The sequence below is a fragment of the Aplidium turbinatum genome, chromosome 9 (assembly GCF_918807975.1).
Source record: "Aplidium turbinatum chromosome 9, kaAplTurb1.1, whole genome shotgun sequence".
Taxonomy (NCBI): Eukaryota; Metazoa; Chordata; class Ascidiacea; order Aplousobranchia; family Polyclinidae; genus Aplidium; species Aplidium turbinatum.
Window position 1 is genome coordinate 17,761,324 of NC_137480.1, and position 65,593 is coordinate 17,826,916.

General features: G+C 36.6%; 2 protein-coding genes and 2 long non-coding RNA genes across 4 annotated transcripts; all 4 read left to right on the plus strand.

Annotated features, from left to right (window-relative positions):
- The first annotated feature begins 1,296 nt into the window (after positions 1-1,296).
- On the plus strand, positions 1,297-17,232 carry LOC145777650 (sodium-dependent proline transporter-like). Its single transcript, XM_082589080.1, has 15 exons — positions 1,297-1,415; positions 6,987-7,149; positions 8,336-8,467; positions 8,923-9,080; positions 9,319-9,443; positions 9,803-9,941; positions 10,275-10,409; positions 11,036-11,139; positions 11,658-11,782; positions 12,190-12,302; positions 13,613-13,744; positions 14,212-14,311; positions 15,262-15,377; positions 15,489-15,665; positions 15,903-17,232. The coding sequence occupies exons 1-15, from the start codon at positions 1,401-1,403 to the stop codon at positions 16,065-16,067; spliced, it is 1,899 nt and encodes a 632-aa protein (XP_082445206.1). The 5' UTR covers positions 1,297-1,400; the 3' UTR covers positions 16,068-17,232.
- A 4,747-nt stretch (positions 17,233-21,979) lies between these two features.
- On the plus strand, positions 21,980-26,080 carry LOC145777669 (uncharacterized). Its single transcript, XM_082589102.1, has 4 exons — positions 21,980-22,089; positions 22,738-22,970; positions 24,356-24,458; positions 25,118-26,080. Exons 1-4 carry the CDS (start codon positions 22,005-22,007, stop codon positions 25,156-25,158), a joined length of 462 nt encoding a protein of 153 aa, XP_082445228.1. The 5' UTR covers positions 21,980-22,004; the 3' UTR covers positions 25,159-26,080.
- Positions 26,081-26,945: 865 nt separating this feature from the next.
- LOC145777648 (uncharacterized) lies at positions 26,946-39,604 on the plus strand. Its single transcript, XR_014290344.1, has 4 exons — positions 26,946-27,052; positions 33,495-33,541; positions 37,895-38,000; positions 38,694-39,604. It is a non-coding gene; the product is annotated as an uncharacterized LOC145777648 (long non-coding RNA).
- An 11,533-nt stretch (positions 39,605-51,137) lies between these two features.
- On the plus strand, positions 51,138-60,225 carry LOC145777691 (uncharacterized). Its single transcript, XR_014290351.1, has 4 exons — positions 51,138-51,238; positions 54,940-54,986; positions 58,502-58,601; positions 59,247-60,225. It is a non-coding gene; the product is annotated as an uncharacterized LOC145777691 (long non-coding RNA).
- The last annotated feature ends 5,368 nt before the right edge of the window (positions 60,226-65,593 follow it).

Here is a 65,593-nt window from a genome sequence, read left to right on the forward strand (position 1 = left end):
TAAGAAAAATACCGTAGTCAGTGCTGGGTGTGTTGGTCCACCGTGGTGAGTTATCTGATATGTGGATGGTCAGGTATCTCCTCAAAGGCGTTGTAATTGTCTATTTTGCGTGCAGAATCGAAGATTGGTTTTAAAGTCCCTTCTAAAACTTCGCACCTTTACTTTTAAGCCGAAATTCATACATCACACCTTGAATAGCAGACAGCACGGTGGAGCAAGTTACCTGAATAAACGAAATAGATTCTGTTTTGATTGATGACGTTTTATTGTTGCACAAACTAATTGTTATGTTTTGTTTATTCAACAATTCTCCTGTGAGTTAAAAACTGGGGTAAATATGGTTATTTTTTATTTAAACAGCTTATGTGGGGCTTGACACAATATTAAATTTCCGTGACGTAGAAAAACTAGGTTAGTCATACCAGAACAAACGCTCTCCTCGCGCACAAAATGCGACGAAAAAGCTCGTAAACGTGGTCCTACCGTATATAAGAAAGTTAGTTCTCGTTAGATGCCGTAAAAATGGAAGCAAATGTTACCAGTCACAGCTTGCAGAAAGTTGCAAAGCATGCTTTTGTTAGCGGAAGAATACCTGGTCCATCGCAATGCAAAGTTTACAAACGTATTGGAAGCTGAAACTTTTGTTCCCAATGCAAAAATAGAAAAGCAAATTATAGAAATGTTCAATTTTAGCACTAAAGATGCAAATAATGTAGTTTTCAAAATGCTTACCAATCAGTAGACCACGTTAGTTTGGTATTTTTGATTTTATGTCTACTTGGTGTTCATAACGTTTTTCATCTCATAGGATTATTGCAATAGATGGCAGCAAGATTATTGCATTTGTTAGGCTTACCACTTAGAAACCAAAGCAAATAATGCATAGCCTACTTCAGATTATGACCAAATTTCAGCAAATTTTTAAGTAGAACTTTCCTTTCCTACCGAAAGAAATATTTTTATACAGTAAATGAAAGGTTGCAATTACCACGTTTAGGTAGCCTTTGATAATTAAATTAATTAAATGAGGATAAGTTTACTGAAAGAAAGTAACCTAAAGTTAATAATGATAAAAAGATAGTTATTACTATCTGAATTCTTAACAGCCTGTTTCACCTCAAACGGATCATCAGAAGGGTCTTATTCAAATAGAATCTATTTGAATAAGCCTTATAATAGTCTTATTCTTCATAGTCTTATTCAAATAGAATCTATTTGAATAAGACTTTTTTGCTTAGCATTGAGCACTTTTTGTAGTATTAATAATTTTCATTGTTTTAATGATAAAAAGACATGTCGTGGAATAAATGAAAATATTTTCTTAAATTTAGTCATCCAGATATCTTGATTTTGATAAAGTTTAGTGCTTAATTTTGCTATAGTGTTTCACAAAGAACAGGATGCAAGAAAAAAAGGTCAGTTTAGTTTATGTGTTTAAGCGCATTGAGAAATATTGCTTTGGTTATTTTCATTGCACCGTATGTACTGTATACCGGGCTGCTAGAATTAAGAAGCAACATAAAAACACAACAAACTATATAAACCTAAATAAAACGTTAACCCATCAGCAATGGTCAACTTAAGTGTAGCGCGAAAAAAAAAATTTCGCAAGAGATAAAAAACCCTTTTAGAGTACTCTTTTGTGCAATAAATGAATATAATAAAACACATTTAACTTGATTTATCTATATATCGGTAAAATGTAAAGTAAGAATAAATTTTGAACTACGTAACGTAATTCGCGGATAATGATAAACTTTTAAAGTAAAAATTACCTTTCTGGCCTTTATTGTGAAAAAGTGGCGGCCAGACGTAAATCATAACCGACAATTTTTATGCTTGACAAAAAATATGACGTGTATTGCGTTATTTCCTTGTGACAGCACAGCAAGCACAATGCCAGCTTCGACGCAGGTGTTGGCTAACTCATGGCTAACTGTGTAAGAAATGTTTTCATGAAATAAAATCTTATTTTTGTTAAATCAACCGCGTAAGCAAGATTACGCCTCGCTCGATCAACTAGCTTTTGTTCTCGAGAACAACATGGTTACAGCATCGTAGAGATAGCACACGATTTTTGCTGCTCCTTTTTTGCTGTTTTTATTTTTTTGTTTGTAGAGAAGATTCACGGTATGATTGCGGGTTTGACCTCGAAATGCATGGTGTCAAAGTTCTTGCAGCAAAGATGATGATAATAGTTTTTTTTTTTTTTTTTGTATCAGGATTCAATTCAACATACATCGAATGCGAGTAGGGCTTACTTTAAGGCCAAGTAGATGAGGTGGTGTTACATTTGTGACTGAGGGTTTGATTACTGTAACCGCCAGTAGCCACAATGCTGTTCCATAAATTTTTAACCAGATGCGATTGCCTAACTCAGGGGTGTGCAACCTTTGTTACAGGAGGGCCAGATATAAATAATTGGGTGAAACCGCGGGCCGCACGTTTATTTAACATATGATTTCTAGTAGTTGCAGGCACAAAAGAGTAGTTTTTCTTGTTATTCATGTTATTCTTATATTAGGGGTTATCTCCTTCCAGAAATAATAAGTTAGGACGCATAAATTTCTGAAGAAAACTGCTATTCAAATTTATTGTCACACTGTCTTTAAACGAGCTCAGTGAGAAGTTTGCAGCTGGCTTCTTTTCCTGACGACTTTTTCCAAATTTACTTTAATGGAAGTGATCGCAATTCGAAGTCCATTTTCCAAGTGTTGGTCTGTCAGAACCGATCAATAGGGAGATTTCATGACGCCCGTTTTAGAAAAAAATGTTCGCACAAATACGTTGAGCCAAAAAGTGCCATTTTTGAAGCCATGGATTTTTGAAATGTGGAAAGTCATCTTAGTTGAAATGTTTTCGGTAAAAATCGCCAAGATTCATTTTTAAATACTTTGCTTTCAAATCCTTTTTCTCTTGAAGATCAATCAGTTCAAGTTGGATATCAGCTGGTGGTTTGTCAATGTCCGTGTTGAATGGCGAAGAGAATATATCAAACAAATGTTCATGAGATTTGAAGTCCTTGAAACGAGCCAAAAATTCATACAACAATTTTTCAAATTTAGTTTTCTTCTCCGGAGGCATTCCATAGTCTCTCAAAGTTGGAAAGTGGAAAAGATGTCCTGTCTGTATGTGAGCTTTCCAAAGTCGTACTTTGTTCATAATGCCTTTTATATGACCAAAGTACCATACATTTTTAGAAATAATTGATTAAACTACCATTCAACGTTTTATAGGCAGAGAAAACTTTTTCTCGAACCGTAGAAAATTTCATGATCAGATCACCGCTTCAATGCGTGATGGAAAGCTACAGATAAATCTGCATCTGGCATTACAGAGTGCAAAAAACAGTGTTGCAGAACGCGTTTTCGAATATTAAATTCTCATCAGTGCAACTACGTTTATGTACGCAATAACAACGGTTAACTTTAAACTCAATACAATACATTACAAACATTATAAGGACATATTCTCAGTGTTCAATTGAATATTAATAAATCCGGAGACATCAGAATAGAAAATTAAATACAATGGATTGGCGGTGGCCGGTGGGAGACTTCTAAAATGGTTAACAGAAGGTGCGAAATCTACAATATTCCACTTCACAATGAATTGTTCAAACGTACCAGACTAAACTAAATTACCGTATAAACATGTTTTGCGGGCCGCACACAATTCAAAATTGGCACATCTTCGCGGGCCACATAATTTTTCTTCGCGGGCCACATAATTTTTCTTTGCGGGCCACATTTGGCCCGCGGGCCGCACGTTGCACACCCCTGGCCTAACTTGTTTACGCTCAATAACGTTGTAAATAATTTCAGTATGCTTGGAACTGGGCTAAATCGTTGGCTAAATACATAGAAACCATGGAAGGACAAAGGGTTATGAAAGAGTTTAAAGTTTTGCGTTTTACGACTAAACGTTGACTGAATTAGTTCTTGGTAGAAGACATTTTAATAAGCTGCGTTGTTAGCATTCTTATGGGCACCAAGTTATAATAATACAACAAACAATATGAATGCGTCAATCGTGAAGTTCCTCGGTCTTATTCTGTTAACTTGGCATACCGCACTTGCAGTTGTCTGTGAGGACCTTAGCTTTGCATTAAATCGCTTTGTTTCAAGTTCAAACAGCAGCGACAGGAATTGCTCTTTTGACGTGTAATTCTTATTTCCTCTTTTGCACAAAAAGTTTAATTTGGAAAATTCAACAACACAATACGAGTTACAAAAAAACATTTTTTGTGGTAAAATGATAGCCTATCTTATTTCACAATTTGGAGTTGAAAGCTTTTTCTACTTTTATCATCAACTCCTTTTTATCGCTAGATCTCAAAGTATTGCTTTCTTAAAAGACCTTATACCATCACACAATGGCATCAATTTTGTATTACAAAGCACAGCGTTGTACAAAATATCTTGGTTAACCGCGTATGGGGTTTACTATCGACAAAATCAATTTCTTTACGGTGAATAAAATTTTCTAGCAGTAAAGATTTAAAGCTGGTTTTGAAATTTGACATTTGTAAATTGATATGAACAAGCCAACCAAGGGTATAAATACAGCATTGGTGACAGATATAAGGCAGCCTTGTTGTCCAACTGATCCAAGGCAGTCAACAAAACGAAAATATACCTACATATTTTTGGCTCTTCATGTGATACTTGCCACAGAAGCTTCACTCACGTATAAAGCTGCACAATCTGCAAAATTGTTCATTGTTCAATCCCGTTGTAAATTTTAGATTAAAATCTAAAATTGTGAAAATCCGTTTTTTGAACTGGCTCTGTGATTGGCGTGTTGCAGCGTAACTGGTGATGGCGATTGGCGACGGGTGGCAACGTTCAAATTCAAAGCAAACCTGCACAAAACAGTATTTGACAAAACAATAAAAACAACTGCTATTGACAAAACAATAAGCAACCAAATTATCCAGAGAGTAAATGTTGGTCAATTTAGTTTATTCAATCGCACCTTCTATCAAAGACACAAATCAAATAATAAAGACGGCATCAAATTCTTGAAACAATGCATTGAGTATTAGCAGGTTAGATCTTGATACCATCAGGATGGTAGTTAAAGTCCATAATGAGGTCATCTAGTCAGCCACCATCCCAAAAAAAAACAAATCTAATTGCACACTTATGCAAACAGGTGTGCAGACAGTCATACTACCTCATTGATAGAAGAAGGATTAGCCAGTGACTCTGTGAATAAAAAGTGGATTAGAAAACAAGGGTGGCCGAAGTCTTGAAATGTTACCGAACAAACGGAAAAAAATAACGAAATAAATATCACGATAATGTAACAACAACGTAAAGTAACGGACATTAACGTAAACAAACACAGGATGATTTGTTTCTACAAATCAGATTCATTTTGCCCAAGACAAAAAGTAGGTTGTTGATGAGAAAATGAGAAATACAATTCTACGTTTTAGAAGTGCGATAAAGTCGTAAAAAGAACAATTTGTTAGTATGTACGACGTATCGATAAAACAATTGTTTTTTACATTTTGTTTAAAGCTTTGAGACGGAAAACCCTTTGTCTTGTGTGAAATGTCACCCTACAGTGTTGTACAGTACACATAAAAAGTAGATAGTTATTTGCCGAAGTTTGCCTAAAATCTGAGAAGAAAAAAATATTTTTTTGAAGTTGTTTTATCATCATACTGGTATTGGTGTATATCATCAAGCTTAACACAGAAAAACAGGCTGGCTTTGAATTATTTTCATATTTGTACATCGTCGCCGTCGTCGTATGAGCATCTGGGGCGGAGAGTCTATCTTTTTAATACCCCAGATTCACGATATTCCCGGACTACTACTGGAAGGCTGCTAAAGAGCAGCCAGTCTTTTGGTTTCATCATCCAAAACACACAGACCTTGCACTCCGTTTGGCGGGCTGAAGATGTTGCAGTCGTGCCGTTGATGGTGGGGTCTGCGTGTCTCAGTACCACATTCACAAGAGGAGAAAGAGACTATTCTCCATTGGTGCGTGGTTGAGCGGAAAAACCCGACGCCGCACGGTGACGGTTGAGGCGTTGTGTGCGGTTGGCATTCGCCAGTTTCGCAGGATTACCTACTTTCAATTTCTGGAACTTGTTCGATAAGTAACTTGTTGGAGTTTTCCTGTCATTGCAACAAACGTGTTGCTTAAAATATGCTTGGAATTACCTTTATACATTGCTTAGTATCGATATATTGATCGGCCCCAATTAATTATAGGATATTGAGGACGCGATTGAAATATTGAAAGCTATATTGACCGCAATGTGGATTGCAAATGCTACTTGATTTGATAAACGCAACTATATACTTTACTCAATTTTGTGCTGATATAGAGATACATGGCGTCCCTATTCGATTTGTAAACCGTCGTTATACCAAGATAACTATTTCAAGGGATCATTTTTTTTTATCTTTTGACCATATATGCGAGCGTTCATGAAAAGTAAAGTCAAATTGGATTTATGCAAAGCTTTATTTTATGCAACGTTTATGCAAAGGCAAATTACATGCATTGTTGCCAAATTGGTTGGCTACTTGCATTAAAATACTCAAAATTACTGTATATGCTAGAAAAAGAAACTAAAATATACCAGAAATCAAGTAATAATTTCCAAGTAAAAAAGCTAATGTCATTGATTAACTTATATAAAACATAATGTTAAACATTTGTACAGATTAAAAATATTGTCCATATCAAACTGTTGGATGAGGTAACTCTACTTTGGGCTAGAAAGGCACACAGGGACGTAAATTTGAGCCTTAAGCTCAACTGCTTTTTGAACTACTATACAATCAACATGACCTTAAGAAATACATTTCTCTGAAATTGAAGTCAACCAAAAAAACTGTCAAAGTTAAACCCAAAAAATTTAGATACCTTTTCTTGACCAGCATATCACAATTTACTTGTTGCAACCACTGGTTTATTCAAAATGCGCAAATAAACTAAAGTTGTCAATGTAATTGTTTTAGGATTTCAACTCTGTGGAAAGTGATCAGACGACACAGAGTGAAGAAGATGGCGGACGTGAACAGTGGGGAGGACAACTTGAGTTTCTACTTTCGTGCATTGGTTATTGTGTGGGGCTCGGAAATGTATGGAGGTTTCCATACTTAGCTTATGAGAACGGCGGAGGTATGTTTTTTGTGCAACTCAGATTGGCTTTAACTGTTTATAGTTCATATATTTTTGTAGACTGGCTCTTGTCTCACAACCCCAGAGCTGAAGTTTTCCTTTATGGTATTGTTAACAATGACAACGTCAAAACGATGACAAAAATGCTACTGTTGTAGATTGAATTGTTGCTGAAAGCAAAAAAAAAAACGATTAAAATTACTTGCCTTTTGCAAACTTACATCAGGCAGAAAAAGGCGCATAACCCTCTTATTGTAAACAGATTTAGGTTTAACAATTGGAAAACACAACACGTTCTAAAGAGATAACACAATAAAGCAATAAAGAATCACATAAAGAGAAGCGTCTGTCAACGAGCGGAGAAATCTAAGAATTAATATTACAATGAAGAAACAGCAGTAGCGTTGACGGGGAGTACAGGGGATATTACGGGCCCGTGAACTTGAAGAAACCACCTAATGGGCTATTCGTTGGACATGGTGCGATTTTCTTTGGGGCTCAAATTATCTATTCAACAGCCCTGAAAATCGTGTCTGTAAATTGGAATAAAAGTTTGGAGTAGGTCCAATTGTGCAAGGCAAAAGACAAAAAAGTCCATTTATCACACCGCCACGACACTACGAGTGAAGCAGTCTTTTTAACCAGTTCAGTGGCCGAGTGTTTAATCGATTTCCATTCTATAGTTCTGGCAGATCTGGATTCAATTTTAGGTCGGAGCAGAGCAAGAACTTAAAAAAGAGCACCGATTGTGTTCTTTCTAGTAAAACACAGTAAGAAAAAGTAAGGGAATACAGAAATGTGGTGGTGGCATTTAATTATAATACAGAGTTGAACATGAGCCCTATCGCTAAAAGACTTTAGCAGTTGTAGGGCGACAATAAATAAACCAAACCCCCAGCATCATCAGCAGTTTTTCATAGAGTTTAAATCGGGTTGATGTAAACGTTGGTAATGTTTTGCTCTGCTTGAACGTACTGATAAAACAGAAATGGAAATATCGTCTTGAAAGTTGCTCAGCAATCAACAAAAGAACACAATGTAACTAAATCTCTATTTGATCAAAGAATTGCAATAGTTACTTTGTTTTCTTTATCAAAATTTCTCCACTACTAAACCCAGGTTAGTATTTGTATGATTTTTTTTTAATTTTTTATCAAAAATAGTAAATATTTAAATGTTTTTTCAGGTGCATTCCTTATTCCCTATTTGATCATGCTTCTTTTGTGTGGCATTCCGCTTTTTAAAATGGAACTATCATTCGGACAATTCTCCGGCCTTGGTCCTATCTCTGCTTGGCGTTCGGTTCCTCTATTCAAAGGTTCGTGATTCTGTTCATAATATATCATGAGCATGTTCTTGCAACCCATGGGCAGTGACGTAACTAATAGATGGATCTTATGTTTTCATATGTGCAGTGAAACTTGAACTATGTAATAAACCAAGCCAAGTACGTTTTAATGCCCAGTTAAAGCAAACCGGTCCAAACTAGTTGGATGACCTCACTGAACTTGATGATACTTTTGCGTCAGGTGAGCAAGGCAGCTGAAACAGGTCCTGATCTCATGAGTTTCGTAGAAGTGCTGAGTTTTGAGTCGAAGCACAGTTTGAGTAATAGAGTACCGCATTTACATATTTTGTTTGCACATTTAACTTGATACAGACATGGTTCCCCTTTGGCTCTTGCCAGCCATACTCCTGTTAACTATAACGTATATTTATAGCCATCGCTTCATTTTATTTATTATAGTAATGTTCGTTTTGTTTATATTTTAGGTATCGGTTTTGGCATGGTCGTGGTTTCCTTCCTGGTTTGTATTTACTACAACGTCATCATTGCGTGGTCATTGTTTTATCTATTTGCGTCATTTCAATCCGTGCTCCCATGGACTCTGTGTGACCAATGGTGGAATAAGGAGTCATACTGCCCTCCAGTGAGTTAATTAGACGATCATGTTTTGGAACTTCAATCGTTGTAAACTAAATGCCACTAAAATGCTTTTTAAATTTGCCTTACAAACATTCTGAAAGAAGTATTGCAAAACTTTTGAATTGATGTGTATTGCAACATTGTAGCTCACTGGGTAACTACGAGAAATAGATTGATAAGTAATCGGATGCAAGTTTTTACAAGGAATCACCGCAATGCAAATAATACTGTTTTTGGTCAAGGTAAACACCAGTCTCCTGAACAGTTCTCTTTCCACAACAACACAAACACCTTTGACAGTAACGCCAGTTCCGACTAACTCTAGCAATGCAAGCAGGCCCGTAAGCACCTCAGAAGAATATTGGAAGTAAGAAGCTGTTTACATTTTTGTGCATATACAATGGCTTATACATACTGTAATATTTGGCTACATGCGTCAGTGTTTTAAGAGATGTAGAAGAATTCTTGTTTATTGCTTATCAATTTTTAGGTAGTCTAGGCTATTTTTTTATAAATTTCAATTTTTTTGAAAAGATGTAGGTAAATTGACTTTTCTTAAGTTTGCATAAAAGTTTACATTATAAAGATATTGTCACGCCAATCTCAAACATTCTTCTTGCATTACAATTGCGTGTGGCTTCATAACACTTAATGTTCATAATCTTGCTGGTTTTTGTTAGGCTACTGGTGAAGACAAATGTAGCCTATCTTTTTGTTTTTACCAAGGTACCGTGTCCTACGAGTAGATCAGAGCTCAGGAATTGGAGACCCTGGTGTGGTTCTGTGGGACCTGTGCCTTTGTCTTCTTTTAGCGTGGATAATTGTTTTTGGTTGCCTAATAAAAGGAGTCAAATCTACTGGAAAGGTAAAAACAGGCAGCAGACTAGTTGTACATTAGGCCTAATCCTTTCATATGCGTGAGCAACCGGTTAATTAAACACCCTGTTTGTGCACACGTTTTCACGAAAATAATAGGCTGCATGAAATGTAAAACGATTTTTGTTATTTCGAAGGGTTGTTAATTGTTCGAAGTTTTTCAAAGAGTGAAATTAGTTAAACTAGCTTAAACAAGTGTTTATTTGTGAACTGACAGCAAGAACAACGCCCTTTACAAAAATTTAAAAAAAATCCACACAAATGGCCTTATATACTATAGCCATGCACTCAATAAGGTCCTCATGCATTGAAACCGTTTTAGGTCGTCTACTTCACTGCAACATTTCCCTATCTCATTCTGGTCATTCTACTCATCCGTGGCTGCACTTTGACTGGTGCTGGAGAAGGTATACGCTTCTACATCACACCAGAATGGGAGAAGTTACAAGACTCAAAAGTAAGAAAGCACAGTTGTGACAACTGCATCCAGTAACATTGACAGGGGTTGCTTTTAGACCAGAGCCCGGGATGACATTAGGGGCTCGAAACCTCATTAGTGCATTTTTCGCCGTGTCTTAGTTTAGAGGCCCAGGAATGTCCTTGGTACCGGTCCCAAATTAGCTTCTCAACGGCCCTGATTGCATCACTCAGCGGCGATAACGTTTTCGATTTAGGTTGTTTTTATTTCTGCCCAACACAGCGAAAACTAAGGCAAGTTAAACATTGTAGAATTTCCAAAAAAGGTAGAAACGACAAAGCGCAAACGTTATGAATAATTAAAACTTGCAACGGTCGCAACACCTTGAGAACAATTTTCATATTTATAAAAAAAAGATAAAAAAATGTTTAGCGAAGTTATTTTCTTGAGATGGTCAGTAATACACATTAAGCTTGTAAGAGCTGTAAATCATTTAAAAAATATGAATGATTCCAACTGTCTGCAACTTTTGCTGGACATTACTTTTGTGTTTGAAAGTTAGTTTATTGGAGACATTTTTGTTCTCTTTCTTTCTTCTTGAATAGACAAAATAGTTAAAAAAGCATAAATGATGCGACCTTACATCAGTTTTACGTTGTCTGCAGGTGTGGAGTGCCGCTGCCACCCAGATCTTTTACTCACTTGGAGTATCGTTTGGCGGACTGCTAACATTTGCTTCGTATAACAAATTCAATAACAACATACTCAGGTGAGTGTTAAGCTTCCAGTATTTTTATTACACTTGTCTAAACAATGCACCGACCACTCAATGGTATCTGTGAACACAACTTTTCTCACGTCGAATTAAAGTGTACAATGACACATACGTCCTACACAGCAGCAGCAAAACAACAACAAGAAACAAACATGATGTCTTTTTCAGACTGTTGTGGTTGAGGTTTCACATACATTAAAGTCCGATCTATTATGTAACAGGAAAAAGTGATGTCATAGGTCATTTGATGGCAGTTATTTCAAACGACTTTTATCCACAGACCATACAGAGCTTTCGGATACAAAGCATTAGCATTGAGATAAAACGAACTTGATAAAAAAAGCTTTGACATAGAACTAAAATCTTCACAAAAAACTAAATTAGAACCAAAACTGGATAATTTGGTCAATTGTCATCTTCGATCAATTGTCGCGTCATGTTATTTTGGCGTGTTTGAATTTAGTGGTAAACTTTTTCTAGAAGTTTGAAAACTTTTTATATTTTATTTGCAGGGATACATTGATAGTATCAATTGGAAATTGTGCTACGAGTATTTTTGCAGGTTTTGTCATTTTTTCAGTCATTGGCCACATGGCGTTTAAGTCTGGACTAAAGGTTGACCAAGTCATAGATCAAGGTATGATAACTCACAGTGCAATGCAAGAGCAGCCTACATTATTTAAAACTTCTTCAGTCGTTGCGGCTGTTCAAGTGTTTATATAAACACTACCACATGTAAACAACTGTACTTTCACATTAAATATGTAAATCGGCGCTTTCAACTGCGATCAACACTGTGAGACCTTTCACTTCAATCAAAGCTTGAAAATTTGTCGACATCGCATATACAGTATGACGTACATGTAGTTTTACCTTCACAAGTCATTTTGCAGTATATTTGCAATAGAACACTAACAGAAGGATGACTTCGAGTTGCTTCGGTAACTTAATTGGTCAAACCTTTGACTGCAGATATTACCAAGCGAACGAAAGGCCGCATAACAAAATCCAGAACTTTTCTCATGCAGCGGCACTGTATTGCAGGTCCTGGGTTAGCTTTTATCGCCTACCCCCAAGCCGTGGCTCTCCTCCCCGTCCCTCAACTATGGTCAATTTTGTTTTTCTTTATGCTTCTTACTCTGGGACTTGACAGCCAGGTAAACTTTTGTAACAAATTGAGATACCGTTGACAGTACAAATGCAGCAAATCAACTACACTCCATACCTACAACATGCGTAGCCATGTCTTCCATTGGATCTGTCTAATTGCAACTGATTCACTAGGAATACCAGACAAAGAAATTGGTTTGAATTGATTGCTGCAAAAAAATAATTGTACAAGATCTGTTGACACGTCTTGTTGATACACAAGAGGGACACTTTCACGCAACTTCTGCTGCTACTATAGCTAAAAAGAGTCAACGAAAACTTGGCAATGTATAAGAAACTAATATGAAATTTACCTTTTCTTCATAGGCCATCACAGTAGTTTCGGTATTTCGTGTCAAATAATACTTGCCGAATGCCGGCGCTGCAATCATTTTGATTGTAGTTTGACTCCTGCTTGACATAATCAGGTATTCTAAATGCGGTTAAAATGTGAAGAGAAGTCGACAGACTCCGGAAATACCAACTAAATTTTGCTACGCTTTACTGAAAACAAAAAGCTATTGCAAAAACCTAAGCAAGTTTTTATGAGTGGACAGACATTCTATCGTTCACTGCTTGCAGAACAGGACCACGCACTCCAAGGCTCGACAATTGAGAAATTGCATTGAATTCGCAAATCTTTAAATTAACTTCTTATAATCGTTTTTTTAGCAATGGCATTCATTACATCAACTTGATTCCTCACCTCTCATAAATCTTGAAAATTACGCCTCACATCTTGTTAGCGCAACGATTTGGTAAAAATAAAGAAGTGAAGACAGTTTGCCAACATATCGATGGGTCATCGATCATTGGTGACGTCACGAATGTGGCTTGACGGTCTGGAAAGGTTTAAATTACTGCACCTTGCAGAAAACATGGAATACTGTGTGCCACGTTTTCGAGAATACAAAAAAGAGATTTCATCCCGAAAGACTATGAGGTCCCGGCTTGTTACTTTTAATTGCTTCAAAACTTTACAAAAATCTAAAGTTCAGAAAAAAAAAAGATTATGCTGTGAAAATAGAGGAAGGTTGTGAAAAGCGTTCTTGACCGTTTTGTTCAGTTTGAAACACTGAAAATAACGTTTGAAAGACTGAAAATAACGTTTTCAACTTGTCTGGGAAGTAATGACGAGCGCAAAAAAACTGGAAGGAGCTACTAAGTGAAATAGCACAGTTTCGTGTTGTTGTTGTTCGATCTAAATAAATCTAACTAACAAGAAAAATGTTCATAACTTCCGGTTGCTCCTAAGCATACATGAAAGTTTCGTGAATCATCAGACAAATATAATTTGTATTGTCATTTTTGTGTTTAGTTTGCCATGTTGGAAACTGTCGTAACTGGTTTCATCGATGAATTTCCGCGTCAGTTGCGAGATAAAAAGATGAAGTTCACTTTGGGTGTTGCTATAATCGCATTTTTGCTTGGGATTTTGCACGTCACTGAGGTAAGCATTTCACATTTCAGCACCACTGCATAATCCTTTTTTTTGCAAGTTTTTAAAACTTTTTTCGCTCTGCAATACTGCTGGTCAAAACGTTTTTTCACCTTCACATTTCCTTTGTTGATGATTAATATCCTTAGTTTTGACTTTCCTATTGTCGCCAGTAGTTTAAATTTAATTTGGCTGGGTTTCTTTGCAAGATAAGTCACAGTATTGAAGCGAATCAAATAAAGCCTAAATGAAAAAATAAATAAATCCTCAATAGAAAAGACTGGTTGAGAATCGATTACATCGCAGACAAAGCCCTATAAAATTACAACAATTAATTGTTTGCTGATATCGATCATATTTAAAGTTGTCTAATGACGTACGATCGTTTAGAAAAAACTGCCTTTGTCAACATCAAATCTTCTACTTAGTCTACTAATAAGTGTTCTATTATTGTTAGTTAGTTATATATTTACTTTTAGGGTGGAATTTACTGGTTCAACTTATATGACTCGTATTCTGCCTATTATGGATTGTTGGCTCTTTCGCTTATGATGTGCCTTGGAGTTAATTGGGGATACGGTATGTTCATTCAATAGTGTTTATGAATAGACTGCAACTAAAAATTTCCTCCCTATCACAGCACTTGGTGCATCAGCTTAGTAACAACCTTTCTGGAGTTTATCCCCAATTTGTCTTCGAAATTTTGGTTTGCACAAAGTAATAAATAACCTTCTGTGTCCACTGGTTTTGCTTTTATCATGCTTTAATAGCTGTATTGCACTAAGTAAAGATGAACTATTTCTAATATAAATCATGTAAATAAGCCTACTTGGCAACACCATTACATGCCTTGTGTTATGATTATTTACCTTTAATCTATTGTGTTTATCTAAAAATGTAGTACTGGAAAAATATTTCTTGGAAGCTCCAAAATTAGACCACTTCTGAATGATCAGTTTTGAGTTTTTATAGCAATACAGATTGAGTAAAAAAACAAAAATGAGAGATGTATTTTATCACAATGTATCACCTATGTCCAAGGCCGTGGAGAGGATATGTTAGAACTGGTACCAATGAGATATTCGGCTCCAAACTTTTAAGAAAATCGCATTATATCCAAAAAATACGAGTTGCTTTGTTTCAAGCTCCTCGGCTTTTGTGAAAGGTTAGGCCCCCTAAATCATGCAGGCCCAGGTCGCACCCTCTAAACTTCCCTGTCAATGCTACAGCATATGTTCTTGTCTGTTGTGGTGTTATGCGCTATCGAAACAAATTCATTGATTCATTTGAATGTAAATAAAGTAGCCTAGGTAACTGTAGGTTGTTGACGCTACAAATTGTTCAATGAAGAAAACAACAACAATGTCAATCAATAAAAAACTCACACAGGTCTACCAACACAAACGATTGTAAGCTCAACTTGTGTGTTGAGGTGATTTGCAGTAGTCCACTTAAAAACATTTTGCTTGTAATAAATATACTTTCAGTTTAACAACGTTATTTTTAACCACAGTCTTTTTATTTTCAAGGTTTCTTTTTCACATACCGCTGGCGATTCATGTCCGACATTAAGTTGATGCTTGGTTCCTCTCCGAGCTGGTATTTCAAGGGCGCATGGATGTTTGTGACCCCGGGAATGCTGATTGTAAGTTTTCGCTTGAATTTTTTATCCCCATGCCAATCCGTTTGGATAAGACTTAGGCTACATACAAAATGCGACCATGAGTAACCAAACTAAGTCGTGCTCGTTGTGCAGTTTTTGATCGTGTACTCAGCGATTGGATCCTCTCGATTAACATACGGAGATTACGTTTATCCCAAGTGGGCGGATGACTTGGGCATTTGTATGAGCGTTTCCTGTGCCGCCGTGGTTCCACTATATGCCATTGTTCGGACCATTATTGCTCTTGTGAGAGGCGAACCACTTTCGAAGGTAACTAAAATATTAATAAAGTTGAAATTATTGGTTAAATTTTTGACATTAAAGACTGAGCAGTGGACTAGTGGTACATTTGCTTTAGTTTTTGTTTTTTTGTGATTATTTTATTCTTTTATTATATTACCTCTATGTTTACGGTTTCCGACTATTGACTTTAACAATTTAGAATTAAATCGCGTTCGCTTTTAACAACTTTTGCTACAAAAAAATAACAAGTTATATTTTTTTCAGCTTATAAAACCAGACAGCAAATGGAAGCCGTCTGACAGTTCAATTGAATACGACTCCACTGATGGTGCAAAAACCCAAAGTGTGTTTTCAGTCCATGACAAATACGTTTCAGACATTATTCCAGATCCTTTCCCAGTCAGCTACACTCATAATAGCGACCTGTAATACGGCGGTTGACTTCTGAATCGTTTGGACGGTTTGGTAGAAAGTGGGGTAGAAATTGCTTGATGAGGCAATCTTGTATGTGTATTGCATCAATACAACACGTATTGCTTCAATTTGTATTGCATCAATACAAAGGTCAGAGCGTAGTATGACATGTTGGGGAATTTTATCGTGTTGCAAGCAATTTGTTACTTTGTGGTTTCGGCGTGTCATTTGATTGCATAATACTGAATCGTTTCCTTTGTTTTGCAATATGTCAGGACGTTATTCGACTTGAAAATTATTCCGATACCATCTGTCTTGCGACAATTTAAATTTCAAATATCTGAGTGGTCAAAACAAAAAGTGCAAAAGCAGTTGATCGAAAAAGCGTCTAATGAGTTAATCTGAAAAGCAACTATGATTTCACTCACTAAATATTACTATTTGCACCATGTTTTTTCTTTTTGCAGGGAAACTTATGCCATTTGCGGCTTTTTTGCAAAAATTAGTTTACCCTGCTTGTACAGGGGTTAATTTTGCAAAATCAGAAAAAGTTTTGTTATCGAGTATTCCGATTTGTTTATTCTGAACAACATTGACAATTTCATTGAAACTTTGCAAATACACTTTAGATTATTTGGTCGTTGGTAAAATTGCTAGCTTAATGGTAGCTTGTAATATAGCATGAGTTGCCAAAACGTTTTTCCAGTCTCCTTTTGTTTTACAAAATCGCTTTTATTGACCCAAGCAACCTTTAAATTGCAGTCAGATGAACAATGTTCTCTGCGCAGAACCACAGTTAGCCTTTTCGATGAAATTTTGAAATACATCACAACAAGTAAACAAAACAAAAGTGATCCCACGCCTGCTATGATGACAGTCACACTGCTTAGTAATTGAGACCATAATGCTACGCTGACTACATAGCCATCTATAGGCTATACCAGTGGTTCCCAACCTTTTTGTTGTCACGGACCCCTTTAGACAATTTATTAATTCTGCGGACCCCTATCTAAATTTTGCCTGAAACTCAATTAACATACTATTGACTATTGTAATAATTATGCAACTCAACTACTGTACTGTGTCATATTGCATTGCCGCTATGACTCCTGCGGCAAATATCAGGTTAAACAGTTGCTCAAATAAGAAAATAAATGAATTGTTCAAGAAATGTCAGCAGTATTTGAATATTAAGGTGACCCAAAACGCCATGCCGAAACTTTTTCAACGTAAGCAGATTTAATGAGGGCTGTTGTTGCCTTTCCTGAACTAAACGACTGAACTGTGGTCGAGTTTTTGACAATGCAACACGCATGTCATCTTCAACGTCCAGGCGATTTCGATGTTTAGTTTTTATTGTAACAAGAGCTGAGAATCCAGCCTCGCAAAGGTAAGCGGTTATGAATGATAACAAAACAATAATCGCTTGCTTTGCCAAGAATGGGTAGGTTTGCAGTTGTGAGCACCAAAATTCTTCCACAGTTTTTGAATGAAATTCAATGCGTAAATAACTCTTTTGATCTCAAATCAATTAGGTCATCTTTACTGAGATCGTCATTGCTAATGTTGTTCAAGTCAAAAAGAAAAGGATTTCGAATCCACGTTTCAACTTTGTTCGGCAGGTGTTCTAAATTAACATTAGAAAGGCCGAGGTGTCGAAATCGACACTTTTAGAAATTTAGTTCACTATTTTGGGCCTTAATTGTCGTCGCAACGTTTTCAAACTTTCAATAGCTTCCCAATTATACTTACTCTTTATAGTTTAGTATTATTTTTCTAAAAAATCTTTTTATGTTATCTACAATGTGCGGATATACCTCCAACGGCCGAGGTGTCGAAATCGACACTTCATACAAATTTAATAAGATTTATAAAGTATAAAAGATTTTCTGTTTGAAAAAAACTAATTCAATAGTTTTCCCAATTACTTATAGCGTTTCTCATGGTAATTATCCAACGCTCGGCTTGATGTGTGTTATCGCTCGGCTTGATTTTAGGTCATCCTACTGAGTTTTACAAATACCTTACACAAATCTATCAGCGATTTGCAACAGATAAGTTTATTCATATTCGAGAGTCACTGGAAGGAATTGTTGCAAATTACATCAACAATTACACTCCGGATTGGAGCCTGCCAATCGATGAACAGCTATTTCCAATGAAAAACAGATGTCTTTTTATCGTGTTCATGCCAAACAAACCAGACAAGTTTGGCATGAAATTCTGTGTATTAGCCGAGGTTCATTCAAAATACGTATGCAATACCGTATCGTACTTATCGTACCTCGGAACTATTGAAAGAAAGCAACGAAATGGAAGGCTTCTCCCCGAGGATGTAGTGATCAGGATCACCATCAATTTACACAGACAAAGCGGGTACAACGTCACAACAGTTAACTTCTTTACTAGGGTGAATCTTGCTTGTTTACTACAGGAAAGAAATATAACCATTGTTGGAACTGTTCGAGCTAACAGTAGGCTAAAGGACTGACAAAGGAGATGACCAATGGTGGAGGAGAAAGATTTTCCAGTAAATTCTTCTACAATTCAACGAACAGCTGCATGCTTGCAAACTATCAGTGCAAACAAAAATGCAAGTGTCCTTCCACTATGCATGACAGCCCCAGTATTGATACAACAGAGAAAAAGAAACCTTTTGCGATCTATTTTTAGGCTATAGCGAGAACAAAGTACCAGTTGATGTGTTTGACCAAATGGCAAGAGAATGCACCACACATGCAGCAAGCAAAAGATGGCCTCTTGCTGTTTGGACAAATGTGCTAGATATTGCAGCTTTGAACTCTTGGATTAATTTTAGAAAACGTTCCGGCAGCAACATCATCCGACGTGATTTTATCCTCCAGATTGAGAGCTTGAGAACAACTCATGTGCTGAAACGAAAGCCGACACTGCAGAGAGAAGAAGAGCAGGGACGACCATCTAGAAAACGCAGAAAATGTGCTGGATATTATTGCAAAAACAATACAGTTACCATTTGCGGCCACTGTCGAAAAATGGGAAGTGTGACAATGGTGACTGGAGAGTCACAGAGTGCAAAGGCTGCACTGCGTGAAGTGTTTGTTTGATTTTTTTCTCCTGAATAAGAAAACTTTGTCCTATTTTTATGATAATTATGTCTTCGCTCTGTTGAATTTTTAGATCATCGTACAGAGTCAAGATACAGATACAGTCAAGCTTCGAACTGATCAAAACCTGGTAGCATACGTCATAATTTTCGTCTAAAACCAAAAAATAAACAGCGCAAATAGGTGACAAAAGTAATACTGTAAGTGCTTCAGATAATTTATCACTGTAAAATAAAACGAACTCTTACTGTCAATTTTGCGCAAAAATAAAGTTTTTGTGAAAAGTGTCGATTTCGACACCAGCGGCCGTTGGAGGTATACTTTTTTTTCGGCCGTTCTAATGGTAAAATAACGTTGAAATGAGATTTGCAGGGTTTCAAGTGTGCGCAAAATTTTTCTCTCATAGAGATCAAAAGAGTAGGTACATTCTCTTTGAGTTTCATCCATCAAGATAAGATCTTCTAACATTGCAAAGTTAGCGTAATTACCTGCTTCCAATCTGTGTTTTCAAACCAGCAACTTGGCTAAAAACGCTTTCAGTTTTTCAGCTGCATCAATTATTGTCACACCTGGTCCTTGAATGCCACGATTAACATTGTTAATATGACCAAAAATATCGGCTAAGTAGGCCATGCCATATAGAAAACTTTTATTCTCAAACAATTTTGAGAGGGGACTTCCTTTTGCTTTCAAAAGAGTTGACATATACTTCATTTTTTAGCTGCTGCAGTCGTTTTAAAACTTCTTTAATGATATAAAAGTACTTCGTAATTTGACCCTACTTCTTGACAGAGCGCTTTAAAAGTAAGGTGGTTTACAATTCTGGTTTTGATGAAATTAACGACTTTCACGCAATTCGTCAGAATTTCTTTGAGACTTGCTGGTAAAGTTTTTGCTGCTAAGGCGTACCTGTGCAAGAAGCAATGGGTAAAAACCACGCGAGGAGCTTCGTTTTTTACTAAAGCAGCAAATCCGGATTTGTTCCCGAGCATAGCTGGTGCTCCATTCGTGCATATGGAACAAAATTCATCAATGTAATCACGGACCCCCAAATGCTTTCTCACGGACCCCCAAGGGGTTCGCGAACCCCAGGTTGGGAACCACTGGGCTATTCAGTACACAGGCCGATTTATTTAGACACAACGTGCGATCTGGAGGCCTTATTGAAGACCGATGTAATTTCGATTTTGAACTTTTAAGCTAAGTTTATTTTATATTCCTTTGATATAATAGTTTTGAGAATTCAAATTGCCAAAGTGTGATCACTGAATCTCAAATCACTGTAAGACTCTTAATTTTACGTTAAAAAAGTGACAATTTTTTCCAATTACCAGTGTTGCCAGACGTTTCTTGGATATCCAGCACTATGCCAAGATCTAGTATGTTATTTGAACGATAACAGTGGCTCAAAAGTAACTTAAAATCACACAGAAGATAATAGGAGCCTTGGTTATGAGCCGGAAAACTTAAGAACAAATCAAAAATCTTAACAAAATGATTGTAGAAACTACATCCACACAAGACACCAGTAAAACTTCTCTGTGATTACTGCTGTGATTGATTGATTGAATCTTTATTCTCGGACTGGGAAAGCTTTTTGTAAAGCTTAATCCTGGCAGTTTCGCATACTTGTAGAGGCTTTGAATCACTGACACAGGCCCGGTCACCGAGATTGACAGAGTAAAGTTTCCGATTGTTGAAGTCTTGTTGCCAGGGAATTATTCCATCCGTTAGATTCCCCTGAATGGAGAGCAGTCCTTAACGTGCTTTGCTCAAGCGCACACCCTGGTTCGACTCACGGGGTGTGCGCTTGAATAAAGAATGTAAAGAAAAAGATACAATGGCTTGTAAGACAAGGTAACAAAAAGACCTATAGGGATAGGCTACGTGCTATCATAAACATCCAGGAGAAGTGAACTCAAACGTGTCTGGTTGACTGAAATGCCACTAAACGTGGAGGAGAAGGAAACACTTAGTAAACTGCAATCAAAATAACTTTGGTGTAGAAACAAACCAACTGTCAGTAGATCATGGAAATCACCAATTAGCTAATCAACAACTTAGATACCGGTACGATGAATGAAGACAATTCGGTTTAAACGTGATATGGGTAATGTGTTTTAAACTCATGCCCTTTCCATTTTCGAAGTTAAAAGACAATTCCTTATATTATGAGCTTTAAATTTACGTATGTTCATAGTTATTTTCAGCAATTGAGGAAGGATCTCGCCGACTACTGGTACTTTCCATAGAAAACATGTCTTGACATAAGTTAGTTTCCATACGTGATTATGTTTTGGGGGAATCCATTCAAGTAAATTAGTCATTAGCCTGATCCAAAGGAAATGTTATAAAATGCCGAGACCGTTTGCATATCAAAGTAGATGCAATTTAAGCAAGAAGCTATGCACTTGTCCCTTTGACAGTTCAAAGTGACAAACCATCAAGAATGTATAAGCGTAGGCCTACTTCTGGTAGAGGAACGTGCAACTTTTATATTTAGGATTAGCATTAGAAACTAGCCTCAAACTTCAAACTTAATGGGTGGTAACAAAAATTTATTGTTGAAGTGGGTTAGTTTTTTAGAATAAAATAGAAATCTTATAAATAAAAAAATTTCAGTAGAAATAGGCTACATTTGATTTTTATTCATGCTAGAGACAATAGCATCTTTCTCATCTTGAAAGTGTGGTCTTGAAGAACAAAAAAACAAACAGTGCCTTGTATAAAAATCGTTGCATGAAAATACGTTTCAAGACGCGGTGAGATAGGCTATAGCCACTTATTTTGTTAAACAAAAGCATTACATGTGACTAAACACCGAGTTTTCTTTTGTGGTCAGTGATAAGTCATATTTCTGCTAAAAATGAAAACTGCTTTAGCTTTACTTTTTGTTGCACTATACAGTGTTTTACGCCCCGCAGCTGGCGGTCTAAACTTTCAAGTAGCAGGTAAGAATCTATAATTTGATTATACTGTATTGAGTTCATTTGAAACTAAATTTTTGACTTAACATGTCAGTGCTTTGATAAATAAAATTTCCTAACAAAAAATTAAATGCTTATAAATTAAAAAATATTTTGATGTCTTGTCCGACAGCACCAGTCGGTTGCATTGCCGAGTGGTGAGAGCTCTGGAACGACGTTCGAAAGGGCGCCGGTTCGACACCGCTCAAAAGCATGCAACTGTGTATTTAGCAAAACACTTAAAGGCAAACAAAAGCACCAGTCACGCAAAGTAGGCTATGCGTGCAATTTATTTCTGGTGATAAATACCGTAAAGGCTGTGGTAAGAAAATCTGTAGTGACGGTGGCATATTTGTTATGAGAAGATATCAACTAAGACATACGAATGTATGAATCAGCTTACCAACACACTGAGACGAAAGTTTGGGTAACAAGGCTGGTTTTTGCAAAATTATTTTGTTTCTAAGCAAGCAAATTTACTTTTTATAAATTTGCGTACGATATTTGCTGTTTAAAATTTGGTGCTTAGGTCTATTTTCCAAAACGAGAGAAGTTCACTGTTTAATTTATTTTGATCATATAGACTAATAGTTTTTGAAATAAAATACTAACCACTTTATTACTTTATTTAAGTTCAAAAGATCGATAACGACCAAGAAAGAAATAGACCAAACAAAGAAATAGCCAAAGAAATAAACCAAGAAATAGACCAAGAAAGAAATCGACCAAACAAAGAAATAGCCAAAGAAATAAACCAAGAAATAGACCAAGAAAGAAATCGACCAAACAAAGAAATAGTCAAAGAAATAGACCAAGAAATAGACCAAGAAAGAACCTCTATTTTTTCACCTTCTGGACCGAAACTGGTGAGTTATAGAACAGGGCTTCTCAAACTATGGGTCGCGACCCCAAATGGGGTCGCGTAATGAAATTTTGGGGTCGTAATAAAATAGTTTAATTTAGTCTAGTACCGGTAGGTTGTAGTCTTGCCATGATGTCAATTGACCGCAACCGTCGGTGTGAAATGTCGAACGATAAAATATAACCAATCGTAACAATTGATGCTACGCTATCATTGCTGACCAAAAGTAACGAATTGGGTACATTTGTATTGTTTTGTTATAGTCTTAATTAGGGTCGGATTATTCGTTTGTTATTTCTTGTTTTCATTCGTTGCTTTTTTCATGTTTCATTGTTGTTGTTTTCATGCTCCTTTCGATATTGTTTTACTACTTCAGAAAGAGAATTATAAAGTAAGCCAAAAAGAACCGAAACAAATTGAGACAAAAAAACTAACCCCGTTTTAATGTCATTAACGTGGATGTCCCCATAATGGGGTAGCATAGAAATATATTTTTCAAAATGGGGTCGCAGAACAGAAAAGTTTGAGAAGCCCTGTTATAGAATAAGACCAGAATAGACTATCTTTCATAATCGCTAAGAGCAAGCTTCTACTGACCTAAGCTAATAATAATACCATGATTTAAAAATAAAAGGCAATAATGTAAATGACATTTGTTTTATAAGCATCACCTGCGTTGTCAATAGAGTTGGGTAGCTCTTTGTGCGTTTTTAATTTTTTATTCGTCAAATTTTTTACTTCGTCAATGTGTTGTTGTGGGGTGCAATTTTCCTGCTAAATAGATAGTTATTACCTGTTTCAGCCCCCTTGATAAAGTCAGTAGTTCTGACTGAAAAACACTAGAAATAAGGCATTTTTTATCATGTTGTAGTAGCCAGGTTTGCACTCGCAAGAAGAAGGAAAAAAATGATTTTGTAATTATTTAAAATCCTGGTAAACAGTCTCATTCTGTATAAATAAAAGAGCTAAACTTTTTCAATGGGGCTACAAATTGTAATTTTGCTAATATTTTTTGAAACTGAAAAAAAATAAGATAAAATAAATTGGTAGATTAAAACAATTAGTTCTATTTCTAAAACTAAACTCTACTTGTAGGCTACTACATGACGAGAGTTTTGTAAGATGGTCCGACCATTATTTCGGACTTGATTTAAGGAGATAGTTTAAAAAATTTATTGCCAAAAGTATTTTACTAAGCGACATACAAGAAACGCACTTTTACGTTTCTAAAAAATATTTTCAACAAAAGATTTGTTAAGAAAACTATTCATGTATTTTAATGGTTTTTATATTAACATCAAATTCCACTATTTAAGTTTCTTGCAATAATGCGTTTTATCAGTTTTATTAAAATTTTCTACGTCATTGTTTATTTTTGTTGACTCACAGGGACGTTGTCGGAGATATTGCAGGATAATAGGCTATGTTGAAGGCACACCCATTTATTTTCGTCCTACGAAATGTGGAAAAGCTAAAAACAAAAGAAGAAAAGGTAAAAACATCAGTTTTGTAGCTAATCAACCTGTGGTGGTCAAAAGTAGTCTATAATATACAGTATATATTGTCCTAATTTAACACAGAGTCACAGTTTGGAAACTGACAGCGGAATGTGGAATATAGCTGGTTGATTTGAATCTTCATACTCGAACTGAAATGGTATTTCATGCAGTTTCACATAGCCTACTTGCAGAAACTTTGAACCACTGACGCCGGACCTATTACCGAGATAGGCGGAACGAAGTTTTCCGCTTGTTAAAGTGTTATTATCTGTAAATTATTCCATTTACCAGGTGTTGCTGAATAAACAGCAGCCCTTATTAAAATCCTATTTTCTAACCCACTCGCCGAAAGCTAAACCAGCTTTGCTTAAACATGCAATTTGTCATTGCACATAGTAGATCGCTCAACCAACTGAGCAACTAAGACGCACGCTAGCTTTAGAATAACTTTATCGAAGTTTCGATTCATGTAAATTATATAGTTCCACTATAGAACAGTGTTGACTTTTGCAATTTCAACATTTGAAACATTTTTTTTCTATGAGTAAATGTGAACATTTTGCCTAGTTTTATGAAAAGTTCAATGAAACTCATTAGCCGAAATAAGAACACAATTAATTTTGTAACCCACGTTGTTTTTTGGTAATTTCAGAGCTATGCAAGTTTTGCAGAATTCAGAGGAAATGTACTTGAATGCATAACAACTTGCCGTACCAAGAAACGTCCATAAACTCCCATACTCAGTGTATTGTACGTAACTGCATTACTTCCAAAAGGTTGAGCTGACGAAGCAATTTTATTTCTATCATGTCATTACACCGTTATCATAAACAAAAAACAGTTTTTTATGCGTAGTGTTTTGATGTGTTTTTGCATAAAATACAAATTTTCTATGCGATGAATACAATAAACTGCCTTCGCTAAAATTAATACCCAACTTCAGTTGGCCCGATGTGAGTGACGTTTACTGGCAGCACCTGCTTATTTGGAGAGCTTGTTCATTTTTTTTAATTCCATGTGTCTGTACAATGTTTTTTCTTTTTTAATTGAACACCCCTGAAACGAATTAATTTGAGTTGGTTTGATGCGGTCCGTTGACGAAGTTGACTGTTTCTCATTTGGACTTAACTTAATATATTTGCAGTGATGGCGAAGTAAAGCTGGTTTGTTTGCATTTTTTTACTGTTATTGTTATTGAAAACACGCAGTTTTGTACGCAAGATTTTCTTGAGAGGAGCCATTTTTTTTATTAGCACTTATTTGCTCGGGAAATACAGCATAGTATAAGGCCTTGTTTTAATTATGCGTTAAATTAAGCTTTTCCGCTTTTTTGTTTATTCGTTTTCTTGTCAGTAAAAATCAGAGTTGCCAGATTGTTTCCACAGTTCGAGGCCAAAGCGTGGCCATTTTATCTAGGTCATTACAAATTTTACATATTTCTGTGGACTGACTTGAATAAACGTTTCATTCATTTCACTAGGGATTTATTCAACTGCTGCTACCCAAACATTTAATCGTTTAAAATAATTTTCAAAAGGTAGGACATGGTTCAATGCGCCTCCACGTCCGTCACTGCTTGTATGAAATTGTAGTGTATGACTGTACTGTAGAATGAATAAATCAATCCAATTGTTTAAAGCTTGAATAAAATCTGTAATAGAATTGTGGTAGTCAGAAAGCACCCGAAGACGTATGGCCTACAAAACTGCATTTGTTCAAATGACTTGTGCTTCAAACAGATCGCAACTTTATGTATTTTTACTCGTCCCAGTTGTGGAACAAGTTTAGATCTTCCAGTTGCATTCACTCCTCAAATAATCTACTTCACTTTGCAAATCTCGGTAACCGGCCCTGTGTCAACAGCCTCTACAAGTATGCGAAACTGTCAGGAATAGCCAATCAAAAGCTTTGTTAGTCCGAAGAATCAGATTTAAACCAACCAACTAAAAGGCCAATTCTGTCTCAACGTGATATGGGTAACATTTTTAAATCGTTTCGATATTCAAAAGCAAAAAAACAGTTTTTGGTATAAACAAATACAAATTTACGTAGGGTAGGCTACTGTAGCTATGTTTACAGTTAGCCTACTTTTAGCAAGGAAGGATTTATCGCAGATACTTTTCGTAAAAATAATGTCGTGACTTACGTTAGCTTCCAGACGTGCTTACTTTCTGGGTTAATCTATTTAACTAAATTTGTCAATAGCCTGATGCGAAGGAAATGCAATAGAGATGGGCTATGATGCCGAGACGGTTTGCAATACATAAGTAAATGCAACTCAAGCAGAAAGTATACACTCGTCCCTTTGACAGTGCAAAGTGACAGGATATGAAGAATGTATACTTGTAAAGGCCTAGTTTTAGTAGAGGAACGCATAACTTTTAAATTTGCGGTTTGCATTAAAAAAACTAGCTTCACACTTTAAACTAAATGGTTAATTATAAAAGATTTCCAAACATTGAAATTTTCTTTTTTGAGCAGTGATAAACCATATTTCTGCTAAAAATGAGAACTGCGTTAGTTCTACTTTTTGTTGCATTTTTCAGTGTTTTACACTCCACAGCTGAAGTTTACTTTGAACCGCCAGGTAAGAACCTTTCTTAATTTAGCGCTAAATTAGTTAATTTGAAGTCTTGCAAGTTGAAACGGACCTTGATTCGTTATCCGATTTAAGCATCGCTTGCACGAAAGAACCTACAGGCTATTCATTTCTGGTGATAGGTAGGCCTAGTAATTTTAAGGGATGGAGGACTAATTTGGCAAAAAAAATTCAAATTTAGCTTAAACTTTGATTTCAGGACACAACAGGGTATTCCAAGATCTCTGGTAATTCTGTTTTTTCATTTTCATCCAAAATCTTCTGAAAATTACTTTTGAGAAGGACTATAGGCTACTTACTTCATAGACAAAACCTAACACCCACAGTCCCACACGACATTTAACATACGGCAATATAAAAACATGAAAATGAACTACTATACTGATAAGACTGTTGCAAACAGTTTTTTGGTCAAGATTTCGCAGCAGGTTAAAATACAATAATTTTGACATTATGATTAACCTACAGTTTGTATGAAGCTGGTTATGTTTAGGTTTTCATGAATTGAATGTTTCAACCAAAACCTATCTCTAAAAATTACTTTTCAAAAAATAAAGTTGCATTCAGATTGTCTTGTTATGACAACTGATCAAACATCTTTAGCTTCTTTCTATAAAAACTTATTTTGCATTTTCGATTCTGGTCCACATGCTGAGATTTTCCACTCAATTCTTTTTCATTTAGCTGTCTATTTCATCTGCTGGCTTTAGTTCAATACGCAGTACCTCCCATCCCCACACACCATCAAAGTGGACGAAGCCTACCAGGACTTCTGTGATGCAATCATATCTGCGGCAAAAGACTCCATCCCGCGAGGTCGACGGAAAAGCTACATACCTTGCTGGGATGTGGAGTGCGACAGGCTCTACCGCGACTTCCTCCGTTCCCCCCAGGGCACCGCCACCTCCAACTCAGCAACAGCCCTGCTGGCAAGATTGGATTCAAAGAGGAAGAAGCGCTGGACAGAAGCCATCGACTCAATCGACTTCACGCACTCCAGCCGCACAGCATGGAGTACACTCAACAACCTCACTGGCAGATCACGTGCCCTTCGTCGCCAGTGCCTCATTTCAGCAAATGCCATCGCCTCACAACTTGTGAAAAATGGAGTGCAAAGAACGAGAGACCGTGAATCAGACAAGTCCGTCCTCAAGGAAATGACGGACCTCTGGAAGGTCCCAACACCTGTCGAGGCCAACATCTCTGGTGCGTTTACCCCAGAGGAAATTGCCTCCGCCCTCCAGCACCTAAAGCCAGGCAAATCCCCGGGCCTTGACCACCTATGCCCGGAACTAATACTCCAAGCTGCCCCCACTATGAGGTCCTGGTTAAAAGACTTCCTTTCCTGCTGCTTGTGTCACCTGCGCATCCCAAGAATCTGGAGAAGAGCCCTAGTGGTTGCAGTTCCAAAGCCGAAGAAGCCCCCAGAGGATCCGAAGAGCTACCGTCCCATTTCTCTGCTCTGTATCCCCTTCAAGATACTCGAGAGACTTATCTACGCCCGTGTCGAACCGATGATAGACCCTCAGCTCCCTCCGGAACAAGCCGGCTTTCGCCACGGAAGATCAACCGTAGACCAGGTCACTCTGATGACCCAAGACATCGAGAATAGCTTCTCGCCAAAAAATAAGGCTGGCGCCGTGTTTGTCAATCTCATGGCTGCCTACGACACTGTATGGCACAGCGGCCTTACCTGCAAACTACTCCGTCTCCTTCCTGACAGGCACATGGTCCATATGATTATGGAACTTGTGCAAAACCGCAGCTTTACCCTTTCCACCGGTAGCGGCCGACGAAGTAGACTACGTCGACTCAGGAACGGTGTCCCACAGGGCTCTGTCCTGGCCCCCCTCCTCTTTAAGACGTACATCTATGACCTGCCTGACACCATCTCCAGGAAGTATGCTTACGCAGACCACCTGGCTCTCCTACATCCAGCCGGAGATTGGCAGTCAATGAAGAGGAACCTAAGCCAGGACATGTCAACTATATTAACATATCTCCAGAAATGGAAGCTACAGCTCAGCAAGGCAAAGACAGTGTCGGCGGCCTTCCATCTAAACAAGAAGGAAGCAAAACGTGAGATCAACATTACCACCGATGACGAACGCCTGCCATACTGCGCCGAACCCACCTACTTCGGCGTAACCCTGGACAGGTCACTCACGTACCGACGACACCTGGAGTCACTGCGCAAAAAACTATCTGCGCGCGTTGCACTTTTGAGGCGGCTGGCGGGTTCCGGCTGGGAAGCTGACGCGAAAACCCTTCGCACAGCTACCTTGGCCCTCGTCCATTCTACCGCCGAGTACTGCGCACCAGTGTGGTGCCACAGCTCTCACACCCGCCACATTGACACCGCCATCAACGACGCACTACACACTGTGACTGGATGCCTGCGTCCCACTCCAACGGACTGCCTTCTCATCCTTGCAGGCATCCAACCTGCTGAGCTTCGCCGTAAAGGAGCCATGATTTTCCTTGCTCGTCGCGCACTGGACCCCGACCACCTCCTCCACAGTACATTACAGCGCCTACCTGGAGAACAGCAGCGACTGAAATCAAGACGCTCATTTGCGCCCGCCGCACGACAGCTTCTGAACAACGTTGAAGATCTTATAAGTGCGGCACACTGGACGAACTACACATGGAACACGGAGTGGCAAAACAACACCTCCCGACTCTGTGATTTCCTACCCGATGTCGATCCCCAACCTCCGGGAATGTCCCTCGCAAGACTTGCGTGGGTCCAGCTTAACCGCCTACGAACCGGCGTCGGGCGCTTTCGTTCAGACATGTGCAGATGGGGCCTGGCTCCTTCACCGGGATGCGAGTGTGGTGCCACAGACCAGACAGTAGACCATGTCGTCCATAACTGCCCAATCCATCAACCACCACATGGAACGCTTGGACTGAAGGCCCTGGATGATGAGACTGTCGAGTGGCTGATGACCTCATGCCCAAACATATAGTCCGGAAGAAAGCTCATACGACGAAGAAGAAGAAGAAGAAGTTCAATCAGATAGATTGACTTGTCTTTGCTATGCTTTTGCTGCAAAAACAAGTTGAAAATCTCAGGCTGACATCTGCTGTTCATGATGCTTCTCAGCATCAATACTTGTGTGGAAAAAAGCTGTACATACTCTTGAATCTATCAATTCATTGTGGTATCCTACTTTCTATTTCTTCAATAAACAATGTCTGTATTTAAGTCACGCTTTTACGCATGCGCGTAGCCATGCGCACAAATCGAAATGATCACAGGCAGCAATTCAAGCAATGTCCTGTAGGTCAAGTTACTACACCATGATGTATGATGTGCTGTTTGAGGTTCATCACGGATGCAGGCTAGTAAATCACACAAACTCCATTATTTGAACTTTATATGCCATGAACAAAAAGTAGCGTAAATACTAATAGGCCATAATAATGAAGCAATTTTTTCGCGTCGTGGTCAATATTAGCCAGTCCTTCTGAAAACCATTTTTGAGGTCGGTAGGATTAAGACAACAATTTCAAAAAACTTATACAAGAAGTTTTAGCATATGATGTTGTAGCCTATAATCAGAAATAAAATTTAAATTAACCCTCTCCCTCTCCCAATAATAGCCGTGGCAATGATCTGATTATTGTTGTCAGACTATATCGTTTAAAAGCATACATATACCTAGGCTGCAATCGTAGGCAACATACCAGTTAGCTTACCAATACACGAAGATGAAATTTTGAGTTACAAAGTTGGTTTTTTCAAATCTATTTTGTTTATAAGCAAGTAATTTTATTTCAGTAAATTTTGAGTTGCCTACAATCAGGGCTGGCGCAAGGCTATTTTGCGCCCTTATAAAGTAAGCTTTAATTTGTGCACCCCATTGCTCAACACTTCACGGTAATAAGTTAACAATAAAAGTTATGCTTTTGTTATGCTAGTCAAAATTTACAAGATGCTGATACAGCTTACATCAAAATAGGTGAAGGAGCTGAGGATGTGGGGGGAAGGGTACGATTGCCACCTCAATTTTAAAAAAATTAGCTGGACCAGAAACGACAGCACATCTTCATGTGTCCTAAATTTTGGGAACCGTGAAGCTGTTGCTGCTTGTTCATGGCTCAAATCATTACCTTCGGTGTCTCTGCTTGATAGGTCTACTGTATATTAGTGTTTTACAACAAGTTCAAATTTTTTGAGACGTTTTTTTTAACTGTCGTAAACAAATAACTTACTGTGGTTATAAAGGAGAAATGATAATTCCTCCTTTGAGCAGATAGAATTCTTCTTCTGCTTTATTGAATCTGCGTTTATCAAAAAGAATATTGTATGGTTTCAAAGCGTCATTGTCAAAGTGACTTTCCCATACAATATTCGAAACACGAAAACATATTTATTCAAAGAAATTAATTTCAAAAAAAGTTACGAAACTGGTAAACTAAAAAGCAAGCTCTGCGCTAGGGTGGATCGATTTAGGTGGGTAAAACACTTTTTTCCTCATTTTGCTTAGCTTGGGGTTGGAAAACTTGCCAATTACTACTAAAAACAGTTGTGCAAAATTAGAATGTAATCTGACGACATCTTGATCTGCCACCAGCCACTTGAAAATTTACTATTTCCTTCTACATTAAGGTGAATCAATTTAATGGGGTGTAAAACTTTTTTTCTCATTTTGCTTAGCTTGGGTAGCCAAAACTTACGATAGGGTATATAGAACACTGTGCTAAAAGTATATTTCAATCGAACAAATTTTTGATCTGCAACCAGGCTATTCCTTATCGACTAAAAACGCAAAAATACATGCAAATGTATTTGAATTTGAGGTTAGCATAGAGATTTATTACAATGCAATGGAAAGGATAATATGCATCAAACTTCCTCGCTTTAGATGAAATAGTCACGTTTCGATTCGAACTTGGGCATTTCTTGTCGTGATTCAATGCGTGAGCGTATAAATCCATCTCGCGAATTAACCCCGCACACCGCCGCTGAAGCTTCCGTCACCAACTTGACGTACCTTTCCACCACCTGTGTGAGACACGGAAATCGAGGGAATAAAAGTTCTGGAGTTTCCTTAGCTGTAATCATGTCTTGTAATTTTTGGTCCCTCATATTTCTTGTCACAGGAGGCTCGGTGAAATTGAGAAGCTGCCAGTCAACCATATCGTAGTATTCGTTGGCGTCAAACTATTAGGGCGGTGTGCAGAATCGTCGTATTGCTTTCTGTTCGCGATGGCTTGATCGAGTTTTCTGAATTCACTTAAGTCCAAGCTCACGGATTATTTGTCTCTCATCTGTGATCATGGCCAACGTAATGTTTTTTGAGTGTGCGAAGTATCCATATCTCTGGAGAACACGTTTCTCATGAGACATGTATTAGCACATCTGGATGGACTAACAACCGGACCGCGTGAATTTTCCGGTCCTCTTGGAAAATCTCTTGGTTCGTGTATGGAGCATCTTCCCAAAAAGTTCGAGAAGATTCTTCTCCTTGCGTTTGAGACCGCCGCAGATCACGTTGTTACATCCAGGCACAGCAGTCAATGACCTGTGACAAGAAACATGGGGTACAAAGAATTGCGAGACATGATTGCAGCTAAGGACACTCCAAAACTTTTATTTCCTCGATTTCCATGTCTCACACAGGTGGTGGAAAGGTGCGTCAAGTTGGTGACGGAAGCTTCAGCGGCGGTGTGCGGGGTTAATTCGCGAGATGGATTTATACGCTCACGCATTGAATCACGACAAGAAATGCCCAAGTTCGAATCGAAACGTGACTATTTCATCTAAAGCGAGGAAGTTTGATGCATATTACCAATTCCATTGCATTGTAATAAATCTCTATGCTAACCTCAAATTCAAATACATTTGCATGTATTTTTGCGTTTTTAGTCGATAAGTAATGGCCTGGTTGCAGATCAAAAATTTGTTCGATCGAAATATACTTTTAGCACAGTGTTCTATATGTCCAATGGCAAGTTTTGGCTACCCAAGCTAAACAAAATGAGGAAAAAAGTTTTACACCCCCTTAAATTGATCCACCTTAATGTAGAAGGAAATAGTAAATTTTCAAGTGGCTGGTGGCAGATCAAGATGTCGTCAGATTACATTCTAATTTTGCACAACTGTTTTTAATAGTAATTGGCAAGTTTTCCAACCCCAAGCTAAGCAAAATGAAGAAAAAAGTGTTTTCACTCCACCCTACTCTGCGCCCTCATGAAGGATGCACCTCGGACAGTTACCGAGTTTGCCTAATAGACGAGCCGGACCTGCCTTCAGTATTTGCTGTCTAAAATAGGGAGTATTAGCTTTCAAAACAAATGGAATTGACTGCATTCAATTTATTTTTATTGCATAGGCCTAATAGTTTTGAAAACAAATGCCTACATTATTGCTTTATTTTCTCTAAAAATATCCATAACCATTGAAATATATTCATTTCAGAAACTATAGATCACATCTCCGTTTTTGCACCATCCAGACCAAAGCTGGTGAGTTACTGGGGGTAGATCAGTGGTGTATGCTGCTTGATTTGCAAATGCGTGCATCACAGCAACACGAGTGGCAAGCTGGCGCCAATTGATCTATACCAAATAGATCTACAGTATACCAACAACAACCTATTGGTTCTTTAGCGACTAGCTATTAGCTATAACTTTAGCGACTAGCTATAATAGCGACGTCCACGCAGTGCTACAGAACTTGAATATGGCAGAAGGTTTTTATATGCTGGTTGACATAGTTGAATAAAAATCTTCCCGCCGTAATCATTTTTACAGTTGTCTTGTTTACAACTGGATAGCTGCAGCTGCACATAAAACACTGAGTTCGTAAAAACACCGAAAACCGACTTTAAGCCAAATTTCGTGAAAACATGAAAGGCTTTTATTAAAAGATCTTAGACTCAGCCACATCAAAGTAAGTTTGCCTTGGCCCACTTTTTAAATAGCGTATTTTCGTTAAAAGCCTACAAGTAGGCTAAACCATGCAGATCGAATTCCGCATGCATGTTACCAAGTGTTATTTTTTTTTTTTAAATAAATCTTCAAAAACGTATCAAAATACATCAACCATAAGATTATTTTTATAATTCTATCATCATCATTAAGTTCCTTCCTCTCGTCGAGGGTTGGAGGCAATGAGATGCCAAGTTTCTCTGTTGTGAGATTTTTTACTACAGTTTTGTAATTAAGTCCTGACCAGTCTTCAATATCATTAGTCCAAATTCTTTGTGGTCTGCCCCTATTTCGTTTGCCGTTCATTTTTCCTTCTAGTAGTTGTCTTTGAATAGAATTATTGCGAATCATGTGGCCAAAATATTTCAATTTTCTTGATTTAATTGTTTATAGAATTTCCATGTTGGTTTGTATGCTAGACAGTACATCTTTGTTTGTGATTTTATCCTTCCATGAAATTTTAAGCATTTTTCTATAAATCCACATTTCAAATGCCTCAAGTCGTTTAACCATTTGTGATGACAGTGTCCATGTTTCTGCATTGTAAAGTAACGTAGTCCAGATATAACATTTCATAATTCGTTTTCGAGTGTTGATGTTAATTTTGCGTGTTGTTAATGTCTTTTTTATTGTTACAAAGTTGTTTCTTGCTATTTCTATTCGTCTCAATATTCTGAGACCCCCAATTCCATCAATCTGTCTGAAAATCATTTCAGTATACATGTTGAATAGAAATGGAGATAGTATACATCCCTTGGCGAACTCCACGTTTTATGTCTATTGCACCAGATAAACCATCTTCCATCTGAATAAACGCTTTTTGCGTCCAATATAGATTAGCTATCAGTCGCAGATCTTTTCCATTTAAACCTACAGTATATCAGCCAAACATCGCATCAATTTTTCATGTTTAATTCGGTCAAAGGCCTTTTCATAGTCTATAAAGCAGGTATAAACATCTTTATTGATTTGGTTGTAACGTTCACATATAGTTCTCATATTGAAAATACCTTCACGTGTTCCCTTTCCCGGAATAAACCAATTTGAGTTTCATTAATTTCATTTTCGATGATTTTTCTATTTCTTCTGAGAACAACTCTCAGCAAAATTTTTAATATATGACTCATCAGACTAAGGGTTCTAAATTATGTACACTGTGTGACTTTTGGCTTCTTCAGCAGTTTGACAAGAATGGATTCATTCATTTCTAGTGGTATGTGGCCATTCATGTAGATGTTATTACATAAGTTATAAATATGTTTTAGTCCTTCACAATCTAGAGCTCTTATCATTTCCGTTGTTATTTGATCTTTACCAGCAGGAGCTTTATGGTTTTTCAATTCATTTATGGTTTCATCAAATTCAGATTCCAGTATTGGTTCACCTTCTTCATTATTAATAGCAGGAATATTTCCTCTCTCATCTCCATACAGGTCGCTAATATACTCTTCCCATCTTCGCGTCACCAGATCTCGGTCGAAAATAATTTTTCCGTCTTTATTCTTGATGCAATTGTTTTGTGTTGCTTTTGACTTTCTATTACCAGTCATTTCTTTAACTTTTTGATGCATATCTCGTGACTTGTGCGTAGCTTCTAATTGTTCTATAGTTTCACACTGTTCATCCCACCACTTTTGTTTTGCTGTTTGGCACTTATGATTTATTTCTTTATGTAGCTTAAAATACTGGATGTTATTGTCTTTATTTCTTTTTCTTTCTATCATCAAGTCTAGAATCTCTTGATTCATCCATAGTTGCTTAGAGGCTTTTTTCTTTTGTTTTAAAACTTTTTTGCTTGCATCATTCAAGTTCTTCTGTATTTCATGCCATTGGTTTTCAATCATGTTCTCAGTGTCGCCTTCTTGTGGTCCAGATTCGTTGTTCAATAGGGCAAATTTGTTGTTCACCAAAAGATTGTACTGTTGTTTCGTTTCTTCAATACGTTTCTGGATACGTTTTGACTTGTTTTATTGAGTTCTTGAATCTTTGACTTAATCATAATGAAGTCAATTTGGTTACGATATTGATCTCCAGGGCTATGCCATGTGTATAGTCGTCTAGGTGGTTGTTGAAATAAAGTGTTTGCTATTATCAGCTGATTGAGTTTGCAAAATTCCAATAGTCGTCTTCGTCGTTGGTTCCTCGTCGTCGTATGGATAATTTTATAAGAAACTTAATTTCTCATAAAATGTCTTGCATTCACAAAAAAAAATACGCCCTGGTTGGAGTATAATTTTATAATTAATAAGACCAGTTTTTACTGAACTAAAAACAAAACAATGACCTAGAATTAGAAAAACGATAATTGAAGCAAGAGAGCTAAACTTTCTCAGTAGGTTAACTTATTTTAATTTTGTTATATACTTTGTAAGTAGTTACCTTTTTTAAAACTATGCTTGCACTACATGGTTGAGTTTTGAAAAATTGTAACCATCTCGGAACAGTAATTGATCTACAAAACAAATTTTAAAGGGGGTAGCCTACTGGGCCTTCGACAAAGTAAATTTTTTCAGCTAAAATGGACAATGTAAAAGTTGAGGTTGGAAGAAGCACATAGTTAGGTAGGATGGTAAGGTGGCTTGTCTACCCATGGACAAATTGACCAACTTAACCTTGTTTTGGTTCCTTTTTTGTATATTTTAAAGCTCAATAGTTATTTTTGCACAAGGCATTTACATTGTAGCTTATTTGACTAAAGTCATTAAATTTTAAACTAGTTGTTAATGCATTCATTTGCGTCTCTATATAGGTGCACCGACATTGTGTGCTTTGTAAAGCGCAGAGGAGCAACGCACATTTGCGATGGATGCAGCGCTATACAAAAACACGTATCATTATTATTTCTGTATAGTGTAGACGTTTGAGTGGCAAAATTTTGTTTAAAATTAAGTTTGCTTTTAAATAGGCCATTTTTCATTATAATAAGAAATTTAACAATAAGCTTAACTGCAGACAGTGCACACCGTTTCGGCCTTCCGGCCTCCTCAGTGCAGTAGGCACACTGGTATGTGCCATGGAGATATATATCTCCATGTGACATTTGTGGTACTTAAGTTCCAAAAATTGTACTACTGCCAACCTTGCCAAAGTGCTCATACTGCAAGCAGTGAGCTTTACGCAATGCATAGCAAGGTGCCTCCAGTAAAGTGCTCAACCGGCGTAAGCCAAGAGCGTCCATAACTGCAGACAGTGCACACCGTTCCGGACTCCTCAGTGCAGTAGGTATATTTGTTGATAAACGTTTGCAGGCTATTGTGTTGTGAGTCTTTTAGTGGCATTACGAAAATCCGTTTGAAGGATTGTACGAGTCACGATCAAATTCATAACTCTATTAACACTGGAATAGGTTAAGTTATTTGTTTACTAGTTGAATGAGCAATGCGTTTAATTAATACTTCTAACTATTGCAGTATTTTCTTAGGTTTTAAAGAGCCTATAAAATGTTTCTATCTCTTAAAACCACTGCTGAGAACGTGTGTGCCCAACGCTGGCGGTTAAAGAAATAAAATGGGTTTGAGCAAGCAAAACGAGCGAGAAAACTATGCAAAAGTGTAGCAAAAGTAGGCTACATGTCTTTTCCCTATATTTTGGGAGAGAACGTGAACAAGTGCTTCCCTTCTGGATCCGCTACTGTCTCGGATATGAGTCAAATTGATGGTCTAAAAAGTATAATGTCACAAATAACATTGACAAAACAAAATACAAAAAAAACAAAAACATATTGTTTACGTTTCTAAAAAATATTTTCAACAGACCATTTCTAAAAAAAAATTAGTCACGTATTTTATTGGTATTCACATTAAATATCAAAGTCCACTATTTATAAATAAGTTACTTCAGTTATGCTTTTTCGAGTTATTAAAGTTGTTTATTTTTGTAAACTCGCAGGGACGTTGTCGGAGATATTGCCAGATAATAGCCTACCGTTTGGCTGACGGAAAACCCATCTATGATCATCCTGCGACATGCAGAATTAAAAACAAAAGAAGGAGAAGTAAAAATCAGTTTTGTAGCTAATCAACATGTGGTTATTTTACGTGGTAGTTAAAAGTCGTCTATAATTTACAGTATTTGTTGTCTTAATCTAACGCAGTGTCACAGTTTAACGACTTGTGAAAAAGTACAGGTTAACCGGTTGGTTTGAGTTTACCATCAAATTGAAAAAAAAAACGTCTGAAAAATTATTACTGGCAGTTTCGCATACTTATAGAAGCTTTGAACCACTGATGCATACCCAGTCAACGAAATTGGTGAAATGAAGTTTCCGATTGTTGAAGTCTTGTTGTCTGTGAATTGCTCCTTTCATTAGGTGCCACTAAATGGACATCGGAAAGCAATCCTTTGAATGCTTTTCTCAAGCTTACACGCTGGGAGTCGAACCAGCAGTAACAGCACTGATTGGTCTTGGATTTTTTTCTTGCTTAAAATCAGACACTTAACCACTTGCTGAGCAGGTGGGGCGGACACTTGCTTGAACATAACTTCATCGGGAGTTCATTTTTCGATTTTTTTTTCTCAACTAATCATCCCGGTAAGCGGTTCCTCGGATTCATGTGCTGACTTTTTTAATTTTAACATTTTGTATGTTGTCTATAGTGTTACTTGCTAAGCATGTGATGAAACTCATTAGCCCGAAACAAAGGAACAACTGATTTTGTAACTCATATCTTTTTTTTGTTAATTTTAGAGAGATGCAGGTATTGCAGAATTCAAAGGAGATGTCGTTGAATGCACAAACAACTTGTCGTACCAAGAAACTTCCATAATCTATTTAGCCAAGCTGACGATGTAATTTTATTTTTATTGCGTAATTGCACCGTCATCATAAACAAAAAAGTTTATCGTTCTTAATGTTTTGACGTTTTTTTGCATGAAATCCAAATTTTCCATGCGATGAATGCAGTAAACCGGTTTCTCTCAAATGAATGCATTGCACTCGGCTTAATTGTCTGACATGTGATGGCAGCACCTGTTAAATTGGACTGTGTTTTAATTTTCTGAAATTTATGTCTATACAAGTTTTCATTTATTAGGACCACCTACTAAAACGAACTAATGTGACTTGGTTTTGATGTGGTCCGAATAACGAGGTTTACTGTATATTATCTGGACTTATGATGAAACGCGAATCGTTATCGACAACTGAATATGCTAGCAAAATATAATTGGTTTGCTTATATTTTTTACTGTCACGTTTATTGAAAACACATAGACAGTCAAGGAGCAATTGCTTACAAACGATTGTCTTGATGCTATTTCTGCTTTAAAAAAAGCCGTCGTTCGATCACGAGCGTCAGCACAGGACAATGCCACTTTGCGTCAAACTGAGCTTTTCCGTTTTTTGCTTATTCGTTTCTCTTGTCAGTGGAAATCACAACTGATAGATTGCTTGCAAAATAGAGAACCGAAACTCGGCCATTTTGTCTACTTTGTTGCAAATTTGGTCAATCACCCTGATATTGATTGATATGCATCAATAAACGTTGCAAATTACTTTACCATACATCTTAAATTGATATTTATTTTATGTCGCAAGACTTTTTAATTGTTTCATAAAATCTTATTAGCTTTTCTTTAGTAGGTTTACATGTTATTAACATGATTTATCTTTTGAAAAGGCTCACTGGTAACGCAATGCTCACTGGTAGCGCAATGCCTTGTGATGATGCATTGGAAAAGAAATTACGCCGTTATTTATTGAAATGTGATCTCTACGAAAAGCAGGACAAAACTATATAGCCTACAGTATTACTATTATCAAAAACAAAACATAAGTTGAATTTCTATTTAAGCATGAAGTTCAAACAGCTAACAGTATGGTCTATCTTGAAAGGTTACTACAGTGGGTCAAGTTTAAAAAATCTAATTTGATATGATTAACTCTTTGACAACACACTCAACGGCATAACGAATCGGGTAGTTTTGGTATGCATCAGTAAACTGCCCCATACTTCGACAAGGGTCGGCAACCTACGGCGCTTCAGCTCCTCTGAAGCGGCTCCCTCAAGATTAGACAAATCCTGCGCCTAAATTTGCTGGCAAATGAGAATGAATAATTTGCACTTATATCGATTTTTACCAAACAAGTTTTGACTTCATCTGATCTGTTTAAAGCTTTTAGTGCTAACAGCATGACTGCACAAATCCAAACAGAGAAAGGTTTCAGGCGAAAACAGAAGATTTAATTTAGTATTACAGATGAAATTAAACATGAACTTTGCATTCAATGCAAGTGATGTTGGCATACCTGTATGCTTAACACGTGGGAAAGAATACAAGATTTTTTTTGACTTGCATTGAGCATTTGCTGCAATGTAACCTACCTTATTAGAGAAGAACGAAAGAAAGCACCATTGCAGTTAGTGTAAAAAGAGAACCAGAGTAAAGAAGCTTTTATTAAATGGAAAAGCTTCGTGTCACACTACGGCTGCTAGTTTTGTAGCAACTCAAAAGATCGTTATTCGGGAATGCCCTTCACGAAAAAAGATTACGCATATAAAATAAGCGCCCCTTAACTTAAGGTAAGAGCAAAAGTGTGTTTTTGATCTATAGTTACAGAAATACTACGAAATACGTAGGCTGTATTACGTTTTCTGGCACTTTGCTGGTCATATCTGCTGAAAGATATAGCAGAATGGCTATTTTGTTTAAAAAAGTTGCCGATACCTGAACTAGGCAATGGAAAGCTACTAGGCCATGATTTAACTTTTAACATGTTTTTGAAGCGATTTAACAAAGTTTTTTTATTGTGCTATCTAAAAACCAGATAAATTATTAGTTTCAAACTATATCGTCGGAAAAACTTTGCCTGATGAACGAAGTTGAAGCTTATTTGCACAAAATAAATTCAATTCAAAGAACTGGAAATAAGTATTCCGATTTGCTTATTCTGAACAGCATTTGACAACTTCTACTGAAACGTTGCAAATACACTTTAGATTAGTTCAATCGCTACTGAACTTGCTAGCTGCATGGTAGCTTACATAATATTAGAAATACGGGTTACCAATATAGCCTACTTTATCAATCTTTTTCTTTTAAAGTGCATTAACTTGACCCAAGCAGCCTTTAAATTGCACTCAGATGAATAATGTTTTACTGCGCAGAATCACAGCAAGCCTTTGTGATAAAATGTACAAATACATCACAACAAGCAAACTAGTCGAAACTGATTCTACACTTGTTAGATGTAGCTTGCAGGGCAGGCTCATCATCGTCACTGTAGCAATCTTTATTGATAAATGATGTAAGACAATCGTGGCTACGCTGACTGTCATCATGGCACAAAATAAATGTTAGGAACCTTGGTTCGAAGCCAGAAAAATAATGAAAATTTAACTTCGGAAACTGCGATTTACAATCCAGCACATGCTTGCGAATTTGCGCCAACAACTTCAACGAACGTTTCAAGCAACCACACAAGAATCCTCAAACTGCAACTATGTTGAAACACAGTATTGTAGACAGGGGGCTCCAGAGGGTACTTTGGACCCAGTTCGGGATGATTTGGAGGCCCCGTAACATTTCCAAAGGGCACGAGAACCTGAAGAAACCACCGCATTTCTTTAAATATAGTGCGTTTTTCTTAAAAGTGTCTTGATGAGCAAGAGGATCTCATTGCTCCTGGGCCAAACATATCCTCTCAACGGCCTTGTATAGAGGCATATGCAGTTTGAAAAAGGAAATGTCTTCCATCTTATTTTCTCTTTACACAATGCCTTCTTACACAATACTTTCTTTTTTAAGAGTTTTGGTTGACAAAGACAGCTCCTTTTATGTGGTCGTATGGCATTTATAAACAACCACAAAATTCAAACAACAAATCAAAAATGTTAAAGAAAGAGATATTCTAGAATTTACATTAACACATAACATCATTAGAATTATCTCACAGCAGACTATCAACTTTGTTGTGGTGTCACCAGGCCCGGATTTAGGGTGTGTGCAGAGGGAGCAGTTGCCTCGGGCCCCCTGACGTGGAAAAATGTGATTTTGTGTTATTATTATTAGTTTCTTTTAGCCTTTGAAGTTTCTACAAAATGCCTCCTTTTTCTTTCAAGTTTAATTTTTAGTCACAAGATGGTGACTGAGCTTGGCGTAAAGTCATTAGCGAAATTGTGGGTGACTTCCAAGTTACCTTGTAAAGCTTTTCGCGCCCTCGGCGCAAAACACTTTTTTGCACGGGGTCCCCCCGATCTAAAAGTGCCCCCAGCCCCCATCAGTTAAACTCGCCCCTGGGTGTCACCGGTAGCAACGCAGCCCATACCGTGACTCAAGGAAACAGATAACCCACGTTGATGCGCAATTTGCTTCAAGCTCAGATGGGGAGTGATGATATAGATTATAGATGGAAGCCCAAGAAAACAAAAAACAATGACTTGCAAGATGAGAGAGCAAAAAGACCTGTTTGTACTTTCTAGCAGTAAAGCTTCCAAATTTCCAAGACTTGTACGTGGTATCACAAACAGCCAAGAACAATGACAGCCAAGAAAAGTAGACTCAAACGTGTCTGGGCGAAATATTACAAAAACGAACGAGCAAGAAACACTCAGAAAACTGCTGCAAAACAAACTTTGGATTAGAAACAAACCAACTATCGTGAATGGAAATCACCAGTTAAGTAGTCTAATCAATTACTTCCTGTAACTTCCAGAAGAATTTGTCCAAACATGCTGTATGTTTATCGGATTGTGTACAGTATATTGATTTTTTTAGCTTTTTCTGTTGAAAAATATTTCAATAACTGAAAATGGCAGATGCGATATGGAAATATCGAGACGAATAGAAATAGCAAGAAACAACTTCGTAAAAATGAAAAAGATATTAACAACACGCAAAATTAACATCAACACTCGAAAACGAATTATGAAATGCTATATATGGACTACGTTACTTTACAATGCAGAAACATGGACACTGTCATCACAAATGGTTAAACGACTTGAGGCATTTGAAATGTGGATTTATAGAAGAATGCTTAAAATTTCATGAAAGGATAAAATCACAAACAAAGATGTACTGTCTAGAATACAAACCAACATGGAAATTCTACAAACAATTAAATCAAGAAAATTGAAATATTTTGGCCACATGATTCGCAATAATTCTATTCAAAGACAACTACTACAAGGAAAAATGAACGGCAAACGAAATAGGGGCAGACCACCAAGAATTTGGACTAATGATATTGAAGACTGGTCAGGACTTAATTACAAAACTGCAGTAGAAAAATCTCACAACAGAGAAACTGGGCGCCTCATTGCCTTCAACCCTCGATGAGAGGAAGGAACTTAATGATAATGATGGTTGAAAAACAATTCCTTATTTAATCACTTACAAATTTATGTCTGCCCCTAGTTTTTTTTGCAACGAAAAGTCTAGTACATGTACATTCTATGGAAATCATGTCGTGACTTACATTAGTTTCCAAACGCGATTGCTTGCTGGGTTGCTCCATTTATCTAAATTAGTCGTTAATCTGATCCAAAGGAATGTTATATAGCCTAATGCCGAAACGGTTTGCGTGCATAAGTAGATGCATTTCAAGCAAGAAGCTATACGCTGATCTCTTCGACAGTGCAAAAGGACAGAACATCGAAAATGTATAGGCTTCTCTTGATAGGGAAACACATAATTTTTTATATTTAGCCTACTGTTTGCATTAGAAACTAGTTTTGCACTTATACGTTTTTTTACTGTTTTTTATTTATTTTTTTTTTTTTTATATAAACTAGAATTCTTAAAAATAAAGAATAAAGTAATTTTAGTTAAAATAAATTTCATTTTTATCAACGGTTTGTCAAAGGAATGAATTTTTTTTTAGATTTTGTTGTGCAAAAGCATAAAAGCATAGCCTATGGAGTGTCAACACCACGCTCAGTGAAGAAAAAAAAATATGCCAAGAACGTTAAAAAAACATCTAAAACCTAAGCCAGGAGTCACGAGGAGTGGCCAAACAGTGACCACAAACCCGTGGGCCATTTTGACTCTTTAGATGTGACTTTGAGGTTGCGGAGTTTGACCCATTTTATTACTACTGCCCTTGCCGTATCATACTGTACAGTACACATTTTTTAGAACCGGCTAATTAAAATAAAAAGTCTTGTCATCGCCAGGTAACTTGGTCAGTGGAATTGTAATGCATAAACAGTGGCGTACGCAGGATTTTCTCAAAGGGGAGGAGTGGGGGATGGTGTTCCAATTTTTTTTTGAATCGAAACGAAAACGAATTGAAAAAACGCCTATTTGCTAATACTAAGCAGTAGGCTAAGTCAAATTGTGTAACCCAACCATAGCCTACTCAGCTTTCAGACGAATTTTTTTTAGTTTGCAGCAACTAGTTTACTCATTTATATAGATTTTGTATTGAAAACATAAAAATGTGATATAACACTCCACGTCGGAACATCGATTATAATCCTTTACGTAGACGACGTAGTTAGCTAACTCAACCCAATGAACCACTCGTATTGAGGGTACGTTTAGTGGCGTTTGCAGGATTTTCTCAGCCTATACTGGGGGAAAGGAGCGTTCGATATAGCTTAACACTTTTTTATCAAGAGTAGCCAAATAAAACTTTATAGTCTAACTAAGGTTTAAAGTAGCAGAGGCTATCTGGTTGTGAAATATATACTCTCACAGTCTTTGCATATGTCACTGTACTTTTAGAGTGAATTATTAGATATGTGAATAAGAAAAGCATCATGGTAAGCTTAAACGGATGAGTAAAAACTGTAATACTGTAGTTCGATTAACAGGCAATGTCTTCAGATCAAAGCATAAATCGAACCTCGCTCTCTGAACATTATATAGCCTAACGAAAAAGAAGGCCTATCCGACAGGACCGTATGAGCACCATATCGCCCCCCTCCCTCCGAAATTCAGTAGTGGGTTTCTACTTTTTAGTAAAAGTGTCTAAAATGTTTTTCAAATTATAGGTTATGAATTCGGTTTAAAAACATCAGACTGACTCCACAATTTGTTGGGACGCCATCTTTGTCTACATAAAAATGCAAAGGGCGATAGAGTTTAACTAAAATAACTAGGCTAAACGATTTTCATCATCATCATCTTCAGCATGTATAGTACAGTATAGCCCACTGCTGAGCAAAGGCCTTTCCCTTTTCTTGCCAATCTAGTCGATCGTGTGTTTATCAGTTTGTTGTTCTACATTCGACAGATCTGAATTTCAGACTAAGATCATGGAAACCGAATCAAACGTAATAATCCGTCTCTCAACCGGCAGTTATTCGCCTGTGGCTCATCGTTCCTCTTGTGTGTGTTCTAATTGTTCTAATTGATCTAATTGATTACTGCTGTGATTGATTGATTGAATCTTTATTCTCGGACTGGGAAAGCTTTTTGTAGAGCTTAATCCTGGCAGTTTCGCATACTTGTAGAGGCTTTGAATCGCTGACACAGGCCCGGTCACCGAGATTGACAGAGTAAAGTTTCCGATTGTTGAAGTCTTCTTTTCGGGGAATTATTCCATCCGTTAGATTCCCCTGAATGGAGAGCAGTCCTTAACGTGCTTTGCTTAAGCGCATACCCTGGTTCGACTCACGGGGTGTGCGCTTGAATAAAGAATGTAAAGAAAAAGATACAATGGCTTGTAAGACAAGGTAACAAAAAGACCTATAGGGATAGACTACGTGCTATCATAAACATCCAGGAGAAGTGAACTCAAACGTGTCTGGTTGCCTGAAATGCCACTTAACATGGAGGAGAAGGAAACACTTAGTAAACTGCAATCAAAATAACTTTGGTGTAGAAACAAACCAACTGTCAGCAGATCATGGAAATCACCAATTAGCTAATCAACAACTTAGATACGATGAATGAAGGCAATTCTGTCTGAACGTGATAAGGCCTAATCTTTTTTAAACTCGTGCCCTTTCAATTTTCGAAGTTAAAAAACAATTCCTTATATTATGAACTTTAAATTTACGTATGTTCATAGTTATTTTCAGCAATTGAGGAAGGATCTCGCCGACTACTGGTACTTTCCATAGAAAACATGTCTTGACATAAGTTAGTTTCCATACGTGATTATGTTTTGAGGTAATCCATTCAAGTAAATTACTGTAGTCATTAGCCTGATCCAAAGGAAATGTTATAAAATGCCGAGACCGTTTGCATATCAAAGTAGATGCAATTAAAGCAAGATGCTATACACTGGTCTCTTTGACAGTGCAAGGTGACAAAACATCAAGAATGTATAGACCTATTTCTGGTAGAGTAAAACATAACTTTTATTTTTAAGGTTAGCACCAGAAACCAGCCTCGAACTTCAAACTTAATGGGTGGTAACAAAAACGTTTGTTGAAGTGGGTTAGTCTTTTTTAAATCAAATAGAAATCTTATAAATAAAATAATTACTGAGATAATTTCAGTAGAAATACGTTTGATTCTTGTTCTTGAAACCGGCAATAGCATCTTTCTCGTCTTGCAAGTGTAGCCTTGAAGAACAAAAAACCAAACATTGCCTCAGTGCCTTTGTTTAAAAATTGTTGCATGGAAATATGTTTCAACACGCAATCAAATACGCTAGCCACTTATTTTGCTAAATAAAAGCATTACATGTGGCTAAACACTGAGTTTTCTTTTGTGATCAGTGATAAGTCATATTTCTGCTAAAAATGAGAATTGCTTTAGCTTTACTTTTTGTTGCACTATGCAGTGTTTTACCCCCCTCAGCTGTCGGTCTATACGTTCAAAGAGCAGGTAAGAATCTATAATTTGATTATACTATATTGAGTTAATTTGAAACTAAATTTTGTGACTTAACATGTCAGTGCTTTGATGAACAAAATTTCCGAACAAAAAGTTAAATTCTTATAAATTACAAAGCATTTGATATCGTGTCCGACTAAGCACCAGTCACGCAAAGTAGGCTATTTATTTCTGGTAATAAATACCGTAAAGGCTGTGGTAAGAAAATCTGTGGTGATAGTCGCATATTTGTTGTGAGAAGACATCAACTAAGGCATACAAACATATGAATCAACTTACCAACACACTGAGATGAAAGTTTAAGTAACAAGGCTGGTTTTTGCAAAACTATTTTGTTCACAAGCAAGCAATTTTACTTCTATAAGTTTTGTATAATATATTTATTGTTTAAAATTTGCTTTGGTGCTCACATTTCAAAACGAGCGAAGTTAACTGTTTAGTTTATTTTTATTATATCATACTTTTTGAAATAAAATACTAACTACATTGTTACTTTATTAAAGTTATAGATATCACTAAATTCACCCCAGAAAAAGTTTCTATTTTTTCACCTTCAAGACCGAAACTGGTGAGTTATACAATAAGACTAGAATAGGCTATAACTTCATAATCACTAAGAACAAGCTTTTACTGACCCAAAAATAAAACCATGATTTAAAACTAAAAAGTAATAATGTAAATGACATTTTTTTTAAATCATTTTCTTTTAAAATTAGCCTCAGTCTGTATAAATAAGAAAGCTAAACTTTTTGAATGGGCCAACGTATTGTAAATTTGTTAATATTTTTATTAAACTGAAAAAATAAGATAAATGAATCGATAGAGTAAAACAACCCAGAGAGAAAAATTTGTCATTTCTACATTGATTCAACGTCTGCAGATGTTGAATCTAAAAATGAATCTAAATCTAAAAATGAAATTTTGCTTTCAGGGGAAGTTTTATTTTGAAAACTAAAGTCTACTTGTAGGCCGCTTCATGGCGAGAGTTTCGTAAGATGGTCCGACCATCATTTCGGACATGAGTTAAGAGGATAGCTTAAAAAATAATTGCCAAAAATATTTTACTAAGCGACATACAAGAAACATACCTTTTACGTATATAAAAAATATTTTCAACATAACATTTGTTAAGAAAACTATTCATGTATTTTAATGGTTTTTATATTAAACATCAAATTCCACTATTTAAGTTTCTTGCAATAATGCGTTTACTAGTTTTATTAAGATTGTCTAATGTCTATGTCATTGTAAATTTTTCGTTGACTCACAGGGACCTTGTCGGAGATATTGCAGGATAATAGGCTATGTTGAAGGCAACATTGAAGGCACACCCATTTATTTTCGTCCTACGAAATGTGGAAAACTTAAACAAAGAAGAAAGAGAGGTAAAAACATCAGTTTTGTAGCTAATCAACGTGTGGTGGTCAAAAGTAGTCTATAAAATACAGTATATATCGTCCTAATTCAACACAGAGTCAAAGTTTGGAAACTGACAGCGGAATATACTGTAGCCTAGCTGGTTGGTTTAAATCTTCATACTCGAACTGAAATGGTATTACATGCAGTTTCGCATAGCCTACTTGCAGAAACTTTGAACCACTGACGCCGGACCAATTACTGAGATAGGCGGAACGAAGTTTTCCGCTTGTTAAAGTGTTATTATCTGTAAATTATTCCATTTACTAGGTGTTGCTGAATAAATAGCAGCCCTTATTAAATTGCTTTTTTCTAAAGCACACGCCGAAAGCTGAACCAGCGTTGCTTAAACTTACAATTTGTCATTGCACATAGTCGAGCGCTCAACCAACTGAGCAACTAAGACGCACGCTAGCTTTAGAATAACTTTATCGAAGTTTCGATTCATGTAAATTATAGTTCTACTGTAGAACAGTGTTGACTTTTGCAATTTCAACATTTGAAACAATTTTTTTCTGTGAATAAATATGAACATTTTGCCTAATTTTATGAAGAGTTCAATAAAACTCACTGGCAGAAACAAGGACACAGCTAATTTTGTAACCCACGTTGTTTTTTGGTAATTTCAGAGCTATGCAAGTTTTGCAGAATTCAGAGGAAATGTACTTGAATGCATAAACAACTTGCCGTACCAAGAAACGTCCATAAACTCCTATACTCTATGTATTGTACGCAAACGCAACTGCATCACTTCCTATATGTCAAGCTGACAACATAATTTTAATTCTATCATGTCATCACACCGTTATCATAAACAAAAGAACGGTTTATTATTCGTGGTGTTTTGATGTGTTTTTGCATGAAATACAAATTTTCTATGCGATGAATACAATAAACTGCCTTGGCTAAAATTAATACCCAACTTCAGTTGCTGATGTGAGTGACGTTTTAGTGGCAGCACCTGCTTATTTGAAGAGCCTTTTCATTTTCTGAATTCCACGTGTCTATACAATTTTTTTCTTTCAATTGAACACCGCTAAAACAAACTAATCTGAGTTGGTGTTGATGCAGTCCGTTGACGAAGTTGACTGTTTCTCATTTGGACTTAACTGAATATATTCGCAGTGATGGCGAAGTAAAGCTGGTTTGTTTGTGTTTTTTACAGGTATTTTTATTGAAAACACGCAGTTTTCTACGTAAAATTTTCTTGAGAGGAGCCATTTTTTTCGATTAGCATTTATTTGCTCGTGAAATCCATCATAGCATAAGGCCTTGCTTTAATTATGCGTTAAATTAAGCTTTTTATCTTTTTTGTTTATTCGTTTTCTTGTCATGGAAAATCAGAGTTGCCAGATTGTTTCCACGGTGCGCGGCCAAAGCGTGGCTATTTTGTCTATTTCATTACAAATTTTACATATTACTGTAGGCTCAGGCCCGGATTTAGGGGGGGCAGAGGGGACAGGTGCCCCGGGCCTCCCGACTTTTGAAGCGCCCCCCTCCGTGGAAAAATGTGATTTTGTGTTATTTTTTCTTCCTTTCAGCCTTTGAAGTTTCTGCAAAATGCTGTGCAGTGCTGGATTAATGCTATTGTAGACGCAGAGGTGGTTTTCGCAAAAAATTTTTTTGCAGGGGGCCCCCCCGATCTAAAAGTGCCCCGGGCCCCCCCATCAGCTAAATCCGGCCCTGTGTAGGCTACTGTAGACCGACGTTTTCGTGAATAAACGTTGCATTCATTTCACTACGGATTTATTTAACTGCCGTTACCCAAAAAGTTAATCGTTTAAAATAATTTTCAAAAGGTAGGACATGGTTCAATCATGCGCATCCACGTCTGTCACTGCTGGTAGGCACTTTAACATACTGATATCCAATTCAACCACGAACCATCAACCAATCAGAAGCTACGCTGTTCGTGACGTCATCAATGTTGCGTTTTTCGGAACAAAGGAAAAACGCAACCTCCCACTACTGCTATTGCTCTTTTTTCTTCTGTAATTACCAAAAAAAGTGCAAAGTAAAAATCAACTCTCTGGCTGAATGCTGGAATGGTCACAATTGAACGGACAAAGTAGCATCTGATGGTTCGTGGTTGAATTGGATATCAGTATGTTAAAGTGCCTATCGTCACTGCTTGCATGAAATTAGTATAACTGCAGAATGAATAAAACAATCCAATTGTTTAAAGTTTAAATAAAACCTGTAATAGAATTTTGTGGCAGTCAGAAAGCAACCGACGACGTATGGCCTAGTATTAAACTGCATCTATTCAAATGACTTGTGCTTCAAACAGATCGCAACTTTATGTATTTTTACTCGTCCCGGTTGTGGAACAAGTTTAGATCTTCCAGTTGCATTTATTCTTCAAATCATTTACTTCACACTCTGCCAATCTCGGTAACCGGTCCTGTGTCAAAAGCCTTTACAAGTATGCGAAACTGTCAGGAATAGCCAATCAAAAGCTTTGTTAGTCCGAGGATAAAGGTTCAAACCAACCAAACCAAGGCCAGTTCTGTCTCAACGTGATATGGGTAACATTTTTAAATCTTTTCGACATTCAAAAGCAAAAAAACAATATTTCGTATAATCAAAGACAAATTTACGTACTGTAGCTATGTTTACAGTTACTTTTACAGTAGCAAAATGTCGTGACTTGCGTTAGCTTCCAGACGTGCTTATTTTCTAGGTTAACCTATTCAACTCAATTTGTCATTAGCCGGATGCAAAGGAAATGCAATAGAGGTGGGCTGTGATGCCGAGACGGTTTACAATTTATAAGTACATGCAATTTAAGCAGAAAGCACTCTGGTACTTTTGACAGTACAAAGTGACAGGATATCAAGAATGTATAGGCCTACTTTTGGTAGAGAAACGCATAATTTTAAATTTAAGGTTTGCATTAGAAAAAACTAGCTTCACACTTTAAACTAAATGGTTAGTTATAAAAGCTTTCAATATATTGAATTTTTCTTTTTTGTTCAGCGATAAACCATATTTCTGCAAAAATGAGAACAGCTTTAGTTCTACTTTTTGTTGCACTCTTCACTGTACTACACTCCACAGCTGGCTTTAACTTTGAACCGTCAAGTAAGAACATTTGATGCGATTATATTGAGTTTATTTAAAACTCTTAAAATAATTTAACTCTGAATTAGTTAATTTGAACTCTTGCAAGTTGAAACGGATTTTGATGCGTCACACGATTAAGCATCGTTTGCACGAAGGAACTTACAGGCTATTCATTTCTGGTGATAAATAGCCTAAAGTAGGCCTTGTAATTTTAGAGGATGGAGGGCTAATTTGGCAAAAATTTTCAAATTTAACTTAAAATTGGATTTCAAGATACAACAGGGTATTCCAAGATCTCTGGTAATTGCCAAAATCTTCTGAAAATTACTTTTGAGAAGGACTATTGGCTACTTATTTTACAGACAAAACCTAACACCACACGCATTTAACATAATATAAAAATATGAAAATGAACTAAAAATTGCAAACATTTTAGGCCATACTCATGTTAGCCCTTATCAAGTAACGAACTGATTGATGTTCTACATAAATAGAAATTACAAAACTGATCTACATACACGAAATCGAAAAAAGAAACCCACAAGAATAAAACGGCAAGGCAGTGTAGATGCGAAATCACATGACACTTAATTGCGTTGGTGCAAGAAAATCACCTCTTTACCAAAATTGTATACTTACTTCGTCGCCATGGCCACCTGGAGATGTGGCCTGATTTGTCACATTTTGCAGATTTTGATTACAGCTACTGCTAGTGCTTGACTGATATTTTTTGAGATGTTTTTACTTTTTGCGGTTTCCTAATGACATAAAACTTTTTGTTGCCTTGGAGAAGCAGTAGCAAATGAGAAAAACTAAGGTAAAAAACGCAAAATCAGACTGTTATTGAAAATTAACAGTCTGACTAAAATCTTCGAAATCCAATTTTCTTTATTTTTCAACATGTGAAGATGTTAAAACCTATCGTGTCATCTGGGGAAAAGAATAAAGAAAGCGTAAAAATCTAATTAAAAAAAAAAATTATTTAAACGTTCGTCCAAAGTTAAAAAAACCTGGAAATTTCTGCAAAATGTGACAAATTAGGCCGTATCTTTAGGTGGCCATGTCGTCGCAAAGACCGCCTCATATTGTTTTTACATCATTTTGCTGACGTTCATTTCAAATTTAAATATTATATTCAACTTCATTAAAATTCATTAATAGCCTATGTTGCAAGACTGTCGCAAACAGCTTTTTGGTCAAGATTTCGCACCAGGTTAAAATACAATAATTTTGACATTATGATTTGTACGCATAACTACGCGCATGCGTAACTGCGTGACATAAATGCAAACAGTTTGTATGAAGCTGATTACATTTGAATTTCCATGAATAAAATGTTTCTACCAAAGCCTATCTAAAAATTATTTTTCAAAAAATAAAGTCACATATTAGCTTGTCTTGTTATGATAACTGATCAAACATCTTTAGCTTCTGTCTGTGAAAACTTATTTTGCATTTTCCATTCTGATCCACAAGCTGAGATTTTCCACTCAATTCCTTTTCATTTAGCTGTCTATGTCATCTGCTGACTTTAGTTGAATTATGTAGATTGACTTGCCTTTGCTATGCTTTCGTTGCAAAAACAATTGAAAATCTCAGGCTGACATCTGCTGTTCATGATGCTTCTAAGCATCAATACTTGTGTAGAAAAAAGCTGTACCTATACTCTTGAATTTGTCAATTTAGTGTGGTAGCCTACTTTCTATTTCTTCAATAAAAAATGTCTGTTTTACGTCACGCTTTTACGCATGCTCGTAGCCATGCGCATAATCGAAATGATCACTTTATCATGTTTCACATTAAAACCAAGGCCCGAGAAATTGTTTGCGGTTGTTAACTTTCGCCCGAGCCCGAAAAATTGTTAACAAGTTTCAGTAAAATAGCAAATAATATTTGAAAGCCTTCTTCTGACTTACGAAGCAGCAATTCAAGCAATGTCCTGTAGGTCAACTTGCTATACCATGATGTATGATGTGCTGTTTGAGGTTCATCACGGATGCAGGCTAGTAAATCACACAAACTCCATATTTGAACTTTACATGCCACGAACAAAATATGACGTAAATACCATATGGAGCAATTTTTTCGCGTCGTGGTCAATATAAGCCAGTCCTTCTGAAAAGCAATTTTTGAGGTGGAGAGAATTGAGATAAAAATTTCAAAAAACTTATACAAGACATTTTAACATAGCCTATGATGTTATAGCCTATAATCAGAGATAAAATTTAAATTAACACCCCCCCCCCCCCTTATAATAGCTGCGGTGATGGTGATTTTGGTTTTGTCAGACTACATCGTAGCGTTTTTCAACCTTTTTTGGCCCTACGCCCCCTTCATGAACTGGCAAAATTTTACCGCCCTCCCCATCAAAAACGATTAATTACGAATTAATATAAAACAATAAATGCTATTAATACTACAAAAAGTGCTCACTGCCAAGCAAAAAACCAAGCAGATCGATATAATTACATCAAATATTGGCTAGTTACCAGTCTCTAAAACCCTCAAGGATACGAGCTCTTTGACGAAATCGTTACGCTGCTGGGCGGTAAATGGGTTAAACCAGAATGCCCCTTAATAATCAAAACGCTCCCTTAAGCCGAGGTAATCATACCGCCCCCCTGCAAACTCAAAACGCCCCCGTTGAGAACCACTGGTTTAAAGCATACATAAGCCTAGGCTACAATATTGTAGGCTACGTATCGGTTTGCTCACTAATACACTAAGCTGAAATTTTGATTTAAAAAGTTTTTTTTTTTAAATCTGTTTTGTTTATAAGCAAACAATTTTATTTCAGTAAATTTTGAGTTGCATACAATCAGGGCTGGCGCAAGGCTATTTTGCGCAATTATAAAGTAAGCTTTAATTTCTGCACCCCATTGCTCAAAACTTCACGGTAATAAGTTAACAATAAAAGTTATGCTTTTGTTATCCTAGTCAAAATTTACATGATGCTGATACAGCTTGCATCAAAATAGGTGAAGGAGCTGAAGATGTGGTGGGGTGCTATTGCCACCCCAAGTTTAAAAGATTTGCTTGGCCAGAAACGACAGCACATCTTCAAGTGTCCTAAAGTTTGGGAATCGTGTAACTATTGCTGTTAGTTCATGACTCAAATCATTGCCGTCGGTGTCTCTGTTTGATAGGTCTATAGCCTACTACTGTTTTACAACAAGTTCAAATTTTTGAGACGTTTTTTTAAACAAATAACACTTTTTTAAACATTTGTTGTCAGATTGTTGTAAACAAATAACTTACTGTAGTTATAAAGCAGAAATGATAATTTCTCCTTTGAACACATGGAATTTATCTTTTGCTTTATTGAATCTGCGTTTATCAAAAAGAATATTGTATGACTTCAAAGCGTCATTGTCAAAGTGACTTTCCCATACAATTCGTGCGACAATATTCAAAACACAAAAACACATTTATTCACAGAAGATAATTTCAAAAAAGTTACGAAACTGGTAAATTAAAAAGCAAGCTCTGAGCCCTGGTGAAGGCTGCACCCTGGACAGCTGCCGAATTTGCCTAATGGATGCGCTGGACCTGTCTTCAGTATTTTAAATTGGGAGTAGGCCTATAGCTTTCACAACGAATGGAATTGACTATTTAATTTATTTTTATTACATAGGCCTAATAGTTTTGAAAACAAATTCCTACATTGTTGCTTTATTTACGCTAAAATATCCATAACCATTGAAACTTATCCATTTCAGAAATTACAAAACAGGTCTCCATTTTTACACCATCCAGACCAAAATTGGTGAGTTACTGGGGGTAGATCAGTGGTATATGCTGCTTGATTTGCAAAGGCGTGTATCACAGCAACACGAGTGCCAAACTGGCGCCAATAGATCTATACCAACAACAACCTATTGATGCCGCTGCTGTATCCTACAATGTGACAATATAATATAAATGTAAAACTACAGTAGCCTATACAAAAAACTAGCAGTTAGAAAAGCTTAAATACAATCACATTATCAAGAGATATTCTTTTGCTACGTAAGCTAATAACTTCTTTAGACTTTTGAGCAGAGATGTACGTATACGCGCAAATTCTGCGCAGTAGACTTGCGGCGTAGACTTTTTGTTTACGCTAACGCTTACGGCCACATTTTTTTGAATAGTTGTCGCTTGAGGCTACGCCGTAAAGTTTTCGCGGTTTTTAGCGCATAGCGTCAACGCATACTTTTTAATGTCTTGTTGTCGCTACAACACGCCAATACCTTCCAGCGCTGCAGTTGAAAGAATGTTTTCAATGGGCAAAGACATATTGAAACCAAAACACAGCAAAATGTCAGATGAACACTTTCAGATGCTTGTGTTTCTTCGTGGAAATTCAAAATAAAACTTGTTTGTTTCGAGTGGTTTATACCGTATGAATGTTTGGCACCTAGCAAACAAAATGAGTTTACGCTAGTGTATGCGCTGACGCTGCCAACTTTTTTTACAAGTTACATTGACGCATACGGCGTATGGTTTTTGGAACGTTTGCGTTTACGCTGACGGCGTCAATATTTTTTGGATGCACGAACATCACTGCTTTTGAGCTACACTTGGACGTCGCTACTTTAGCGACTAGCTATCATGGCGACGTCCACGCGGCACTACAGAACCTGAATATGGCAGAAGATTTTTATGTGCTGGTTGACAATGACATGGTTGAATGAAAAATCTTCTCGCTGTAATCATTTTTAATGTTGTCTTGTTTACAACCGAATAGCTGCAGCTGCATATAAAACACGGAGTTGATAAAACACACCGAAAACCGACTCTAAGCCAAGTTTCGTGAAAACATGAAAAAAGTTTTTACTAAAATACCCTAGGCTTAGACTGAGCTACATTTAAATAGATTTGCCTTGGCCCACTTTTTAAATAGCGTATTTTCGTTAAAAGCCTACAATAGGCTAAGGCATGCAGATCCAATTCCGCATGCAGTACCAAGCAGTGGCGGCTGGTGCTGTTTGTGAGCAGTGGGGCTGTAAACGATTTGGCGGGGGGGTCCGGGGGCTCTCCCTGGAAAAATTAAAAAAATTGCATTAAATTGGGTGCCTTCTAAGCATGTGTTTTCCCAAAATTTCGAAAAAATGCATTCAAACTTTGTCGAAAAGTTCATGTATACCTAAGCTATACGGTATTTTAAAAAAATTAACAGTATTGCTTTGGAGACAAACTTTACTAGCATTGAACTTACTCTTGACTAGCCTAGCCGTTGCATACAAAGTTCAAGTGATTTTGAGATGCCCTAGGCTGGACTAGCACTTCCTATAACCTGTTGAACACCCTAACTTTACAGCTAACACTTCTACATTCATCGCTCATCGCTACTCTGCGAAATAAAAACTAACTTTAAAAAGTCAGTAAAGTTATTCGATTAGGTGGGGCTGTTTTCCATGCAGCCCCAACAGATTCAAAAATTGCTGTAAAATACCAAAAGAGGTGGAGCTTCAAGGATAATTGTTAGCCAATCAGAGCGCTTGAAATCCAGAATCTCGGCTGCAAAGAAGTTTGCCCAAAATCGGTGTTGCCAAACGAAACTTTTAATATTTTCATTTTCGGTCTGCATGTCTTAAGTGAAAAAAGTAACCGGGTCGAACAAACACAGAGGAAAACACATTTTCTCTCTTCTCTTTCTTTCAGGTGGGGCTGCAACCCTGCAGCCCCATGGCACGAGCCACCACTGGTACCAAGTATTATTCTAATTTTGAATAAATCTTCAAAATCGTTTCCACGCGCATCAAAATACATCAACCATAAAATTATTTTCATAATTCTATAAGAAATAATTCCTCATAAAATGTCTTGCATTCACAAAAAAATACACGACTGGGTGGAATATAACTTCATAATCACTTAGACCAGTTTTTACTGAAGTAAAGACAAAACAATGACCTAGAAATAGAAAAAACGATAAGTGAAGCAAGAGAGCTAAACTTTCTCGGTAGGTCAACTTATTGTAATTTTGTTATATATTTTGCAAGTGGAGAAAATAAGGCATAATGAATTGGTAGAGCAAAACGAAGTTACCTTTTTTACAACTTAACTATGCTTGCACTACGTGGTTGAGTTTTGAAAAATAGTAACCATCTCGGAACAGTAACTGATCCACAAAACAAATTTTAGAGGGGGTAGCCTACTGGAGTTTCGACAAAGTAAATTTTTTCAGCTAAAATAGACAATGTAAAAGTTGAGGTCTGAAGAGGCACATAGTTAGGTAGGATGGTAAGGTGGCTTGTCTACCTAGAGACAAATTGACAACCTTAACCTTGTTTTGGTTCTTTTTTGTATATTTTAAAGCTCAATAATTATTTTTGTACAAGGCATTTACATTGTAGCTGATTTGACTCTATAGTCATTAAATTTAAACTAGTTGTTAATGCACTCGTTTGCGTCTCTGTATGGCTGCACTGACATTCTGTGCTTTGGAAAGCGCTGAGGAGCAAGACAAATTTGCGCTTGGATACAGCGCTATGCAAAAACACGCATTATTAATTATTGTTTCTATAGTGTATGTAGACGTTTGAGTGGCAAAGTTTTGTTCAAAATTAAATTTTGCTTTTAAATAGGCCATTTTTCATTACCACAAAAGGAATTTAATAATAAGCTCATATTTGTTGATGAATGTTTGCAGGCTATTGTGTTGTGAGTCTTTTAGCGGCATTTCAAAAATCCGTTTGAGGGATTATAACTTACAATACATTATACAAGTCACGATTAAATTCATACCTCCATTAACACTGGAATAAGTTAAGTTATTTGTTTACTAGTTGAATGAGCAATGCGTTTAATTAATACTTCTAAATATTGCAGTACTTTTTTAGTTTTTGAAGAGCCAATAAAAAGTTTCTACCCCTTTTAAGCCACTGCTGAGAACATGTGTGCCCAATGCAGGCGGTTAGAACATTAAAATGCGATTGAGCAAGCAAAACGAGCGAGAAAGCTATGCAAAAGTGTAGAAAAAGTAGCCTACATGTCTTTTCTCTATTTTAGGAGAGAACGTGAACAAGTGCTTCCCTCCTGGATTCGCTACTGTCTCGAATACGTGTCAAATTGATGGTTTAAAATATATAATTCCACAAATAACATTGACTAAGCAAAATACAAAAAATAAATCATTCACATTTCTAAAAAATATTTTCAACAGACCATTTCTAAAAAATTGTCAAGCATTTTAATGGTTTTCACATTAAATATCAAAGTCCACTATTTATGAATAGGCTACTTCAGTTATGCTTTTTCGAATTATTAAAGTTGTTTATTTTTGTGAACTCGCAGGGACTTTGTCTGAGATATTGCCGGATAATAGGCTATGCTAACGGAAAATCCATCTATGCTCGTCCTGCAACATGCAGAATTAAAAACAAAAGAAAAAGAGGTAAAAAAATCAGTTTGTAGCTAATCCACTTGTGGTAGTCAAATCCACATGTGGTAGTCACTGTTTGACGACTAGTGAAGAAGTACAAGTTAACCGGTTAGTTTGAATTTACCATCAAACTGAAAAAAAAAAACGTCTGAAAGATTATTACTGGCAGTTTTGCATACTTATAGAAGCATTGAACCACTGATGCAGGCCCGGTCACCGAAATTGGTGAAATGAAGTTTCCGATTGTTGAAGTGTTGTTGTCTGTGAATTACTCTTTTCATTAGGTGCCACTAAATGGACATTGGAAAGCAATCGTTTAAAATTAAATGCTTTTCTCAAGCTTACATGCTGGAAGTCGAACCAGCAGTAACAGCACTGATTGGTCTTGGATTTTTTTCTTGCTTAAAATCAGACACTTAACCACTTGCTGAGCAGGTGGGGCGGACACTTGCTTGAACATAACTTCATCGGGAGTTCATTTTTCGATTTTTTTTCTAAACTAATCATACCGGTACTAGGATACTAGTGCTCACTTTTCTAATATTAATATTTTATATGTTGTCTATAGTGTTACTTGCAAAGAATGTGATGGAACTCATTAGCCCGAAACAAAGGAACAACTGATTTTGTAACCCATGATTTCTTTGTTAATTTTAGAGAGATGCAAGTACTGCAGAATTCAAAGGAGATGTCGTTGAATGCACAAACAACTTCCATACCAAGAAACTTCCATAATCCATGTAATCAAGATGCCAATGCAATTTTTTTTTATTGTGTTATTGCACTGTCGTCATGAACAAAAAAAGTTTATCATTCCTAATGTTTTGACGTTTTTTTTTGCATGAAATCTAAATTTTGTATGCGATGAATGCAATAAACCAGTTTCTCTCAAATCAATGCACCTGACTTAATTGTCTGACATGTGATGGCAGCACCTGTTAAATTGGACTGTGTTTTAATTTTCTGAAAATTTTGTCTAGGCTTATAGGCTACAAGTTTTTCATTTATTTGGACCACCTGTTAAAACGAACTGATGTGACTTGGTTTTGATGTGGTCTAAATAACGAGGTTTAGCCTACTGTGTGTTATCTGGACTTATGATGAAACGCGAAAATGATGAAATATTTTTTACTATTACTTTTATTGAAAACACATAGACAGTCTACGCGCAATTGCTTACAAACTATTGTCTTGATGCTATTTCTGCTGCAAAAAAACAAACATCGTTTGATCACGAGAGTCAGCATAGAACAATGCCACTTTGGCTCCGACTGAGCTTTTCCGTTTTTTGCTTATTCGTTTCTCTTGTCAGTGAAAATCACAACTGATAGATTGCTTGCAAAATAGAGAACCGAAACTCGGCCATTTTGTCTACTTTGTTGCAAATTTAGTCAATTACCGTAATATTGATTGATATGTTTCATCAATAAACGTTGCAAATTACTTTACCATACATCTTAAATTGATACTTATTTTATGTCGCAAGACTTTTTAATTGTTTTATAAAATCTTACATGGCCCCCTCTAGTGTCTGGCCTGATTTGTCACATTTTTCTTTGAAACATTAACAGTCTGAGTTGCTGGCAAAATGTGGCAGGATACTCGAAAAGATAGCGATTGCTAAAGAAAAGTTAAAAGCAGTTCATTGATAAAAAGTTCATGTGTTATTGTTATTTTAACTAGAGTTAACTAAACATGATTTGTTTGCCACTCCCACATTACTCAACTGGCTATTTGGTGAGACTTTTGATCAATGCAACCCAGCCAAGTCCAGCAGTTCAAACCACTGGTGATGGGTCTGTTTTTTTTTGAAGCTGCTTAGTTGATAGTTAAAACTGAAAAGTACCTGGGCAGTTCAACAGGCATAGATATACCAGAATAGGTTAGGCATTCACCAATTTAATCTTTGGGTATGTTTAACAGATACCGTATAATTATACCTTGCAGCTGTTAGAGTGCCTTGTCTAGTGTCTACTGCTTTAGCTAACATAGCCCAATGATATGTCAAACAAGTATGACTGTTTTATTTTCACTATGCAAAAACTATACCTTTTAAGTTTTTCCAAGCTTTAAAGTATGCCTAACTGACAGGTGCTGATTTCATCATAAAAAAACTCATCATTCATCATTGCAGTCATTTTTGTGGTTGCTATTATGGCATGGTTTATTCAAAATGACAGTGTCTCAGTAGGTTTTATTAGCCATGCTTTTGTGAAAGTGATCAGAATTGAAAGAATTAAATCAAGCTCCCAGATCTTTTTATGCCCACATTTTTTAAGTGGCTGCATGACAAGTGTTTAACACTGCACTGTAATGATAAAAAATCAAGAACTTTAGTTTTGCTCCAAGTACGGTATATTTAGACACTGGATCTTTTCAAGTTATCGCAAGTCAAATACTTTGTAATATGCATGAAAAATTGTAGTAACTTGACTGTATGTGGATTAAGTTTTTGCAGTGTGCTACACTTTATAAAAAAAAATGGAGTGGGCAATTTAACGTAGGCTAAAGTATTTTCTCAAAATTGGGCAGAATTCCATGTCTGGCAACCCTTGTATGGGAATGATAGCCACAGTCATTTTCATTTAGCCTTTTTATAAACTGAACTGCTGTAAATTTTAATGTGCTGGTTATGGAGTTGTGTGACACTGAAAATGGTTCAATACCCGAAATCGCGATATACCGGTACCGTACAACATGGTAATTTAGACTTGGACTATGGTAATTTAGACTTAGACTAAATCTACTGGAAATAAATAGGATTGAAGGAGTTAGAAATGCTTTTAAATCTACAATGGGTCAAAGACTGCTCAATCAAGTTAATCTTAACATAATATTAACATTGAAACAAATCTAACAAAATCATTAATGTTTTTACAAGCTAAAACACTTTTGCGGCAACAATAGCCAACAAAGTACCACTGTGTTATATTTACCATAAACAGCTTTTTGACATTTAGGAGCTGTGTTTTTAAAAACAAAAATACATGATGGATATGTTAAAAAGTGAGTCTATTAGAAAAAACTTTTTTAAATGCCATTGCTTTTTTAATTAAACTCGTTTGTAAACATCCTGAAGCAACAAGTTGATTTTTTGCTGGTAAGTGTTAGGCTGAAACATCGTCTCAAAAGTGGGGTACTTTTAGAAATCCTCGTTATACCAAGGTGCTTAGCGAAAACTTTTATCTAGTTTTATTCGTAGTTCATAGCAATCACCATTTAGATGCAGAATTTTTGCTGTTACAGTTAATCAGGGCCATTACAAACATTTTTGAAAGTTATAATTTTGTATTTAAATGATTGTGTCCTTTCGTGGAAAGTTCATTCATCAAAAAAAGAACAGAAAAATAGAAGGGAAAGTTCAGTTGTGTAATGTTGAACAAAGGAATGAAGTTGCTTTTAAGCATATTCATGGTGATGGACCACTTTCTGGTGGTAGAAAGGCATTCCAATTTCTTAATAAAATATCAGTGGTTTGAAAATGACTCAGCATTTGACCGGGTTTTACTTCATTAATAAAGAAGCTTTGCCTCATATAAAAACAAGAAGCAAAAACACAAGGAGTTCAAGAACAGCTTCAAAACAAGACAAAGTTGAAAGAATTAATACTTACTACAAAAGTATTTAAGTGACAAGTATGAACATAAAAGTAATTAGAAAGTTTTTGTCTGCCACCTGTTCACCTCTCTCGTTATCTGTTGATGGAGTTAGAGTGACTGGTGGAGCTGGTATTGTTGGCATGTACAGATTTCAGTAGACCTTGGTGTTAAACCTCAGTGCCATGGTGAGTATGTAGCTTACTGCATTAGGAGTGTTCTACTTTTGTTATAAAAATGCTGTAAGACTAAGAAGTGCTCTTCGTGATGAACAATGATGCATTGTATCCAAACCCTTCTACAAGATAGGAGCGTGATATATACTTTTGTTGGTTTTTGTACCTTTGCGTTGTAGATATGTTCAAAACAATGTGTTAAAAAATTGGTATTAATTAATCAGCTGGGTACCACAACTGAGAGTATTAAGCCTTCTTATGATTTTTGTATGTTACCTTTTTCTAGTCATTTCTTCAATGTATCTTGGACATGCATCTAATTATTGCATGTATTCTGAAATTGTACATGCTGTGAAAAGCAACAAAGACAACAGTAGTTATTGTGGTAGCCCATACACATTTGCCAACATGACATTCAACAATTTTCAAGGATTTTGTTTTTCATAACTAGAGTCTTTTTATGTATGACTGACAATCAGTTTGGCTTCAACTTCTGTAAGTGTATTTTTTAAAATCAATAGGTTAACTATCTTGCATTTTGCTAAACCCATTGCCTACACTTATTTACTGTACTATATGTTTAGACTGTCCAAATGAATTTGACCAAGTAAAGTTTTCGAAGCTTGTTCAATGATCCTATGGTATTTGTACAATTCTTGTATTTTTATGCAAAATAATGTATGATTGTAAAGTAGGGATACCATAATTCTCATCCCTTTGGTGTATGTGATGGTGTGAAGCAAGATCGAGTATTAATCTTGAAATTTTACGTAGGCTATGAAATATAATATCAGGGGTGCAGCCAGCACAAAATTTCAGGGGTGGCAAATAAGTATTTTTTCATATGTGAGTGAGCCTGGAGTGGCAACGAGTTTCATCGAAGGTGGAGCACTCACTGGGGTCCTCCCCCAGAAAATTTTTTAAAATATATCTTAAAATTGCCATTGTTTCAGCCAAAATCGATAGTAAAACTTTGTCAAATGATCCTGTAATAGAGTGTGAAATGTTACTTTAAAATATTTCGAGGGGAGGCAATTGCTCTCTTTGCTCGCCCCCCTGACTACACCCCTGATAAACATTTATCATTACAATTTCATGGTCTTTCTTTTGGCTGCTGCATTGGCAATTGTTTTTGTAGTTGTATGCTAAAGAAAGACGTAGGTTATTTTGCACCAAGTATTCAGAATCTTTTCTAAAGTTTGTCATTTCTGCAGGCAAACGTATTTAAAACGGTTATTATTTTATGTATGTTATTTCTTCCACACACCGTACTTGTTGTGAGGACCTATGTGATAAATAATAGTTTGCGCTAATTATGCAGAAAAAGTAAACTTGTGAAAGTGAAATTCAGGTCGTACGTATATTTATTTGTGCATTGCCAATTGAAACTTTGAGGGGACCCGAAGTTTGGCTTGGTACCGGGCCCAATTATGCACTCAATGGCCCTGCCAAGACGTATTTTTTTATAATGTGCATTGAGTAAAGATCAGAAACAATCTACTGAATTATAGAAAATGTTTATTTTCTCCGTTTACGTTAATGTTGATGGTTTGGAGAAAACTACTTCTGATAACTTTAGGTTTCATTTCGTATTGCAGTTGGCATTTATGAAGATTAATAACTATCAATCAACTCAAAGAAAGTTCACGATATCGTGCAAAGCTTTAAATACTTATTACTAATAAAGGAAATGTTTGTTACCCTCTTACAATATTTTCTGAAAGAACTTTAGTTGTAGAAACTGCAATGTTTAAGACAATTTGAGTCAGCCTGTTAATAAAATCCTTCAAAATGTGACAAATCTGGCCATGAATCTTATTAGCTTTTTTTTTTGGTAAGGTCTAGGCCTACATGTTATTTAAGTTATGATTTATCTTTTGAAAAAGCTCACTGGTAATGCAATGCCTTTTGATATGTATTGGAAAAAACAAATTACGCCGTTATTTATTAAAATACGATCTCTTTTAAAAGCAGCTCAAAACTATATACAGTATTCCGACTATCAAAAACAAAACAAAAAATAAGTTGAATTTCTTTAAATTTAAGCATAAAGCTCAAACAACTAACAGTATGGTCTATCTTGAAAAGTCACTACGCTGGGCCAAGTTTAAAAAATCTAATTTAATATGACTAATTCTTTGACAACGCACTCAACAGCATAACGAATCTGGTAGTTTTGGTATGCTTTTGTAATCTGCCCCATGCTTTCAGTGTTGGTATACCTGTATACTTAATACGTGGGGAAAAATACAAGAAAATTTTTTTGCGGTCTTGCATAGAGCATTTTCTGCAAAGTACCCTATTAGAGAAGAACAAAAGAAAGCACCATTGCAATTAATGTAAAAAGAGGACCAGAGTAAGGAAGCTTTTATATTGAAAAGTCTCGTGTCACACTACAGCTGCTAGTTTTGTAGCAACTCAAAAGATCGTTATGCGGGAATGCCCTTCACGAAAGTCGATTACGCATATAAAATAAGGGCCCTTAAAGCAGGGCTACTCAACTGGCGGACCACGGTCCGAATCCGGACCTTCCGGGTGTTGATGGTGGAGGTGGACCTTGAGCTTTTGCAAGAATAACCTCATTACCATGTTTCAGGGCTTCTTTAAACAGATTTCTACTGGGAGGAAGCAATTTTTACTGTGATTATCCTAGTTGCTGGGGGGCTTCAACTCCAAGACTCCCCTCCACTTTCTCAGAAATCCAATTCGGGTTACACTTTACCTAAAAAAGTGGTATGGTATAGATAATTAAACTTTCATGGCTGGGTGTGAAATAACTTATTCATCGGAGGCTAAAAATATTCAGCTTGTCAAACTGGAGCTTTGTTAAGATTAGTTGAGTAACCCTGCTTTAGGGTAATAGAAAAAGTGTTTTTCTGATCTATAGTTACAGAAATACCACGAAACACGTAGGCGGTATTACGTTTTCTGGCTCTTTCCTGGTCATCTCATCATCATAATTAAGTTCCTTCCTCTCGTCGAGGGTTGGAGGCAATGAGACGCCAAGTTTCTCTGTTTTGAGCTTTTTCTTTTGCAGTTTTGTAGTTAAGTCCTGACCAGTCTTCAATATCATTAGTCCAAATTCTTGGTGGTCTGCCCCTATTTCGTTTGCCGTTCATTTTTCCTTCTAGTAGTTGTCTTTGAATAGAACTATTGCGAATCATGTGGCCAAAATATTTCAATTTTCTTGATTTAATTGTTTGTAGAATTTCCATGTTGGTTTGTATTCTAG

Coding starts and splice junctions, on each gene's coding strand:
- LOC145777669 (XM_082589102.1), top strand. CDS start 22,005: ATGAAAACTGCTTTAGCTTTACTTTTTGTTGCACTATACAGTGTTTTA. Junction 22,090..22,737: donor TCTAAACTTTCAAGTAGCAG/GTAAGAATCTAT, acceptor ACTTTATTTAAG/TTCAAAAGATCGATAACGAC. Junction 24,459..25,117: donor TAAAAACAAAAGAAGAAAAG/GTAAAAACATCA, acceptor TGGTAATTTCAG/AGCTATGCAAGTTTTGCAGA.
- LOC145777650 (XM_082589080.1), top strand. Junction 12,303..13,612: donor CTCTGGGACTTGACAGCCAG/GTAAACTTTTGT, acceptor TTTTGTGTTTAG/TTTGCCATGTTGGAAACTGT. Junction 15,666..15,902: donor GAGGCGAACCACTTTCGAAG/GTAACTAAAATA, acceptor TATTTTTTTCAG/CTTATAAAACCAGACAGCAA.